Source organism: Azolla caroliniana, unplaced genomic scaffold (genome assembly GCF_043228905.1).
Source record: "Azolla caroliniana isolate FFs.n. ecotype wild unplaced genomic scaffold, voAzoCaro1.0.p SCAF_8, whole genome shotgun sequence".
NCBI lineage: Eukaryota > Viridiplantae > Streptophyta > Polypodiopsida > Salviniales > Salviniaceae > Azolla > Azolla caroliniana.
This window is the reverse complement of record NW_028230443.1, coordinates 18346536-18418624: the sequence shown is the minus strand read 5'-3', so window position 1 is coordinate 18418624 and position 72089 is coordinate 18346536. Positions and strand designations below refer to the sequence as shown.

The 72089-nt window shown below is 40.5% G+C and overlaps 4 protein-coding genes across 7 annotated transcripts; 3 read left to right on the top strand and 1 right to left on the bottom strand.

Annotated features, from left to right (window-relative positions):
• The first annotated feature begins 13534 nt into the window (after nt 1-13534).
• Nucleotides 13535-19492, top strand: LOC147861228 (uncharacterized). Of its 3 annotated transcripts, none has more exons than XM_087323314.1 (7): nt 13535-14492; nt 14628-15052; nt 15164-16353; nt 16472-16520; nt 16606-16850; nt 16922-17032; nt 19075-19492. In XM_087323314.1, exons 1-7 carry the CDS (start codon nt 13796-13798, stop codon nt 19298-19300), a joined length of 2943 nt encoding a protein of 980 aa, XP_087179440.1. In that variant the 5' UTR covers nt 13535-13795; the 3' UTR covers nt 19301-19492. The 3 variants fall into 3 exon arrangements, with proteins under 3 accessions (XP_087179440.1, XP_087179439.1, XP_087179438.1); XM_087323313.1 differs by having other exon boundaries at nt 13535-14534; XM_087323312.1 differs by having other exon boundaries at nt 13535-15052.
• Nucleotides 19493-43991: 24499 nt separating this feature from the next.
• LOC147861227 (uncharacterized) lies at nt 43992-51201 on the top strand. Of its 2 annotated transcripts, XM_087323823.1 has the most exons (22): nt 43992-44145; nt 44440-44571; nt 44673-46021; nt 46114-46317; nt 46411-46515; nt 46605-46670; nt 46766-46930; nt 47029-47103; nt 47226-47386; nt 47491-47626; nt 47705-47774; nt 47853-47980; nt 48098-48154; nt 48230-48415; nt 48513-48605; nt 48809-48894; nt 48973-49039; nt 49358-49424; nt 49519-49655; nt 50027-50118; nt 50202-50268; nt 50423-51201. In XM_087323823.1, exons 3-22 carry the CDS (start codon nt 44801-44803, stop codon nt 50582-50584), a joined length of 3345 nt encoding a protein of 1114 aa, XP_087179949.1. In that variant the 5' UTR covers nt 43992-44145; nt 44440-44571; nt 44673-44800; the 3' UTR covers nt 50585-51201. The 2 variants fall into 2 exon arrangements, with proteins under 2 accessions (XP_087179949.1, XP_087179948.1); XM_087323822.1 differs by having other exon boundaries at nt 44440-46021.
• A 1098-nt stretch (nt 51202-52299) lies between these two features.
• LOC147861226 (GDSL esterase/lipase At3g48460-like) lies at nt 52300-53797 on the bottom strand. The gene has a single exon (XM_087323824.1). The coding sequence runs from the start codon at nt 53724-53726 to the stop codon at nt 52467-52469; it is 1260 nt and encodes a 419-aa protein (XP_087179950.1). The 5' UTR covers nt 53727-53797; the 3' UTR covers nt 52300-52466.
• Nucleotides 53798-67967: 14170 nt separating this feature from the next.
• On the top strand, nt 67968-70654 carry LOC147861225 (uncharacterized). The gene is made up of 3 exons (XM_087323235.1): nt 67968-68285; nt 68784-69106; nt 69516-70654. The coding sequence occupies exons 1-3, from the start codon at nt 68087-68089 to the stop codon at nt 70542-70544; spliced, it is 1551 nt and encodes a 516-aa protein (XP_087179361.1). The 5' UTR covers nt 67968-68086; the 3' UTR covers nt 70545-70654.
• The last annotated feature ends 1435 nt before the right edge of the window (nt 70655-72089 follow it).

Genomic DNA, 72089 nt, shown 5'->3' with positions numbered 1-72089 from the left:
TGTTTATTCCCTGTCTGAAAGGACAGGGATATGCCTCGATTTTCTCCCTAATGAATGCGTGCTACCTAGGATTTCACCTCAGCCGACTTGTACCTATCTACGTACTATACAACAAAACTTGTGCCCACGTGTAAGGGTCGGTTTACGCATGTTATACCCAGTTTCCGCCTAGGGATGGTTTTCTCCACGACACCATCTCCTCGGTTCCTTGCGCGGGGAGAGCACGGCAGAGTCTCCACTACTCGTCGGTTCCTCATCCAACTGGTCATCCTGACTCATCCGCTCATTCGATCAACTTAGCCGGAATGAGATCGGACTCTCTTCTAGAGTGCCGAAGTCTTCATCTTCTACCTGGACCTCCTCGGGCTCACTAGCCTCATGTTCCGGAATCGGGTCTTCGTCGGGAGTTGGAGTCGGTAAGGAGTACCATGATGCCGTCTCATCAAACTCGACATCTCGGCTTACTCGGACCTGCTTAGTCCAGGGGTTATAGCACTTATACCCCTTTTGCTCATATGAGTAACCGACTAGAATGCACTTCTCCGACTTCGGATCCAGCTTCCTCCGCTTCTCATCTGGTACATGCACATATGCTATGCTGCCAAATATCCGAAGGTGTCTCAAATTCGGCTTTCACCCGAAATACAACTCATGTGCTGACACCTTGTCACCGATCCGGTTTTGGATGTAGACGGTCATCCAGACTGCCTCAACCAAGTATAAATGGGGCATGCTCTTCTCCTCCAACATTGCCCTTGCCGTGTCGACAATCAACTGGTTCTTCCTTTCGGCCACATTGTTTTGCTCCAGTGTGTACCTGCAGCTGAATTCTCTCCGAATTCCATTCTGCTACAAATAACTGTTGAATTGGCCAGAAAAGTATTCTTTCCTGCCAACCGACCGCATGCGCTTGATCTTCCTCTCCGTTTCCCATTCAACCAAGCTTTGAAGGTTCCGGAAACACTTGACGACTTCACTCTTCCTCTCGATGAGGTAGATCCACGTGTGTCGGTTGTAGTCGTCGATGAAGGAGACGAAATACCAACTCCCGCCAAGACTAACGTTTTGTGTTAGTCCCCGTACATCCGAATGGATTAAATCGAGCTTGTTATGGCTCCGGTTTCGATCGGTGGGGAATGGAAGTTGGTGTTGCTTCCCGAGTTGGCAGGCTTCACAAATTTCGGCCTTCCGGCCACTAAATTTCGGCAAACCGAAAACGACTTGTTTCGATTGTAGGTCCTGAAGCCTCCGATAATTGACGTGGTCAATCCGCTTGTGCCACAGGTCGATGTCCAATTCGACCTTCTGCCCTTTCGCTAACATAGCAGTGCCGACATCCTCCCGTCTCTACGCCCTTGTGCAATTATCCGACCCTCTTCCTCGATGAAGCACCTAGGTGTGTAAACCGCACCTGCATCCCCTGGTCGACGATTTGTCCAACTGACACCAAGTTCTTTGTGATAGTCGAAACGTGTAGTACATTCATCAGCTTCCCCTTTTGTCCGACATGGCTTAAAGGGACTTCTCCGACATGCACAATCCGGTGAGGGGTGTCGTCTCCGGTTTCAACAATCCCCGGTTGTTCCAGTTTCTCCAAAAAAGAGAACCACTCTTCATGGCTCGTCATGTGGTTGGACGCTCCAGAATCAACGTACCATACTTCCTCCGATTCGGAAGTAGTCTTCTTCATCGAGTTAGCCTTGTGCTTCATCACGAAGGCTGGCCCTTTACCGATTTCCCGGTTCCCGATCCTTCCAATCCTTCCGCATAGTGAGAGCTTTGCCAGTTCTCCCGACCGGTTTTGCCGTATCCGGATTTATCCGAATCAACGCACTTCTTCCAACACTTTCTTTCCCTATGGCCCTTTTTTCCACAGTACCAGCATTTCGTGTTGGCCTTTCCTTGCCGGTTCCCGGCGCCGCTTTGATTCCCCCTGCTTGTGGAGGGTTCGGAACTATTGTTGGCACCTCCTTTGTACCTCCGGTCTTGCTCTTTCCGGTCGCCTCCATTGCGTGCCGACCCACCTTGTCCACCACGTCCATGGGGCCGATCTGTCTCCGTGTACATCATCCAGTCGTCCGATTGAGTGGTCCTTGACCCACTCACGTGGTTTTCTTCGACCATCAGCACCGATTATAAGTCGAAGAAAGACAGTGGTTTCTCCCGGGTGCAAATCATTGTCCGGATTGGCCCGTACCTCTGCGCTAGACCACCGAGGCAGATTTGTACCATCTCGTCTTCATCCACCGTCACATTGATGGACCCGAGTGCATCGCAAATCTCCTTTATCTTGGTGGTGTAGTCCATAACCGACATGTCTCTTTGTCGGATGTTGTTAAGCTCTTGCCGGAGCTGCAACTTACGAGTTGTGGTACTTGCGGCGAAAATCTTCCGTAGATTTTCCCAGGCGTCCTTCGGCGTCTTTGCATCCTTGATGTAGCTGAGCATTTGATCATGCACACCAGACGCGAGACAGTACAATACCCAACTCGCTCCTTGCTCCCATACCGGGAAGTCTTTGTGTGATGGCTCCAGTGCTACTTCATTTGTTCCTTCCACGAAGCTCCAATATCCATGCCCCAGCAAGTACTGGTGCATTTTATATGACCAGGACGCATAGTTGCCCCAGTCGAGCTTCTCTGTTGGAAGTGAACTCGTCATTTCGTTGTCCATATCTTCTCTCTATTTGTTGTTACCGGGTTCTAGGGTTCGTCTATGGAAGCAAATGTCGGCTACAGAAGTTTTCAACCCTCGCGCTCTGATACCATGTGAATGTTAATGTGTGGAAGTGTCAGACAGAACCAGCTCAGCTAGATAGCAACAGAAAATGAGATGAAGGTTTAATGGAAAAGCTTCAAACACAAAGGAGACAGAGAGAGTAGAACATAAAACTATATTAAAAAATTAACTAAAAAACTATGTACATACAACGTGTTAAACAACACTATTTATACAAGTCCATAAGGACTGACAGGTACTTCAATGCTCAGACGTGCGATTGACACTAACTACGAGACAATGATTACCTAGTAGTCTAGGCTACTACTAGGCTTCCGGTTCCCCGATCCGGCCGGTTGTTTCTAGATACCATCCGGATATCGATCCGTCTTAGGCTTATTCAGCCGATCCGAATTCGGTTCAGCTTGCTCGCTCAACACTCTGTAAGAGATTTTGGTTCTTTGGGAAAGGTTAAAAGTAAATCTTTGACGTCGTTTCACAGGCCGTAGTGGAACTGCTCCATTAGTGCTTGATCATTCCAGGGGATATCTGAGGCAAGTAGACGGAAATCCGCCGCGTAGGTAGAGGCTGGACAATCGCCTTGATGCAATCGTCGGATTTTGTTGATTGTCGTCCTGATGCTGTCGGTATCTCCAAAGCAGGCTTTAAACTCGTTAATAAATTCTTCAAAGTTATTAAGCAAGGGAGATTGTTTTTCCAAAAGCGGAGCGAACCATGCCAAGGCTGAGCCGCTGAGCATCGTGCCTATTAGGCCTACCCGGGATGCGTCAGTGGGGTATCGGGAAGGATGCATTTGCATGACTAAGCGTACCTGATTAAGGAATCCTTTGAATTGTGAGCGCGTTCCATCGAATTTCATAGGAAGACCAATCTTAGGCTCTTTATGAAGTCCTTGGGGACTTGATCCTTGTTGTTGTAATGTTACGATGGTTGCTTCGAGTTGTTGTATGCGTAACGCTAACTCCCCATGTTGTTGCTGCGTTTGCTATTTTTCTAAAGAAATTTGTTGAAGATCCCCTAACAATCGTTGGTTTTCTTGTTCCAATGCAACAAATTTTTCTTTTAGACATTGTAGCTCGAAAAAAACGGATTGAGATTCCTGGGCACTAACAGTAGCCATAGTATTGGAAAAAGCGATAAGAGGATGAGGGAAACCGAAAAGAAGACCAGAGGGAAGAATTGGTTCAAACTGTCAAGAATAGTACTAAAACAGAGAGAGAATTAGTACTAGAGAAGGGAAGTACTATTAGTACTAAGAGGACGGACTACGTAAGACTCACGAGAGAGAGAGAGAGAGAGAGAGAGGATAATGATAACAGATGACATATTATGTGAAGAGTAAGTACAAAATAGCTATGAGGCTTAAGACTGGCGTTGAACCAATTTGGTTCGAAATAATGTCTTATGCCTCTTTTTATAGTGTTCTCAGGAATAGTCCTGAAGCTTCTAGAATGTTCTAGAGAAATCTGGAATATACAATAATTTTCTGTAGTAAAACTTAAATGAAAATAATATCCTACGTACCTCGTCGGCCTGAGGTACTTCTAAAGAGGTGGTTTGGTTCATCAATCCTTGGAAGGCATTGATGTGCTCCGTCATACTGGAGCCATCCTGATACCAGAGCCTCACGATTTTTCGAAATACTGAGACTCGGTTCACAACATTCTTGTTTTCGAACATGATGCCAATCGTCTTCCATAGGACGTCTACTTCTATTTCTTCGCCGAAGTTGTTGTATAGACTCATGTCTATAAAACACCTTATGTATGCGGCCGCCTTTAGATGCAACACTTCCCAAGTCACTACATCGATCTTGTCTAGTCTTTTATCTCTGAACTACACTGGCAGCCAGAGGTCTTTGCACACAGGCATGTCTCTCATCTTCGACTTCCACACTGAGTAGTTGGAGTCGGTTAGCTTAAACATGCCGCCGAACGAGTCTTCTCTTCCCATCTGCAAGGACACGATACTTCTCTTCACCAACACATTACTTCTCTTCCCATCCGCAAGGACATGTTTCCCAACACATACTAGAATCTTGATATCTTAAACTAAACCATTTTTCTTTCTCAAGGTATCTCTCAACCAAATCTATGACAAGAGAAGTGACAGGAAATTCCCGCGATGCACTTTTCAAGACTATATTATAGTCTATACACATACAGGTCTACCAAAGGGTAGGAATGCACCATTATAATTTTGACTTAAGCATACATTGGATTCTAGCTAGACCACCCAAGCAAAAGGTAAAAAACAATAGTGTGCATAGGGTAGGAAAGGGAAAAAGGTTTTTAGGGTGCTCACCACCAAAAGTTTGTGTTTGCTTTTTTCTTTCATCCTCGATCCTCCCTCCTTTGGCTCTTTAGATACGAGCAACAAAATAGAGTGATGGTTTCACCCTTTCTTTTTTCCTGGAAGATTGTAACTCTTTGGATCTATGTTGCAATAAAGGTAGCTAGCTCATCACAAGGTCAATTATTATGCATTTTACTTGCGACAATCATGGCTTTTGCTCTCTGTCATTGAGCAAAGGATTGGAGAGCATGGAAGTTGATCGACTCAGTGACTTCATTATGTTGTGAGGAGGAAGACAAACATATGGGAAGGTGAGATATGGTGTCATCATCTACAACACCCCTTTCTTGACCTTCAAACATCTTGCAAGTACATTCTTGTTAGAGATTTCTTCTAATGTAAGCATATTATAAGGAAATAGATAAGATAATAAAGAGAAAGAGAGTCTAGAAAGAAGGGTGTCAATCCACACGACCACCCCCGAGCGAACGGATAGAATGGACCCAAGCATTGAATGACATCCCATACCACCCATATGGCTCCGAGTAGCACTTGTTAATAGTGAGTGCTCGCTAGAAGAGCCTGTTCACACAATATCACAAAGTCGACATAGTCAAATATATCTATTGAAGATAGCTAAGGCTTCATATTTCTCGCTAGACAACCCAAGGCCCCCAGGAAAGTTCACACTTAGCCACTAAGGGTTGTCTCAATGCCTAGGATTAAAATAATCCTTCCTTCTTTACATTCTTGATTAACCTGCACACTCTTATCCTCATGTGTAGAAAACTATGGTGCAAACTACCAAGGGATAAGTTATGGTTATGCTCGTATTATACTCCCCCTCTTTAAAACATTTCGGTATTGCAAATGAAAAGTTAGGGAAGTTAATTTTAATGGTGTTATCTCATTCCCATGTAGCATCTTTTATAAGCTTATTCATCCATTTGATTTTAAACCCTCTGATTGTTTTAGAATGTAAATGTTTTGTTTTAACATTGAGAATTTTCCTTGGTACATGTGGTTTAGAAGTTAAATCCTTAGAAGTAAATAGAGTTTCCATTGTAAGTGTATTATCGTCAAAACTAAGAAGTTCTTTCAAGGACTTATATGAAAAACTGGATAGATTCCAACACCATTAGAAAGAGTGAGGAGATAGGCTAATGAACCAAAGCATTTGAAGACTGTGAAAGGTCCACAAAACCAAGGGTCTAGTTTAGTCCTCTTACCTATAGATAATGTCTTAGAATCGTTATGTACACGTTGTCGTGATGTTTACTCAGATAAAAAATAAAATAGTAGTACGAATAAACCAAACGTGCCACAAAGATAAACTCATGCAAGGTAAGATTTGAACCTTGCACAGTCGCATCAGTAGCAAAGATGACGACTATTCGTGTGGTGTTGGCGGTCGCAACAGAAAGGGGGGACATCTCCACCAAATGGACGTGAAGAATGTGTTTCTTCAAGGAGATCTTGAAGAATAGGTATACATGGTCCAACCCCCCCAATTTCAGTCGGAGCTGAACAAGTTGGCAGTATGCTGACTAAAGAAGTCACTTTATGGCCTCAAGCAAGCCCCCCGTGCTTGGAACTTAAAAATCTCGCACTAGTTGCATAAGATGGGGTTCGCGGCCTCCAATTCCAACTCTTCTCTATTTATTTGGAAAAGTTCCCCAAGTTCCGGTTTGCATTTTGCTATATGTAGATGACATGGCCGTCACTAGACCCGACCTTGTTGAAATCGGCCGCGTAAAGTCCAAGTTGTTGGAAGCATTCGAGATGAAGGACCTGGGGGACCTTCACTATTTCCTCGGGATTGAAGTGATCCACACCCCATCAACATATCTCAACAACATTATGTGTATAATATGTTGTACAAATTCGGCATCACAAATTGTCAATCCATCTCCACTCCTCTTGACAGGACCTTGAAGCTATGTCCCAATTCAAGAGCGACCTGCGATGACAAACGGTTCCAACAAATTGTCGAGAGCCTAATATACTTAACCATCACCCGACTTGACCTCGACTATCCAGTAGGTATGATAAGTCAGTTCATGCAGAGACCGATTGTCAAACATCCACAGTGCACGACTCAAATATTGCAATATGTGAGCGGCACGAAGGATCGAGGACTGTTGTACCAACACGGTATAGCCGAACAACTAGTTGGCTATACTGATGTCGGTTGGGCGGGAGACACCACGGATCATTGGTCAACATTAGGTTTCATGTTTTCTCTTAGAAGCGCGGCTATAGCATGGAGCAGCAAGAAGCAACTAACAATGGCCCTATCGAGCACTGAGGTTGAGTATCGAGGAGCCACGATCACTACATGTGAAGCTATATGGCATCGGTAGGTGTTGCAAGACTTACGGGTCGAAGTTCACACTCTGATTCCGATCTACTGCGACAATATCAATAGCATGCAGCTGGCCAAGAACCCCGTTTTCCATGCTCGGATGAAGCACATAGAAGTGCATTATCACTTTGTGCGCGAGCGAGTCCTGAACGGTGAAGTCGAACTCAGATATGTTCAAACCGATCAATAGATTGCAGACATCTTCACCAAGGTGCTTGGATCAGACAAGTTGAAGCATTTTTCGGAGATGCTTGGGTTGCAACATCTCGATGTGCCGCACTTGAGGGGGAGAACAAGTGGAGAAACAACTGGAGGAGAGCAATAGGAGGAAGCCGAAGAAGATGTTGAATCGACTAAAGAAGTTGACACATCTGGAAAAGCCGGGACATGCGGCAAAGGCGGTAGAGTCAAGGACAAAGCCAACCAAAAGAAAAAGGCCAGGACCAAGACATGGTCGGACGTGGTTAAGGGCTTGAAGAAGGATGACAAATTGGAGATAGCCAATTCGGACAAGAGCAGGAACAAATTAGAGACAACCGATTCGGTCAAGTGGGTTGATTCGGATGAGTCGAATTACATGAAGGCCAAGCGGACAGGGAGGCAGCCACAGCCGACACTGAAATGAAGGCGTAGACGGGTCGAGGGGCGCCGATGCCACGACAATGAGGGAGTTGAGAAGGGCCTGATGAGTAGACAAGCTGACCGAGGAGGTTGAGGTGTGCAGGACTGGATGGGTTGAGGAACGCGAGCAAGGCGTGAAGACACCAAGAGGAGCCGGAGACAAGGACCAACAAATCTTGACACGATAGACGGACCTCAAGTTGAGCTTGAGGGGGAGTGTTGAGCGAGCAAGCTCAACATGGGCCGGATTGGATCAGAGAGCCGGATCGGAGAACTGGATTTGTGTGAGCTGGTAGGCTGTTAGAGGACTACGATCCTAGATTACTAGGAAGTTATATTCCTAGGAGTTAGTGTCAGTAGCTCAGCTATGAGTATTGAAATACTTGTTAGTACTTCGATCAGTCCTTTATGGACTTGTATAAAAAGTGCTCTTTGAACACATTTGACTGTATAGAGTGTTATTTTGAAATCGAGTTTTCGATGTTCTGCTCTCTCTCTCTCTCTCTCCCGAGTACTCTGTATTCTCTATGTTTTCTCTGTTGCTATCCGGTTGAGCCGGTTGTGTTTGTTTTTTTTAGCTTTCGCACGTTAATTTTCACAATGTGCAAAGAGAGAAAAAGGTAGCTTTCGCACGTTAATTTTCACAATGTACAAAAACTCAAAAATTTCTAAAAACAGTTATAGAAAGGAAAAGGAAAAGACGTGTCCCACCACCTTCTTTAAAACCAAGGTACGATCCATGTCCATACACGGTGGTATGAGACAATCGATCTTGGGTGTAATGCTAGATACGTCCACCCTATATATACATAGTAACATCTCTCGAACGTGGTTATTGTGAGTGATGGATGGGTAAGGGCTTTCGGACCAGGCGCAGTCAGTTGGTTGGTCGGTGTGAGCTCAAATTGTCTCTATCCGGCTCCAAAATGCCCTTGGAAGTTGGAAGTGAGACGCAAATAGACAGACATCTGAAAGTTTACACATTCGTGCTGAAATGATTTAAAAAACGTTCTTCACTTTGGACTTGGGCACATGCTTTGGATTGTCGTTTCTCCGCATGCACATCCGCTCTCTAGAATCCACATCCGCTCTCTATTATCTTGTTGGACAGGGCCACCCTTTTTCTTCCACATACATATGTACATACACATGCACTCTCTAGAATGAAAATGCCTCTTGGGACGGGATCTCCTGGTTTGTCCACATGCACATCCTCTCTCTAGAATGCATGTGCTATTTCGTCACATGCACATCCTCTCTCTAGAATGCCTCCGCTGTTTTCTCCACATGCACATCCTCTCTCTAGAATGCCTGTGCGTGTGAAGTGACAACTTCAATAAATGATAGGTAAGAGTAATGATGATAGGCGTAAAAAGATAGAGAAAAAGAGAGAGTTTGTGTCTAGAGAGAGACAGAGAGGCAGTGTGTGTGTGTCTAGAAAGAGAGTCTAGAGAGAGAGAGAGAGTGTGTGTGTGTATATCTAGAGAGAGACAGAGAGGTAGTGTGTGTTTGTGTGTCTAGAAAGAGAGTCTAGAGAGAGAGAGTGTGTGTGCGTGTCTAGAAAGAGAGTCTAGAGAGAGAGGCTGCGCCTGTGTGAAGGCTCAACAACAAAACTGAGAGAAGACATCGCTCGCGCACGCATACAGAGAGAAGACGCCATCGCTTCTGAAGGGGAAGCACACCTGCTTCTCCTTCTCCTTCTCCTTCTCCTTCTGCTTCTCCTTCGCCATCGCCATCGCCATCCCGTCGACGGATTCTCTTTCCCTCCCGCAGAAGAAACGGTCCTCGCTCGACTTCTTTTTGGATCGTTTTTTGTTGTCTCTCTCTCTCTCCGAATTTCTCCTCACGGTCAACTAGATCGGAATGATTCGCCTTTGTTAAGGTTAGCTCTCCGTCTTTTATTCTCCCTCTGCAATTTCCAGACTTCCCGTGCAAGCAATTTTAGGTTACCACTTCCTATAATTTCATAGCCAAGACGGAATGGTTTCTGCATGGTTACCTCTTGATTCCCTCATCTCTCTCTCTCTATTTTATCTTTAATTTCCTCAAACTCCCGCACACAAACAATTTAGCTAAGCATTTCCTATAATTCCAATGTCCGGATTGTGATTTTCGTGACTGGTAATTAGCTCAGATTCGTCTTTGTCTCTGCGATTTCCAGAAGCATTTCCGTTCCTCCACGAGAAATTAGGCTTAAAATTGTCCTATTTTCAAGGTCAAAATCGAATGCTCTCTGTAAAACAAGTGCTGATCTGCATCTTCCCAACTAACTTCCCCTTCCGTTTCTAGAAGAATTCTCCTCTAGTGAAATATTGCCAAGGTCAAATATTGAATGATTCATGCATGATCATCTCCGATCCATCAAATTTTCTATCTTTGCTAAACGTGCTGTGTTTCAAGATCAAAATTAAATGAATGTGCTAAACGTGCTGTCCAGAAGAATTTACACCTGCAGAAAAAATATTTCTCTAAACACGTTAAATTTCTCTGATCCTTTCTCTCTCTTTGCATTTCTAGAGGAGTTTCCCCATCTGCAGAATCAGTTTTGATAGACATTCGTATTTTCAAGGCCAAAGTCAAGAAATGTCTGTGCTATTTCTGGCACAGTACAATTCTGTAGAAGCATTTTGCAAAAAGTTGCCGATTTTAAGATCAAAACTCAATGCTTTGTGCGTAAGATTTGCTTTGGTTTCTCATTTTATCTGCAATCTCTAGAAGACTTTAAGACATCTGCGGTATTTACGCTCTTGCCAAACAATTCCTGTTTTATGAAAGGTAAAATCCAGAGCTTTGTTTAAGTTTAGCTCTGATCTGCAGTTTCTCTTCCGTTCCTAGAAGCTTTTGCACTTCTGGTCGAATGAATGTGCTAGACATGCCGTTTCTAGAATAATCTACGCATCTCAGCTGAAATAGTTTCTTAATTTCAAGGCTGAATGAAGTTTCTGCCACTTCTAGAATAATCTACGCATCTCAGATGAAATGTTTTTTTCTAAAGTTTCTTAATTTCAAGGCCAGTTTCAAATTGCTGTCTTCTCTATGGATAGTTGTGATCCAGCCGTTCTCTATTTTTTCTGCTATTTGCAGAGGATTACCCTCTCTGCAGAACGGTTTCTGAATTTTCACCAGTTTCAAATTCCTCTCTTCTATAAAGGCTAGCTCTGCCATTTCTATAATCTACGCATCTCAGCTGAAATGTTTCTTCTCTAAAGTTTCTTAATTTCAAGGTTGGTTTCAAATTGCTGTCTTCTCTATGGATAATTGTGATCCAACTATTCTCTATTTTTTCTGCTATTACCAGAGGATTCTACACTCTCTACAGAATGGTTTCTGAATTTTCACCAGTTTCAAATTCCTCTCTTCTATAGCTAAACATCTTGTATTTCAAGGTCAAGCTTAAGGCTTTCTATAAGGCTAGATATGAAGGACAACAATACAGCCACACAAGCTAATCAACAGAGAACAATCACAACTTAGCTAAACTATATGGTTCGATCCCAGTGTCAGAATTGTGTGTATGGGTAGCAAGAAATGGCTACTGTTCAGCTAGACAGGCAGGTTTCCTAAAAGAGGTTCACAACTTCAGATCACATATTGACTCTACTGTACTATATGGTTGCCTCATGCAGTGATTAGAAGCCCTTGGAATCCTAATAGATAGGTAATGGGGATTGTATGCAGGATATGAACCATTTGTTAAGAAAAATGCACACTACTATGGGGTTATCAATGGCCGTGGCTTGTACGATGGAGTAAAACCAGGATGCCCATTGTCTCCCACTCTCTTCAGTCTTTCTATAGATGAGATATCTAATTACATATAGAGATTGGGTGGTTCAGAAGCATGCTTAACGGTGGAAACTATACTGATATTGCTATATGCCAATGGCATTGCATTGATCCTGCAATTCTTCATAGAACTACAAAGTCATCTAAATGTTTCAAAGTCATTTTTGTATAGATAAAAGTTTGTTATTCAACCTTAATAAACTAAAATGATGGTGTTGAACACCACTCAAGCATGGATAATGAGATCAGAACTGGAATTCTTCTAGGGAGAGGAAAAGGTTACATACACATGATCCTTCACATATCTAGGAGTAACATTCACGGGGCGCAGGTTTTCCCTAAGGGAGGCTGTGTGTGCTTGACATTCTCATGAAAATGCAGCCATTGACTCCCTTGAAAGGCAATATGCACATACTAGTTCCAAGAACCACGAACTAAGTAAGGTTGTTTGATGTATTTGTAGCACCCAACTCGTCAATATGCAATAGAAATTTGGGGACGAAGCCTTCATAGTGAAGATTAGTCTCAATAATGGCTAGCATGATAATGAGGAAAGCATAAACAATGTTGTCCTGTGATATAGTGTGGGCAGAGATTGGAGCAGCCCCAGTAGTGACCAAAGCATTATTTTGATCAGTGATCGGTATGCAAATTTGCGAGCTGTGCAAGGAAAGGTACTGAAGATTGGCACTTACATCATCAAAATAGCTTGCTGAACATGGAGATAACATTGTTGGTATGTCGAAATGTAAGACTAGTTCCAGTCACATGACATTAGTATATGTACACCACCTCCATTCCAATATAGGTTGGATTGTTCACACCTGGAAATGACTAAACCAGAAAAGAATCAAGTAATCCAAGATGATATCATTAAATTGGATAATATTGGATAATAAAAAAACATGGATGAGCCCCACAACATCTCTAGGTAGGAAGATGACCCTTTTTCACATGTTGCAAGATGGATTTATTATTAGGCCTTATGTGAATAGATATCAATCTCATGTGATCCATAGTGTGATACATCCTGGTCACATTGTCATCAACAAATAAAGGCCATTATCGCCTGGCATTGACAGTGCTTTCCTTGCTTTGGCATCCTTTAGTAACCTATGTTTAGTTATGTTTATTTTGGTTCGTCATTCTGAATGGCAAGAACATTTTAAGATGTAATCTCCAGTTTAGCCTTAAAGGCCTTTCTGGCCTTTTAAAAGACATTAATTTAGTCTTCTTTCTTAATATGCCACGTTTCAAGGTCAGAATCAAATTCCATTTGAAGGGCTTGCTCTATGTTTCTCATTTTTGCTTTCGCTTTGCCGCTGCTTTTCTTTCTTCAAAATCCTAAATCTTGCATATGAAAATTCAATCCATGATAAATCTCACATGCAAACCTTAGCATTCACAATGGGCAAGGCTGCTGGCCTAATATTCACCTGTTTTTCGTTAATTCTCTCTGTCTCTGTAGTTACCGTCACTGTTTACGTATTATTGTTTTTGCAGCACAGTGAACCTATTGGAGATTTTAGATATCTTAGAATATATACGTACAAAACCATTCTTACTAATGTCTATTGCATTGGTAGGTTTTCTGAAGTCCATTGATTTATTTTAAGCTATGATTATAGAAATATATATGCGCATTATTGTATGCAATGTATATCTCATTTGCCTTATCATTGTGTTCATTACTTCAAATGACATTCTTTGTAATTCTTTGTATTTCAGTTGGATACATGGGGTGGTAAGATGAATACATTAATAAGAATCTTCAGTGGCTTCTAATTAGCTGTACCGATTTGAAGATATTGACTTTGAGGAACTTAATATGTGGTTATATCTCATCAGAAATGGGTTCAGATGATTGGATGTCTTGACTTACAATGGTTCACTCAAGAGCTTCGAGGTTGATCTCATCTCAAATTCTTTTGAGATGGCCTGACATAATTGAGTTGATTATGTATAAATGTGATCTAGATTGGTACTAACATGTTTCCACATCATTTAAGTGCAAGCAATGTGGGTGGTCACTATGACAATGTAAGTGATAAATATATACATGATGATCTCTCCAGAAGTCAGCAATCATGGAGAGGTCATATGCAAGGAGACTATGAGCAGCAATTTATTGGCTACACAAGAGGGATGGCACATCCGGAGATGCAGATGCCGCAACAGTCTTTATATTTCCAGCCACAAAATCCTGATCCTACTAAACAGCAAAATCTGTACCACGAACCATACATACAGTCTTCGATGACTTCATATTCAGCTCTTCTACATGGACCAGATACACCTCCTCAGTCTGACCCAGTATGGGATCTATCAATTGAAAGTAATGAAAACCATACTGATTTAGGTGGTGGTAATGGGTCCATGGATAATTCTGTAAATAATGGGCAACCCCCATATGGCTTTGTTATGGGTGGGGATCAAAGATCAGGATTTCATCCACCATTCTGCTTAAATACATCTGTTAGTTCCTCAGTGGGTACACATCCATCCTACTCCAATGGATTCCAATCAGGTAGTGAATCGAGATCATCATTTTACACACATGATGTACACCAAAGCACAATGTTGGAAAACATCCCGTCAAAAAATCGAGGGTATTCAATGGATCAGAATAGCCATCATATGGGGCTGAGCTATCAAAATAACCAGGGTTACTTTGAGCAAAACTCAGGTGTACAACAGTATCAGGCTGCTCCGTTTGATGTCACAGGAGGTGATACACAAATATTTGATCCGAATTCTGTGCAAACACATTGTAATTTTAAAAATGAGACGAATATTCCTGTTGATGAATCCACATTTACAGATGGAAGTAGACATCATCAAGGTTGGAAATCTCCATCGAGACAAATATTCAAACACCAAGGTATTGACAACGGTCAGCAGCAAAACATTCACCCTTCCAATCTTTACCAGTCTTACATGACGCATCCAGATTTTGGGAATTATTTCCAACCTGATTACCAGAATCCTATCTGCAATACCAACATCGGACATCAAAATAACTACTATTCTGAAAGCACAATTGAGTTGGCCGGGGATTCCGAAAATATACACAATGAATCGGGTCAACAAAATCATCCGAATACCATACAATGTCAAGAAATTCATGCTAACCATGAACAGGATAATTTAGCTCAATATGTCGGTAATGTTAAGGAACAGATTAAGCCAATGCCGCCAAGTTCAAATAAAGATGATGGACGTTCTCCATGGAAAAAGGAGATTGAGGTGATTTCCTTGTTAAAAGAGAACTTGATATTCATCATAGTTTAATTTGTTTATCTACATTATTTTTTGATATAACACTCATATGAAGTTGTTTCTTTGAATTTAACATAGGGTGCTCATATGAAGAAACAAAGAGAATCTTTCCATGTTCACATGGCTGCATCAGACAATCCATACCATTATGGTCATAGTTCTTTATTACTTCGAGAAGCAGGCTCTGGAAGGCCTTATAATTCAATTCCATATAATGCCAAATCCGAGTTAAAAATATCCTCTGAAATCAAGGATGTTAATATGAATCCTCCTGCCTCGCATAATATAAGCCCTGTATCAAGGGCCAGTTATGAAAATCAAATGGATCAAGAAAGTCATACCTCTGAAGAGATTGAAAGAATGTACAAGAGATTACGCATGCATCATGAACCTTCAGTATCAATTGCTACAGAAAATGCACAATTTGGAGCCACTTGTTCCACAATTGAAAACGTCAGCATGAAGGAGTTTTTGATTGATCCTACAGATGCCACTTCTTCTCTTGAAGGTAGCATTGGCATTTCTCAAAGAGGCTCTAATACTGAAAGGCATTTTAATCCATGCGCACAATCTCAGGGTGACTATCATGCTTGGGCACCAAGAACGTACAAGTCATTAAACAGAAAATTGTATCAAGGATATCCTCCAATTGTGGGACAAGAAACATTCCGTTATCAAGAAAATGGCACATTAATGCCAATAGGTCAGCATGTATGTATTAAAGAAGTAAAAGCCATGCAACAATGTAGTAACTCCACCTCAGGCATTGCACACGAAATCAAACAGAAGGTAGAGAATTCACTGACAGGCACCAGTGGACATTCACAAAGGAAGTTGTTTTCGAATGATGCTATCATGAGCACAAATGCAACACCTATGAATGCAGACACATGGCAATCACATCCGATATGTTATGAACAATCGGTAATGTCACAACCACCATCAGGTTATCACTATTCTTATGCTTATGGAAGTGAGCTAAATTATCGACCTCAGGTGGATTGGAGCCAAAGCCAGGGTATAGGATATGATAATGGATTATATCGCAGTCCTACTGTTGGGTTGATGGATGGGGACTCTGAATTCTCTGCGAAAACAACCGCTGGATCTATGCCAGATCAATCTTCTCAATTTCAACATCAAGTTTCAAGAAATGGATATTCTGTGACATTCTCAGATCTCCCAAAGAAGAGGAAGAAGTCATTCTCTCTCTTTGTTCCCTGGCACATAGGAGCAACTCAACCTAAAGGCCAGCTTCCTTCTATTAGGTGGATGATACTGCCTCTATACCATGTGCAAAAATCTATTTAAAATGAAAATGTTTTATGTGTTAAATGTGCTTTATGATTGACGTTGAAAGTAAATTTATCGATGTTTATACCACAGCAAGGCTGAACTTATGTGGGCTACTGCTACCAACCGTCTTCCAGACAAGGTTAATCTCAGCCTTCGACCATTTTGATGGGAGATGCTTAATGGTTAATTGCCAGTAATACTGAAATAAGTTTCTATTTGGACAGGATACTGGAGAGAGCCATACTGGAACCTTCTGGAGAGCAAAGAGAAGGCTTAGGGTTACTACACAGTTAGTGCAACAACTGATCCTTCCATTCCCAAGAATCCTAATGCGAGGGAACAAGTCTGGAGATATTGAATGTTTGACATATAACGTTACAAGAACTGCATTAGAGGATGCATGTGTGCTATTATCAGGGACTGAGAAAGAACCTGAAAATTCACAAAAGGATGTGGGAAACCCTAACACGTGAGTTTGCCTCATAGTCTGCAATGTAGTCTATTTGTGATGTTTTACTTATTTGAGATTTCTGTTAACAGGGATGGACGACATTATACAAGAACAAGAAGTATGAAAAAGGATGTTACCATGATGCGGCTTGTAGTGAAATTTATGGACAGGATAAAAAAATTGGATATTAGCCTTACAAGGTAACTGCATATATCTGACCATACATCTGGTTTTGCAATTCTGAAATAATTTAAAGATTGACTGTGGGTTTATGGACCTGTACCTCATAGACTTCCAGGGAATTGGAATTCTGTCCTGAAGCTGAGACTTATTCCCGGTTCCTATCTCTTTACTACTGAAATTTATGCTAACATGGTCGTGATAGAAATCCAACTAAAGATTAAGGATGCAAATGCTCAAAGAATGACAACTTTTGATCTATAATGTAATCAAACTAGATCTCTCTTGCCATCAAAGAAAGTATAACCAGAGTAAAACTGCATAAGGTATCATATTTTCCGCTTAGCTGAATAACTAACATGACGTTAGATTGACTGAAACTTTTGCCCTCAAAAGATCTCCAACATGGGCCAATCCAAGATGGTGTGGTCTTTCTAGTGAAAGAAGAATATCAGGGCCGCAGATAGGTAATGACCTTGATTTATTGATAACAAGCGCTATGGAGCTGTTTTCCAGATGGATGTGGCCCAAGTGCATGAAATATAAACTGCTTTTGGTCTTTAGGGAACAAGCTCAGAGGCTTACCTGAAAGTTCTTTTAACCTATCCTTGGGCTCTGTTTACATTGACAAACAGAACATGATCTTGCAAAATATGGCCATGGTCCATAGTAAACACAGTACATCTGCCAAGAAATCCTTGGTGTGCTAATCTGGTCCAAGTAGCCGATATTGGGCTAATTGGAAGTGTGTCTGGACGTGGTGGCAATACAAACTTACTATTACATATGAGAGTACCTCACAATGTTAGTCCTCCCGTGCATGCACACAATAGAGCTTAGATGGAATCTAGACTAGTCAACTACAAAGTTAGTCGACACAGTTGATACTCACAGCTGCTGTGTAAGAGAAAGAGGGTGGATATTATATTGTATGTTTGGTCTTATTGTCACATTAAATGTGCGAGTCAGTTGATAGTAGTGGGGATATTCCTTTTCTGTTAACTGACTTGTCATTTCATATGCAAACTAGTGCTAGATAGTACTTATCGTAAAATGAATGGCACATGCTTCAAGACTAAGTACATTACCTACAGAGAATATTCTCCTAATCGAACTGACTAGTCAATCCCATTACCTTACTTCCCTCTTTCCTAAATACATTCTGTCCTTCTCATCTATGGTATCTTACATTGACCCTCAGTGATCCATATGGTCGGTTGTACAATCGCTACTCATTTGGGGTGCTACCACAAATTGTGCACTTTAAAAATACATGTGGCGATAAACTGACAACTTGGGATCGATCATTGATTATATTTAACATACTCAACATCTTCATCTCCTTCAACGTGGCAACATTGAGATGCCAAATCTCTCATGCCACTGCTTCGTGTTAGTACACTGTTCAGTAGAGATTGTAAGTGTGCTCAGGTTGTAGAGATTGTTGTGCCTTACCCCTTTCCGTGTGACCTTACCAGCAGAATCTATTATTTCAGCACCCGATTTCTTGAATCAAACTTATAATGGGATTGATGATCAATTGTAAAGAGGACACATCCCACTGATTTTCTAACACTATATGCTATATTTCATGAAACTTGAACTATGATGCTTATTTATATACATTCCAATTGATAATCCTCATAATTTCTTCTATACATTCTTGTCCCTCAAAACTTCAAAAGAGTTACATTAAAGAGAAGTTCACTTCTATTAGTGGTATCCAAGGTTGCTAATCCCAAGGCTTAGTGTTACCTGTCCATTACTATCCATGTTTGACTTTGGGAATGAATCCGGTAGACCTTGAAACGAGACCACAAATCTCCTCTATGAGGTCCTATGATATTTTGCCGTCATTTCCAAATCTACACATTGCATGTATGATGTTTAGAACCTAATAGAACTCCACTACTTTTAGTGTGCATGCATAACTTCATCACTTTTGCAAAGTCTATGCCAGTGAAATGGTGATCGTTTTTATTGTTGCTAAACATGAATAACCAAATGAATAGTTCTTTGCTCTTATTGCCAGATACTTACAATCTGACTTGGTTTGAAACAGGCTCAATTGTTTCATGACTGTGATGGAGCTAAGGCGAAAGATCTATGATCTGGAGAAACTGGCAACTGTAAATAGATTAGCTAAACACCATGGAAGTGATTTTGTTGTAGATTTCTATGATGTGCCTTTAGATAATAACATTGGGTATCATGAGCCCCCTGAAAGGTATGTAATTGCGCTCCCTATGCCATTGTCCTTACCAGAAGGAAGATGTCTTTCTTTATGAATGAATTTCCATATTGAAAGTGAGAAAAATAGGCTTCATTAAATAGAAAAACTTCGCCTCTTTTTCCCTTCACTAGTAGGTCATGAAGAAGTAAAAGGTAGACTTAAGGGGGAATGTTTCTTTAAAGCCCTTTTTGACTTCCTATTTTAACTTTTTGGTTTTGTTCATAAACAATTAGAGAGACTTGAACTATCTTCAGTTCTAACTCCTTTAGAGGCCCCATTGGACATGTTTGCTAATCCTTTATAGATGATACAATTCTTTCAAGAACAAACGTATCACCATATTAATATGAGAAACACAGAAGAAAATCTTACTGCAGCAACAATCAAGTTTGACACAATGGGGTTCAGATGCCTCAGAGGTAAAGTGTGTTTTTACCAACTAGAACTGTATGAAAAATGGCATTCCAAACTCTACTTAAAACTAGGTTTTTGTGAAGTTCATTTTAAAAATCCAACATGATAGGTTATGAAAAGGTCAATTTTATAAGAAGTCAAATCTGTACATTTGGAGGATCAAGGCTAATGGCTTTCATGGGTACAAGTAGACAATAATATAAGGGAGGTTTCACAAAGTTGGATGCCTTTTGGAACTAACCAGGTATAATATAAATCAACTGGAAAAAGTTAATAGTTGGATTGGACTCATCTTGAGTTGGAATCTCTGAGTCTAACTTTTTGAAACGTATCCACCCTTCTTTTCTCTGTGAGCAAGAAATACACACTTGGAAACCAAGGCTTCATCCCATCTCTTTCCTTTTACCAATAAGATTTTACCATTTCGACAGTAGGAAGCTTCTTACCTTTACCTTTGAACCCTACTCCTAATATATTATCTTCAATTAGAACCATGACAGTGAAATCTTGAGGTTGAGAGTTCTATCATCTTTTCCCTCATTGTTGAAAAGTGTATTCTGATAGATGTTTGACATGAATTACCAATATTTTTGCCATAACTACAACAAACATTGTTTATAAAAGGTGTGGTTGACTCTATTTCTATATGTATGAGAAGCTACCAAGATGAGCAATAAAATCTGTGGTACTACATAAAGCAATAGTAATATTATACCCATCTTGTTTATATTCTGAAATAAATATTCTATTTTATATTTTTATTTGCCTCATAATTCTTGAAATTGGTCTAGAGGGCCCTCTATGACTTGTTTTGAATTGCCAAGGGTCATTGCTGACATTGTATAGCCAATGGTCTCTAGATTGGAAGAGCCAAAGCCGATAGGCTCTTGGATTGGTATGTGTTTCAGTCCAGTAGCATTGGGTTAATGTATGTAATTGTGAAGTTGTCTTATAAGGTCCTGATACATCATGCCGTTTGATGTGTGTAATTGTGAAGTTGTCTTACAAGGTCCTTATACATCATGCCCTACCTGAAGTCATTTAAAAGTCATGAATGGGCTAAGATACTATTTTGAAAAGGTGATCGTTTGAAGCATGAACAAGACATGGCTTATTCAAAAATAACTTTATTGATAGCTTTAGAGCTAATGGATACTCAACATGATGGCAACTTCCTAACTTCCTTCTTGAGGAACAGTCTTGCTTCCTGGATGTGAAATCAAGTTCCAGTGAGTCCAAATTCATAAGAAGATGAGGTGAGTGAGCACTTCAGTTGATGAAGTAAAGATAAGTTTTTATTAATCAAGAAAGATGATCACGTACCTACATTAATTACGTACTTCTTTTATGACTGGATGTGAAATCGAGTTCCAGTGAGTCCAAATTCATAAGAAGATGAGAAGGGTGAGTGAAGCACTTCAGTTGAGGAAGTAGAGAGGTTTTTATTAATCGAGAAAGATTATCACTTAGCTACATTAATTACATGCTCTCTTTTATGACAGGATCACCAATATATTTTCAAATATCAGCAGGGTATAATAGGTATACCCTTAATATGATGGCTGTTGTATATGTTTTGCATCTTCTATTCAATAATGAACATATGGATAATGTTCTGAAACGTTTGAATAAATTAAAGGGCGTACGCTGTAGACCATGTGATCATAATATTTGCATTTGTAGTTAGTTCAATGTGACGTATGTTAATTGTTTGTGGAGTCCTCGCAAACATCAAACCGAAGTGGGAATGAATGATTGGCAAACCTTGGTTGAATGTTCTCTATTCTTGAGGAATGTTGGAGCATCTAATGTTGTATATACTAGTGATATGAAGATTGTGAGTGCTAATAGAACATGTAATGTTAGAAATTGTAATGATAATTGACATTAGAAAATTATCAGCATATGCATGTGCTGGTTAAAATCCAAAAAAATACATAAGAATGAAGAGATTTGTGGAACTTGATGATGCCACTATCGTACCCTTGTTCTTTGTTGCTATAGATTAAACAGTGGCATAAACCTACAACATTTGTTTTCCAACTAATTGCAATATCTACTAAAAAAGCTGAATATTTTTTTAATTAGTAGAGACCAATTATAATGTTGTCTTGCAAATTTAGTATTTCTCTAAGCTATTAAGACCAATTCAAAAGCTAATTAATGAATGACCTCTTGTTTATGCATGTAGTCAAGATTTAACATTTAAGAAAAATATTATAAAAACAGCAATTATCTGTTGAAATATCTAAAAATAATGTGTTTTGCTGGGGTTTTTATTGTATCCAATGGTCTATATCATGAGCACCCAAAAGTTATTATGTGATTTTCATAAAAAATATAAAATCTCAAGTATTCTCTTATCATGGCGTCAAGCCTTAACATGTGCTTGCACAAGTATTCATTGGTATCTGAAAATGACTATCTAAAGAGGTAATGTGAAAACAAAATAACTTTTAAGTTTGAATATGTAGAGGGTGCTATTTGGGGTTACTATATAAATTCCCCACCCTTGTGTATAATGTATGAACACGTATGTTGTTATTTCCCAAAAGCACTATTAGACTTATTGCACACAAGAACAAACAAAACAACTTTTAAGTTTGAATATGTAGAGGGTGCTATTTGGGGTTACTATATAAATTCCCCACCCTTGTGTATAATGTATGAACACGTATGTTGTTATTTCCCAAAAGCACTATTAGACTTATTGCACACAAGAACATGTTGTGGAGACCAAACATGGGACACAATGCTCTTTTGTTATTTAGAACTCAAAAATATTACAAGTCCCAAGAATTGCGACAAAACGAAAATGTGAGTTGCGATGAGTCCCGTCAAGCTTACAAAATTGTGAGTTGGAAACCAGCTTGAAATTAGATTTGAATCTAGGTACTCTTGCCTCAAGCTAGTTGAGAATATATATGCTTCTTGTTCCTCTGGTGAATCAAAGCACATATTGTGCTGGTATAGAAGACCTCGGTCATCCTTGCACAACCATGGAATGAGCAAGGTTACAACCTTCTTCCTGTTCTTAGCTAGATATGTTGCACGAAAAAGAGGATTTATAGCAATTCCCATCATCCATGGTAAGTTGGTTGTTGTTACAATTGCCACATTTCGAACTCCTTGTTCTTCGCCATCCTTTAAAGTCTGTTCACCCCATAATCCACCCTTATATTGATATAGCCTGTGCTCTGCACTACACTAGATATATCCTTAAATCTAACTCATCGGCCGCCTTCTTTGGTGAGTCTTTAGCTGCAAGCTGGTTATCAAGATTTTACTGTGGAATTAAAGGAGCATAACTGGACTTTACGTTTGTATTTCTGTAGCATATCACGTACCTTTTCTGCAACATCTGTCTGTGGCTCGAGTCCAAGTGAAGGTGGCTTCAATGAAGGTGTGGTCAACCGAGGTGAGGGAGCAAAGTGGAAGAAAGATGGAGAAAAGGCCTCAAAAGGGCATTAGAGCAAAAGATTGAGCAGTCTGGCCAAGGTTTACTCAACCAAGGTGGATGAGCAATGTGGGCACCGGGAAGATGGATGAAAGGCGTTGAAGGGATGTAGACCAAAACGTTGAGAGTGGCTCAAGCAACACAAGGTGCGGTTCGAGACATCAAAGTTCCTAACACAATTTTGTAAGCTTGATGAACTCAAGCTCTAAAGGATTGTTCCTTTTCGTCTTCTTTGTCCATTTCGACTCGTGCGTCTGCCCACTAGATAGGAACCCTCTTCTAGCATAGGGTACTGTCGAGCTACGCGAGCTAAGTGTGGTCCACCACACTTGAAGCAACCTTGGTCAAATCGGGACATCTGTTGTATGTAGCTCCCAATCAAGGGGTTTGAGGGAGTGATTCACTCACTCACCTTGCTTGGCGACACATTCCTTGTTGGATCGCAAGGTCTTGCTATTCCTCCTTTCTCCATGGAGTCATGCTTGTGTTGGGGGGCCTCGCAATCGTCGTCCACACACTTCGCTATATGGATTGCCTCCTCCAAGCTAGCTAGTTCAAGCTTCTCTACCTCTTTCGTCACAGATGGTCGTAATCATAGACAAAACAATGCAACCTGTCAAAACCATCCATATTAGTTATTTGCAACATGATTATTCTATACTTAGAAATATAATTTTTGAGTTTCCCAAACTCTTGTGTTAAAAGACTCCATTCATCCATTAGCCTCTCTGGTTTGTCAACCACAGAGGCGGAGTACATGGCGGCTGTGGAAGCCGGCAAGGAAATATTATGGATGAAGGACTTCATCGGAGAGCTCGGTATCCGGCAAGAGGAATACCGACTCTATTGCGACAGTCAAAGTGCCATCCACCTTGCTAAGAATGCGGCCTACCATTCCCGGACGAAGCATATCCAGCGGAGGTATCACTGGATCCGGGAAAGAGTAGATGACCAGGAGTTCGCACTGACGAAGATCCACACGGTCGAGAACGGGTCAGATATGTTGACCAAAGTGCTGACACCCGACAAGTTGGACGCATGTCGGAAGAGGATCGGACTGGTAAGACACCCCATGCCGGAGTGAAGGGGGAGTTTGTTGGGAGACAGGTCCCTCCGGATGGTGCAGACCCGGTATGAACCGGATGAGGAGTACCCGGCTTCGGAGAGCCGGATGGTGCAGACCCGGTATGAACCGGATGAGGAGTACCCGGCTACGGAGAGCCGGATGGTGCAGACCCGATATGAACCGGATGAGGAGTACCCGGCTTCGGAGAGCCGGATGGTGCAGACCCAGTATGAACCGGATGAAGAGACATATTCGTAAATATGTTTCTGAGAGTCCATCGAGGCTATATTTGTAAATAGCCGAAAATTCATATTAGTATAAATATGACTTAGGGCAAACTTTTAGTAGTTGTTGTCATTTCTTGTTGGTGCAAGAAAAGAGAGAGTGTGTAACTATACAGAGAGAGAGAAAGAGGTCGTTGCCTCTGTTGTAACCGCCGTCTGTGGCGAAGATCGTGAGCACGAGGTCGTTGCCTCCGTGAACTCACTGTTTGTACATTCCAACATAGTGATAATTTGCAGCCTGTGGGCTGCCGTGGTTTTTTCCCCTAGTTTGGGATTTTCCACGTAAACCTCCTGTATATCTTCCTCTTCTTTGTGTCGTGTTTCATTTCCCGCTTTCTGTGTATCATTCTAACTTCTAGTTGTGGCCGAACGTTGCACATAAGGAGCGTTGAGTTCCCGTCAGATCTTGGCGTCTCGCTGCACCGTCCGTCGTCCCGTGCTTGCCTCTCAAAGGCTTCCTCCGACCGTCATCGTCGGTCACTCGTTGTAGCTCCCCCGAATGCACGCTCATTCTTTGGTCCTTAGGTGACCCCATTACGCGCACCTCAATTCTCCCTTGCTCTCCGTGCTCTCTCGTAGTAGAGCGTATTGTCATCCCGACCTTCGTGTCGGGGTTCTTCACGGCTCTCGTTACCGCTTCATCCCGACTCGCATCCTCTTGGCCCGCTTGGCCCCGCACGTCCTCCGAGACGCCGCTTTTTCTCTCCCCGGTGCATAACTCTTTGCTCTCCGCGCACCATCCTCCGCTTTCATCGTTCATCTGCCGATCCCGGCAACTCACCGCTCTGTCTCTTGCAACGTGCTTGCCTCTCAAAGGCTCGACCGGTCCGCCGTTGTCGGTCACTCGTTACCGCCCTTCCGGCTGCATGCTTGCTTCTTGGCCCTTCGCCGGCCATAGTGCATGCTCCGTTTTACGCCGTAATGCATGCTTCGTGTTACACGCTTCTCCCGCCGTAGTCCCGACCTCCGCGTTGGCCTCTTCTCCCTTTGTTGCCGTAGCCCTTGTTAATAAAACGTGAAGAAGGCACTCGAGCTCTTCTTATGTGCGCGGCGGATCGTGGTGTGCTAGATCGTTTAGTGCTCAAACACAGAAGGGAAGGGGGAAGGAGACTTACCTCTGTAGCAACCAAAACTTCTTCTATTTCATTATGCGCAGAGCTCTACTTGCTCTCGTTTGTTTCTCTCTCTTGCTCTCACTCTCTGAGTTCTTTTTCTCTATACTCACTATCTCTCTCTCAGAGTTCTATTTCCTGTATATCTTCTTCTTCTTTTTTCTTACTCTCTTACTTTCTACCTAAGTAATAAGTTACTTACGTATGCAGCTAATTAGCTGCCTGTAGCTAATTAGCTATCAGTCGCTAAATAGCTGTCAGTAGCTAAATAGCTGTCAGTAGCTAAATAGCTGTCAGTCGCTAAATAGCTGTCAGTAGCTAATTAGCTGTCAGTAGCTAATTAGCTGTTTCTCCTTTATGTTCACAAGTAGCTAAATAACTACTATAGCTTATTTCCCAATAAGCATCGCATACCATGTTGAGCTTGCTTCTCAACACTCCCCCTCAAGCTCAACTTATCCTTTCTTGGGGTTATCTACAACTTCTTTTTCATGATGCTTTTCAACCATCATATCAATGTCTACAACTCCCATCATGTTCCGAAACTGTGTATGCTTTTCCACACTCAATCCCTTTGTGAGAATATCAGCAACCTGCTGATTTGTATTCACATACACCAGATCAACTTCTCCTTCAATCACTTTTTCTCTAACAAAGTGATAATGCACTTCAATGTGCTTTGTTCTTGCATTGAACACAGGGTTCTTTGCAAGTTGAATGCTGCTCATGTTGTCACACCAGATTGTGACAGTACCTTCTATATACTCTCCCAAATCAGCAAGCAATCTTCTAATCCATACCTCTTCACAAGTGGCTATGGCAGCTCCTCTGTACTCAGCTTCAGTACTAGACAATGCAACAATAGCTTGTTTCTTGCTACTCCATGAAATACCTGCACTTCCCAATGTAAAGATATATCCACTTGTGGATCTTCTATCTGTTTGGCTTCCAGCCCAATCAGCATCTGTATATCCTTCCAGATTTATGTCCAAATCAGCCCTGTAAAACAATCCATAGTTCTGAGTAGCTTTTACATACCTCAGAATTCTTCTAATGCAGTCCAAATGCGGCTTTGTTGGCTGTTGCATAAATTGGCTGACTAATCCAACTGCATAACTCAAATCAGGTCTTGTTATGGTCAAATAAATAAGGCTGCCCACCATAGACCTGTACATGTTTACATCTTCTATTTTGGCTCCCAAATCAGCCCTCAATTTGCAGTTTTTATCTAGTGGTACTCCAATAGGTTTGCATCCAAGCATACCATACTTTTTCAACATAGTTGTTGCATATTGTCTTTGCAACACACATATACCACTTTCAGATCTGATGATTTCAATACCCAAAAAATATCTCAGATCTCCCAAATCTTTCATATGAAATTTCATTTCCAAATTTCTTTTCAGCTTACTTATCTCATCCATGAAATCACCTCCAATGATGAGATCATCAACATAAATCAGAATCACAACCATACAATCATCTTTCCTTTTAACATACAATGATGAATCAGCCTTTGACATTTTGAAGTCAAGTTTTTTCAGATAATCTGAAAGTTCTCTGTGCCATGTTCTTGGTGCCTGTTTCAGTCCATAGAGAGCCTTTTTCAGCTTACATACATAATCTGGATGCTTCCTATCTTCAAAACCTGGTGGTTGACACATATACACTTCTTCTTCCAAGTTACCATGTAAAAAGGCATTTTTTACATCCATATGATGGAGAAACCATCTTCTGGCTGCACCTACAGCCAGTAATGTCCTCAATGTTGCCATCTTTGCAACCGGTGCAAATGTCTCATCATAATCAATTCCTTGCATTTGGGCATATCCCTTTGCAACCAATCTTGCTTTATGTCTACTTACATTCCCACTGGAATCATGCTTTGTCTTGTAGACCCATTTGCAACCTACCACATTTTTTTCTTTTGGTAACTTCACCAAATCCCATGTTCTGTTTTCAGCCAATGCATCAATCTCTTCTTGCATTGCGTCCACCCATTTCTTCTCAGTTTTAGCCTCATCAAAACTACTTGGATCAGGGATCTGTACCACCTTAGACATGTATGCATAATGCATAGCCATGTATGTATCATAACCAAATCTTTCAACAGTTTTTTTCTCTCTATCTGATCTTCTCAGTTTCTGATTTGCATCCTTCAATGCTTTTTCCATACCAGGGATTTTCAATCCTCTTATACCAAGAAGATCATCCAATGACACATCTGAATCCTCATCTTCCATGTTTTTAGACAAGTCATCCAACATTTCATACTTTGGCATTTTCTGTTTTCCTTTTTTATCATCACATTTTTTGTGTCCTCCACTTTTTCCACTCCAAGAATTTGAATCAGATTTACCATCTAAGCTTTTTGATGGTCCAGAACATTCTGTTGATGTTGGACTTTGCTGTCCAACCTTGCTTCCATCTCTGTGGCAGTCTTCTACATTTTCAGATTTGTCTTTGTCTTCAATCTCATTGTCTTCATCAGTCTCTGGATTCTGTTTTGGACTATACCAGCTGACTAACTCATCAAAGATTACATCCCTACTTGTCACAATCTTCTTTGTTACAGGGTTATAGCATCTATACCCTTTTTGTTCTTCTGAATAGCCAACAAAAATACATTTTTCTGCCTTTGGATCCAGCTTACTTCTTACTTCTGCAGGCACATGTACATATGCAAGGCATCCAAACACTTTTAAGTGTTCTATACTAGGTTTCCTTCCATAGAAACACTCTTCAGGAGTTGCTTCATGTACTCCCGATGTTATACATCTATTTAGAATATAATTTGCTGTATTTACAGCTTCTGCCCAATAGTACAATGGCATATTCTTCTCTGTCATCAAAGCCCTTGCAATGTTCACCAATGTTCTGTTTTTCCTCTCAGCAACTCCATTTTGCTGTGGAGTATATCTACATGTGAACTGTCTTCTTATTCCCTGATTGCATAGAAAATCAGAAAATTCATTGGAGAAATACTCTCCTCCTCCATCAAATCTTAAACATTTTATTCTTGTACCTGCCTGCTTTTCTACCATGCATTAAAACTTACGAAAACATTCAAACACTTCACTTTTCTCTTTCATGAAGTACACCCATGTTTTCCTTGAGCAATCATCAATAAAAGTTACATAAAATCTGCAGCCACCGATAGATGCATTCTTAGTTGGTCCCCATACATCCGTATGTACCAAATCCAACAAATTTTTACTTACATGTCTTTCATGAGGGAATGGCAACCTATTTTGCTTTCCATATTGACATGCTTCACATATCTTTCCCATTTCACAATTTTTCAGTTTTGGTAGTCCAGCCACTGCATCTTTTCTCAACATATTCTTTAGGGTTTGCATACTTATGTGGCCAATCCTTTTATGCCACATTTCCACATCTGAGACTACACTCATTCCATTTGCAAACATAGCTGAAATCTGTCTAGGCATGTCAACATCCAAAATAAACATTCTTCCTTGTCGTTTTCCTTTTGCAATGAGCTTCCCATTCTTTTCTATATAGCATCCACTTTGCTTAAACTTTACTTGCATACCTTGCTCTACTATCTGTCCAACAGAAATCAGATTCTTAGCAAGATTTGGAACATGCATTACATTCAACATATACTTAGTCTTTCCTTTTTCTTCCCACAATGGAATATCTCCAACATGTTCTATTTGGTGAGTACTATTATCACCCGTCTGTACATAGCCAGGAATCTCTGGTTCTCTCAACCTTTCAAACCAGTTTGCATGTCCAGTCATATGGTTAGATGCCCCCGAGTCTACATACCATGTAAACTCTTCATTACATTTCTGTGAGCTTTCAGCCACTGCTGCTATCTCATGTTGTACCACAAATGCACCATCTTTTTCACAATCTTCACTAGTTTGGGCATAGTTATTCTGCTGACTCTTTCCTCTTTTCTCATCATTTTGCTTCTTGTAACATTCAGCTTGTGTGTGGCCTGGTTTTCCACAATACCAACAGCCATCATCATTTACATATGTTTGCTTACCTCTACCTTGGTTGCTCCCCCTGCCTCTGTTGTTGTTTCTTCCTCTAATGGTTTGTTGTCCTCTTCCTTGATAACCATTATTGTTGGTTCTTGCTGAGCCAAATCTTCCATGGCCTCTTCCTCGGCCTCTTCCAGCACTATTATATAGGGCTTGCCCCTCATTCTCAAGATTTCCTTTATTTACATCATCCATCAGATTCCTTTCTTCTACTACAAGCATTGAAACCAGATCTGAGAAACTTGGGATACTATCCCTTGTAAGCATAGAGGTTTTAAAGCTTTTGTATTGAGGTCCCAAGCCTCTCAAGCATATTTCTACCTTATCATCATCTTCTATCTTTACATTGATAGAAGCAAGTGATTCACATATGCTCTTTATTTTCAAGGCATACTCATTTATTGACATCTTACCTTTTTCTAAGGTATTTAGCTCAGTCTTCAACTGTAGCTTTCTAGCTTTTGTGTTTACTGCAAACAGTTTTACCAAACTGTCCCAAGCTTCTTTTGGGAGCATAGCATCCTGTATGTGCCCAAGCATCGAATCTGAGATGCTAAGTGAGAGCCAATGCATTACCTTCCTTGCCCCTTGATTCCAATCTTTGAATGCTTTAATCTGTGCTGCTGTGGCATTTTCTTCTGGGATCTCCGGAGCCTCTTCTAGGTCTCCTTCAATGTAATCCCAGTATCCTTTCCCCATTAGGAAATTTGTCATTCTAAATTTCCACGCCGGGAAATTGTTTTTATCTAGTTTCTCTGTAACTATTTGGCCCGCATTCTCTGCAGCCATTATCTCTTCCAAACAAGGGTTTCTGCTACGATTACTTCAACAAGTAACTTTCTAATTCAGATCAGCAAACAGAGAAATACCTTTCTCAGATCTATGCACTTTTGTACTCTTCTTTATGAGCAACTCCGCTCTGATACCATGTTAATAAAACGTGAAGAAGGCACTCGAGCTCTTCTTATGTGCGCGGCGGATCGTGGTGTGCTAGATCGTTTAGTGCTCAAACACAGAAGGGAAGGGGGAAGGAGACTTACCTCTGTAGCAGCCAAAACTTCTTCTATTTCATTATGCGCAGAGCTCTACTTGCTCTCGTTTGTTTCTCTCTCTTGCTCTCACTCTCTGAGTTCTTTTTCTCTATACTCACTATCTCTCTCTCAGAGTTCTACTTCCTGTATATCTTCTTCTTCTTCTTTCTTACTCTCTTACTTTCTACCTAAGTAATAAGTTACTTACGTATGCAGCTAATTAGCTATCAGTCGCTAAATAGCTATCAGTAGCTAAATAGCTGTCAGTCGCTAAATAGCTGTCAGTAGCTAATTAGTTGTTTCTCCTTTATGTTCACAAGTAGCTAAATAACTACTATAGCTTATTTCCCAATAAGCATCGCATACCATGTTGAGCTTGCTTCTCGACAGCCCTTCCCGACCCCGGCTTGGCGTCTTGGCTGTGCTCGTCCGTCTTCACGCACCGAGTACCCGTTCTGGTAGCCTCGTCCGTTCCTATCTCCGACTCCTCGCCGCCACCCGTCGTCTCTCCGGTCTTATGTTGACCCGCAACCGCCGAAGTCTCTAGAATAGGCGAGGAGGGTCCCCCTTGCTCTCGGCCTCTCACCGATCCGTATTGGTTGTGCCCAATTAGCCTCCTTCTCACTCTCATCGGTTTCCATCGTAACCGTAATCGGCCAGTAAGGAGTCGATCAAACAATCCCGGTCTTGCCGGCTTCTTTCGGTTTGGGCCCGGTTGACTGGCCCCCGCTTCACTCTTCTTCGCTTCGTCTTCCGGTCGAGTCGGTCCATGACTCTCTCCTCTTTGCCGCTCCCGACCTCTCCGTCGGTCCTCTTGTATATGCCCGTTCTGGGCCTCGCATCCTCATCTTCGCACATGTTCGCTCCGGGCCATGCCTCCTCACGGCCACCGTCCTTCTCTCCGGTCTTACGTTGGCATTCGAGCGCAACAACCGAAGTATCCGGCCCCGGTGTCGAGGGGTCTTGCTTTTGTCCGCTATGACCTTCCTCTTTGTCGTTTTGATCGTCCGCTTTGCCGCTGCCACCTTCCGTCTCTCCGGTCTCACGTGGGCTCTTGGGGCCGACCGCCGAAGTCTCTAAAATAGGTGTGGGAAAAGTCCCAATACCGTTACTCGCCGATGTCATGTTCATAGCCACCTTCGTTCGAACACCGTGGTCCGTGGCTATCTCTTCCTCGTTCTCCTCGTCGTCGTCTTGGTCTCGGTTGCCCGCCTTGTCGTCGCCATCGCACGTCGCTCTAGGACTCACGTTGGCACTCGGGCCGACCGCCGGAGCCTCTAGGATCGATGTGGGTAAGGACCCGGCACCACCACTCGTTGTGTCCGTAGCCGCCTCCGTCCGGACGTCGTTGTCCGCGGCTACCCCACCTCCGATCGCGCAAGCCTCGATTACGCTTGCCGCTGTCTCTTCCATGTCATCGTCTCAGTTGCCCACCTTGCTATCGCCACCACCCATAGCTCTAGGACTCACGCCGGCACTCAGGCTGACCGTAGGAGCCTCTAGGACAAAGTAAAAATAATATAACCGATTTAATTACATATAAATAAATAAAATAAGAATATTAAGATATTTATCACCAATAAATAAAATAAGAATATCAAGATATTTATCACGTGCATAGGGCAAGATTTGAACCTTGTACCTCCACGTAGCTAAACTTCAACTTTACCATTATGCTACCTTATCTTTAGTGTTCTATAAATAGATTTAATAACTATAAGTGCTTTATTTGCGCCTACCTTTATTAAAAGGTAAATCATGTATTTTTAGAGTGCGTGAATATTTTTATAGAAAAACGCAAGCGACTAAAAAGTGACTCATGCACATCTAGCGTGCATGAGCACTATATTTAGCAAATAAAAGCAAGGATTAGAAAAGCATCACATGCATATTTAGTGTGCATGAACATATTAGAAAAAAAGCATGTAGCTATGCTTAGTCTCTCCCATCACTACATAAGGATGGGGAGCACAATGTAATAGGGTGTGAAATATTTGGGAAATTGGATATATTTCCTAAAACACCAACAATCAATAAAATATACTCGTGGGATTCACGAAGTTAAATTCATATTCTTACATAAATATTGATTAATGTAATACTTGTGGGATTCACAAGGTTTGATCTCTTTTCTCAATCTACTCTAATCTATTCTAAATTATTTCAATTTATTACTACGATTTAGATAAACTAAAACAATTATACTTGTGGGATTCACAAGTTTCTATATCTCTTTCTTATAATCTATTCATATTCATAACTAGATTAGCCTCAAATTCTTCCTCCTCCTAGTCCAAAACCTCGGCGGTTCCCACCCGACTCACGCAACGATCCGGAGCCGAAAGGCACGACACAGTTGGTGAACCCGACGTGAATCCCACGAGTGTATTGTATTAGATTAATCAATATGAATATAAGAATATAAACTTCGGTTGAAAGAGAATGATATAGAAATCTCGTTAGCAAATAAAAGCAAGGATTAGAAAAGCATCACATGCATATTTAGTGTGCATGAACATATTAGAAAAAAAGCATGTAGCTATGCTTAGTCTCTCCCATCACTACATAAGGATGGGGAGCACAATGTAATAGGGTGTGAAATATTTGGGAAATTGGATATATTTCCTAAAACACCAACAATCAATAAAATATACTCGTGGGATTCACGAAGTTTAAGATAATCTATCTCTTTCAATCTAAATTCATATTCTTACATAAATATTGATTAATGTAATACTTGTGGGATTCACAAGGTTTGATCTCTTTTCTCAATCTACTCTAATCTATTCTAAATTATTTCAATTTATTACTACGATTTAGATAAACTAAAACAATTATACTTGTGGGATTCACAAGTTTCTATATCTCTTTCTTATAATCTATTCATATTCATAACTAGATTAGCCTCAAATTCTTCCTCCTCCTAGTCCAAAACCTCGGCGGTTCCCACCCGACTCACGCAACGATCCGGAGCCGAAAGGCACGACACAGTTGGTGAACCCGACGTGAATCCCACGAGTGTATTGTATTAGATTAATCAATATGAATATAAGAATATAAACTTCGGTTGAAAGAGAATGATATAGAAATCTCGTGAATCCCACGAGTATAGTTTGTTAATTGGTGTTTTAGGAAATATATCCAATTTCCCAAATATTTCACACACCTATTACATTGTGCTCCCCATCCTTATGTAGTGATGGGAGAGACTAAGCATAGCTACATGCTTTTTTAATCCTTGCTTTTATTTGCTAAATATAGTGCTCATGCACGCTAGATGTGCATGAGTCACTTTTTAGTCGCTTGCGTTTTTCTATAAAAATATTCACGCACTCTAAAAATACATGATTTACCTTTTAATAAAGGTAGGCGCAAATAAAGCACTTATAGTTATTAAATCTATTTATAGAACACTAAAGATAAGGTAGCATAATGGTAAAGTTGAAGTTTAGCTACGTGGAGGTACAAGGTTCAAATCTTGCCCTATGCACGTGATAAATATCTTGATATTCTTATTTTATTTATTGGTGATAAATATCTTAATATTCTTATTTTATTTATTTATATGTAATTAAATCGGTTATATTATTTTTACTTTTTCACGTAGTGTACGAAATACACTACGACACTCGCCCCCTCCGAACCCGCACATCCTCCAGTATGTGCCGAAGTTGCCGATGCTCGTTGTCTCCCCTTCATCCTCCGTTTGTCCCGCTATGTCAACTTTGTCTCTCCATTTTGAGTAGACCCATTCTTTCCACCCGAACCATTGTCGCCATCCGATCCACCATATTCTTTGTTCATTCTTTGCATTGCCATGAGTGGTTGTCATGGTCCCTTGTGGTACTCTTGAGCATCTCGGTGTGTTGTCTCTCTCCACTCCGCGCTTGTCTTCCGTAGGTTCTACCCACGCGTCGATGTCGACCTCCGAATACGCGCTCGCTGTTAGGTCCTTGTGCGGCTTTAATGCATGCTTTATTTCTCGATGTTGCGCATGCGTCGTATTAGGCCGTAGCGCATGCTTCGTATTCCATCGTAGTGCATGCGCCGTATTACCCCGTAGTGCATACTTATTTTTGCACCGTAGCACGTGCTTCTTTTTGCGCCGTAGCGTGTGCTTCTCTTTACGCCGTAGCACGTGCTTCTTTTGGTGCCGTAGTGCGTGCTCCGTATTACATGCTTCTCCCATCGTAGACCCGACCTTCGCGTTGTCATGCTTTTGTTTACATCGGAATTTCAGACGGATCATCTTCCATCCGAACCGGCTTCCGACTTTACCTTCCTTGTTGCCACCTCCCGTCTCTCCGGTCTCACGTTGGTTCTCGGACACAACCGCCGAAGTCTCTAGAATTAGTGGGTAGGAATCCTCGGTATTATCATCTTCCGTTGTTTCACCCATAGCCATGTTCTCCTTGGCTATCTCTCCTTCGTATGCATCGGCTTCGACCTTCGTTTCGTTGCCACCACTTTCCTTATCTTCGGTGTTATGTCGACACCCGGGCTCTAGTACCGAAGTCTCCGAAACAATGGTGAAGGAATCCCTTCGTTCGTGCTCATTTACTTTGTCTTCCTCGTTGCCCTTCCGGTCCTCCACTTTTCCACCGACACATTCCGTCTCTCCGGTCTCACGTTGGTGCACGGGCACAGCCGCCGAAGTCTCTGGAACCGGTGTGGGGATACCCTTTCGTCCTCGATCTTCCTCCTCCTCGTCCTTTGTTGGCCTCGACTTTGGTTCGGTTTTAAGCTCCCCTTCAATGTCGACTTGCGACTTTTCATGCATCTCCGAACCCTTCCGCATCAAGCTCTCCTTCGGTGGTAGTCGGTGGCCGCTTTTCACCCACTGTTGACCGCCGTTCGTGGACCATGTCCTCGTCCGCTTCGGTCTTAGATAGTCATATGTGTCTCGTATAGCTTCTTCAAAGGACTCCCACATCGGGCTTTGTTGTTGTATCTCGTGGATTCTCTCTTGAAGCTCATCCGTAGCCACCCGGTTGAAAGATAACACTTGCAATCTTTCTGAGATACCATATCGCAACATCTCCATTTTGTAGTCACGTAGATAGCGTGACACGTCCTTTCCATCGAATTGCCCGTTCTGTTGCACGAGCCGTTGTACTACTGTCGTGATCTCCGACATCTCGCGTTGTTCTTGTAGCATTCTCTCGAACATCATCATCATCATGTTCATCGCCTCTTGTTGATTCTCCATCTCCTTGCCACCCGCCTTCACGTCGGGTTCACCAACTGTGTCGTGCCTTTCGGCTCCGGATCGTTGCGTGAGTCGGGTGGGAACCGCTGGGGTTTTGGACTAGGAAGAGGAGAGTTTTAAGGCTAATAAGAATATAAATATGTTGTAAGAAAGAGTTATAGCAAACTCGTGAATCCCACGAGTGTATTGTATTAGATTAATCAATATGAATATAAGAATATAAACTTCGGTTGAAAGAGAATGATATAGAATTCTCGTGAATCCCACGAGTATAGTTTATTAATTGGTGTTTTTTAGAAACATATCCAGTTTCCAAATATTTTTCACACACAATTACATTGTGCTTCCCATCCTTATGTAGTGATGAGGAAGTCTTAGTATAGTAATCCATGCTTTTTCTCTAACTATAGACCCCATGCTTTTCCTATAGATAGACTATATGCTTTATCTAAAGTGATCATGCTTTTTCTAACTTGTGCGTTTTTTATCATGCACGCTAGATGTGTATGTGTAGCTTTTTCTTTTGTTATACGTTTTTCTAATGTTTATCCTAGCGTGAATTTACCTTTCTATGTGGGACATCTATGCTTTAACACTAATGAAATGCTAGTGTAATGGTAAGACATTACATTATTAACATGGAGGTGCAAGGTTCGAATCTTGCCCTATGCATGTTCCATTTATTTTGCTATTTTCTTCTATTTCTTCATTTTTTTTATTGAATCTAATACTATATACGTTTTTCACGTAGTGTACAAAATACACTACGACACCGGTGTGTGTAAGGTCGCGGCACCGCCGCTCGTTATGTCCGTAGCCACCTCTATCCGGACGTCGTTGTTCGTGGCTACCCCGTCTCCGATCGTGGAAGCCTCGATTACGCTTGCCGCCTCCTCTTCCTCGATCTCCTTGCCGTCGTCTTGGTTGCCTGCCTTGCCGTCGCCACCGTTCATCACTCTAGGTCTCACACCGACTCTCGGGCCGGATGCCGGATGCTGGAGTCTCTAGAATCGGTGTGGGTAAGGACCCAACACCGCCGCTTGTCTCCTCCCCACTCGATGTTTCGGGCCGCCATGTCTCGAATCCGTAGTCACAAGCCTCCATGGCCGTCCCTTCACCGCAAGGCAAGAGGGTCGCTTGCTCCGCACCCTCTCCCATGTCGTCGTCGTACGCTCTTCCGGCCTCCGTATAGGCCCCCCCCCCCCCCGTCTTCTACGCTTAGGGAGGCTTCTTCCTCCGCATCCTCCGATCGCCTCCAGCCCGACTCCATAATAAGCCCTTCTTCGGCTTCGATTTTCCCCTTCACAAGCTCGCATGCCTCCCATATTAGCGCTTCTAGGTCGAGCTCCTTCGAACCGTTTTACGTTGAGCTCTCTTCCGACGGTACTGCGTAGCCGCTCATCGCCCTCTCTTCTCTACCACTCGTGGGCCACATTGTTGCCGACCACTCCCCATCGGGTTGCCGGCATACCCACTCTGGTTTCGCGTATTCGTACGCTTCCAATAGGGCTCCCTCCAAGGACACCCACGCCTCGTGAGCTTCTCATAGCTCCTTGACCTCCTTGTGCACCGCTGCGGCCGCCACTCGAGGAAAATACTCTAGCCGCATCGCCTCGTCCACGCCCCCTTTCGCCATCTCGGCCTTGTAGGCTCCCAAAAATTTTGGGACCTCATTCCCATTGAACCAGCCGACTCGATCGACCACCCTTTCGATGGCTTGTTGAGCCGCATCTTGCTTCACCATCTTCCGTCCGGCTTCCATCACGATCTTTGCCATCATCTCGTCGAAGTCGAAGTCTTCTTCCATCTCCATGCTCCCTTGCCGCCCTTCACGTCGGGTTCACCAAAGATGTCGCGTTGTTACACGTGTGTGTGTAGAAGGGCGGGACCACGGGGGTCTTGGACTAGGGAGTAGAGGAGAAAGAATAAGATATGAGAAATGGAAGCTTAACACCGGATGAGAAGATGAAGAGTAGCACATAAGCATAGACCAAAATAGATGGAAGCAAGATCCACAACAAGATATATTAAAAACAAGCGAATGATTACAACAATGGTGGCCGCATGAACCGCACCAAACAACTATGAGGAAACCCTAACCGAGGATGAATAAGGAAACCCTAAACGGTAAGAACTCTACACTAAGTGGTATACCTTTCATGACCCCTCCCTTCCTTTTATAGCCCAAGGAGGGAGGGACCTTATAATGTGGGATAAAATTTCCCCTCTTATTTCTATACACCATTTCCTAGTATACGTGTGCACATGTTGCACACCACTGACTTGCCCTTTCCGCCCCGGTTTCCGCCTATGGACGAAAATCTTCACGACAACGCCCGACAAAGGAGCAACGCACTAGAGGGTCATATGCTCTACTCCCAATCGGATGATAGAAGAAATTTCGGCCGTGGAAATAGAGGTTGATTCAAACAAGGTCGTAATGGTCGGCAGACGCAAGAGCGTAACTCCCACCAATGGCAAGCGGACATGAATGGTCCCAGAGAGTTCAGTAGAAGGGGGAGTCATCATGCTAGACCAAGCAATCGTAATACCCCGCTTGAATGCGGGTATTGTGGAAAACACGACCACTATGAAGAGGAGTGCCCGAAAAAGGTACGAGACTCGGCTTCAACTATCCGACAGCTCACGAACTACGCATCGAATTCCGACTACGACGATTGTAATGGAATGTTTACAAATTATGCCATGAATTCCGACTACGACGGCCGTGGCGGAATGTTCGTAATGAGGCACAAAGCACACTCGATGTCAGCACAGGCCTCAACTAGTGCCTCCGCCTCAAATAACGTATGGTTTATTGATTGGGGAGCATCCAACTACATGACGTCTCATGAAAATTGGTTTCGGGAATTATGAAAACCCGAACAACCCGGATATGTCGAGACAGGCGATGACACGACTCATCCAATATAACATATTGGGAATGTCCCATTCGGAAACAATGGCAAACAAACCTATCTCAAGAATGTATTGCATGTCCCTACTACCATCACGAAAAACCTGGTCTTGGTCGGCCAGATTGTCGAACAAGGAATGCAGGTACGATTCAACAATGATGGGTGCTTTATTGAAAGAGGAGATCAAGTTGTAGCTCACGGCTGTATGTTTGTCCTCGAATCGAACGAGGTAAAATCAGCCATGTTTGCAAAGGACCTCAAAGTCGAAACCGACCTAAACTTGTGGCACAAGAGAATTGGTCACATCAATCTTCAAAAGCTTCAGAACATGCAATTGAAAGGAGTCATAATCGAACTCCCGAACTTTACTGTGAAGGAGATTATGGGCGTATGCGGAGCGTGCCAATTCAGAAAGCAACGCCGACATCCATTCTCGAAAGAGCAGAATGTGAGCAAAGGGATCTTGGATGTCGTACATTTAGATGTATGGAGACCGGCCCAGATAAGCACACTCAACGGATGCCGATATTACGTCACGTTCATCGACGACTTCTCCAAGCATACTTGGATCTACCCGATGAGATAGAATAACGAAGTGTTCGGACACTTCCAAAGGTTCAAGGCCGAAGTCGAAAAAACTACGGGTCGGCACTTACTTTGCCTTCGATCGGATGGAGGCAAAGAATACTTTTCAAATGAGTTTACGACGTATCTCTGAAAGGAAGGAATCCGACGAGAATTCTCATGCCATCACACACCTCAGTAGAATGGCGTAGCTGAGCATAAAAACTGGCACATAGTAGAAGCCGCATAGGCTATGATGAATGAGAAGAACCTACCAAAATCATATTGGGCAGAAGCGGCAAACATGGCCGTATACCTCATGAATAGGTGCACAACCTCGGGAGTACACGACGTAACTCCTCTTGAGAAGTTCTTTGGAAAGAAGCCAGACTTATCACATGTCCGCAATTTCGGCTCTATCGCCTACGTACATATTCCCGACGATACACGATAAAAGCTTGACCCGAAGTCGGAGAAATGTATCCTCATAGGATACTCACTCGAACAAAAGGGGTACAAATGCTACAACCCATCTACCCGAAAAGCTCGAACAAGTCGAGACGTAGTCTTCGACGAGTTCGCATCCTAGTACGCACCATAAACAACTTCGACTCTGACTCTGCTCAACCCGGAATCCGCCGAAATGGAGATAGAAGATGAAGATCGGCTCACACACATGTTCAACGAAAGCCCGATTACGACACGACTTAGTGGACCATGGGAGCCCCCGAGTGACCAAAGCACATTTCGACCGAGTCCGAAACTTGACAAAGGGAAGGCCAAGATGTCTGAATACGAAGATCCAATCGACAACGCGTCGACTCACTCCCGCGACAGTGAGTTCGAAGGCCTGGACATCCCAATCATCCGGACAGATGGAGCGAAGAAAGCCTTAGTATCCACAAACGAGAAACTCCGCCGATCGACCCGTGAAAAAAACCCTGTAAGTTGTTTCGGCTACAACAATTATATGGCGTACCATTACACTTTCGTGATGAACGTAGCGTTAGTATGGGAGCCGGAGACGCTTTCCGAAGCCGTAAAGGATCCGCAATGGGTCGATGTGATGAATGAGGAAATGGAAGCGTTATGCAAAAACAAGACATGGGATCTCGTCCCTCACACGCCGCACAAGAAAGCGATTGGCTGTCGATGGATTCCCAAAGTGAAACACAATGCCGACGGCTCCGTAAATCATTTTAAAGCACAACTCGTTGCAAAAGGATACACGCAAATGCGCGACGTAGACTACGAAGAGACCTTTGCCCCGGTGGCAAAGATGACAACTGTGCGGACCGTAATTGCAATCGCAGCAGCAAAAGGGTGGCGCCTCCACTAGATGGACGTCAAGAACGCCTTTCTTCAAGGTGAATTGGAAGAGGAGGTGTACATGATCCAACCACCCGGTTTTGAATTGTGGAATCATTCGAACGTCGTGTGTTGACTCAAGAAGCCTCTCTACGGCCTCAAACAAGCACCATGTGCGTGGCACTCGAAGATCACGCAATATCTTCATCAGATCGGATTTCGAATGTCAAAATCCGATACTTCTCTATACATCCGAAACGAGTCAGATAGCCCGATTGTCATCATCCTTTATGTGGATGATTTGGTCATCGAAGGAAAGGATCTCGCCGAGATTAACAAGGTCAAATCACTTCTCTTCGGCAGATTCGAAATGAAAGACCTACACGAGCTCCATTACTTCCTTGGCATTGACGTAATTCAGACACCAGTCAGAATAATGATTTCTCAACGGCAGTACATTCTCAACCTTCTGTACAAGTTTGGAATGACCGAGTGCAAACCTGTGTCTACCCCTCTCGATTGTAATCTCAAGATTGATGTCGATTCCGGCACAACCGAATGCGAGTCAACTTAGTATCAGCAACTGATCGACAGCTTAATCTATCTCACCATTACGTGACCCGACCTCAGTTATTCGGTCGGCCTACTTAGTCAATTCATGCAGAATCCGCGAAACTTTCATCTCGATTTTGCTAAGAGGATACTCTGATATGTTAGTACGACGATGGATTACGACATTATGTATTAGTCAAATACGACCATTCAACTCGAAGGATACACAAACGCGGACTGGGCAGGATACAAAGCGGATAGACGATCTACATCTAGATTCGTCTTCTCCCTTGGTAGCGGAGCGATCTCCTGGAGCAGTAAGAAGCAGCCGATAGTCGCATTGTCGAGCACAGAAGCCAAATACAGGGGCGCGGCAGTCGCCGCATGCGAAGCCGTATGGCTCAAGCGTATTTTGAAGGATCTGGGCGTACCCATCAAATATCCTATTATTCGCCTATATTGCGACAACATGAGCAACATCTACTTGGCGCGAAACCCCATATTTCACGCGCGTACTAAGCATATCGAAGTACACTACCACTTCATCCACGAGCGTGTACAGACCAGAAAATTTGATCTACTACATATCAGTACACACCTCCAAGTTGTTGATATTTTTAGGAAGGCCTTAGGAGTTGACAAGCTTGGGCAATTCACATCGGATCTTGGTCTCACGACATCCACATTGCCGAGCTTGAGGGGGAGTGCTGCGAGCGACACATACACTATACGCAATTGATCGAGTATGCAACATGCAACACGTAGTTAATTGAACAGAGCACAAAGCCGAAAAGCCGAAAAATCCAGTTCGAGGATTACGAACACTAGAAGCCGGATTTTGAAGACCGAACCGAAACAACTTTTCGATAGACGGAAGATGTGTTCAAAGGGGCGTGTTGAGAGTCGAACTCAACTTCCCATAGTAATAGGTTTCACACTAGCTTATGGCCATACCATGCTAGTTTTGTAAATAGTAGAAATGGCATTTGCCCTAGTTTAGTTGATATTTAAACTAACCCATTGTAACTTAGTTATTGTTGGAAGTATTTTGGTTAATGTAATATACAGTCTTTTATCTCCGTCTAAAGCTCTCTCTCGCTCTCTCTCTGTGTTTTGCCTTACGTACACACACACACACACACACACACATAGTCCTTCCGCTACATCTCAGCTACTCTTGCTCCCATTTGCAAACACACAACCATGGATAGAAATGGTGATTTTCTTTATTGAGAAAATTGGCATCAAGTTTGGAAAAGTAAGAGTAGAAACACATTGGTGGAATGTAGTCAATTCCAAAAGGCAAGTGAAGTGTTCAATGTCTTGGGTTATTGATCAAGGTTGTTGGATTGGGAAAGTAAACAATCTTTGCAACATCAATTTAATCGAATGGCTTGATTAGGATTGGTATCACTAAAAGATGCAATTTTGTCTTCTCAAAGAGGGTTGATGGCTTTTTGTACTGCTAGGTCAACATTTGGAATTCCACGCAATTATCGACACATTTGGGATACATTATTGGGATTATCAATGTTGCAAGGGCGTGTGCCACACTTAAATGAAGATTCTCTATATCTTGATTGGAGATTTGTAGGGGGGAACAACTTAAGTATAGTTTCAACAAATGCGGTTTATCATACAATTATTGGGAAACATATGTGGTTAGAAAAAAGGGTAATTAAGGTATGGTCTTTTCATAGGCCAACAATTTGGTGGACAAATGTACTCCAAAAGGGTTGGTGTTCACATTTGTCATTTAGAGCCAAGGTGTTTATTTGGAGGGTTATAGTTGGTGGATTACCATTGGGTGATGCTTTATGCAAAAGAAAAATAGCTAGTGGCTTATGTTTCTTTTGTACGATGGAAGTAGAGCAACGGTCGACATCGATTTATTTCATGTCCTGTTACAAAGATGGTTTGGAGATTTATGAATGCAATATGGATGTCCTTGACAGGAGTGATAAAATCTCATTTCAAATGGGTTTTTGCACGAGTGGAATTAGGAGGTCTTTCACCTTGTTTTCAGATTATTTTGGATTATATTGAGGTATTATGGGCTTTGGTTTATGTATTTGGCATATGTGAAATGCGTTTATATTTGATGAACAAAGGGGAGTACACCGTTATGTGTTGAGATTGAAAGGGTTCCTTTTATGGCAAATTTTCATCGTTGGAGATGTCAAGTATATTCAATCATGAAGAGAGACAAGTATGTAAGTTAGTTGGGCATCGCATTCGTCATTTGGTCTGATAAGAAAGGTTATGAGATGTTGAGAGACATATGCATGGTTTGTAACATAGTATGAACCATACGTACCATACGTGCATTCACATTCGCGTAAGAAAAACACCCTCAAAGAATGATAAATACCATACTTTTGGATTAACTATTTGTTATGAGGTAAATAAGCCTAAAAAATAGAAAAAAACATTAAAAAAATGGGAAAAAAACACACAAGAATGATTGAATAACATTCACATTCGTTTTCCAACGCAGGAAAACGAATGTTATGTTAGACGAACACGAATTTTACGTACTATGGTTTGTAATGATATGAATAAGTATGTATCTCTCTATGTAAGATATGTAAAGATGACTTACCGAGTTGTAATAGTGGGTTTTTTTTACATGCAATTAATATAATTGTGTGATTTTAACCAAAAACAGAAAAAAAGAAAAAGAAAAAAGAATGATCTCTGGTGTGAACGTGCCCTTAATTGTGGGGCGTTTCTCTTCAATATCTGTTTGCGGCCTAAGCCTGCTCTGTCTCCCTCTCTCTGTCTTCTCTGTCTCTGTCTCTGTCTCTGTCTCTGAAGGAGGAGGCGCTTTGGAAGGCATTTCCTCTGCCCTTCAACTCGCTCAAAGAAGCAGTGAAAGATTCTTCTTCTTCTTCTTCTTCTTCTTTTGAACAGGATCAGTACCGCTCTCGTTCTGAACACAAGCTTTCCAGCACGATTATTGGCCACAGGTATTCTAAGCTCTCGGCACATGCTCGTCGTTTATCTTCGTCTTTTTTTTTTTTTTTTTCTTTGCATGAAACCCTTAAATGCCTGCGTTCAGAAACCTTAAGTTTCATCATACTTCAGCCAAAACCCTAATTGGATAGTTCACTATGTTTTTTTCTTGTTTCAATAAATCTTAGTGTACCTTTGTATTGGTTAACGACATTAAATCGATCAGAAGGATATTCTTAGAAATGAGATTCTTGTGACTGTGCTGACAATACGTGGACCCTTGATCTGCATTGTGTGCACGAATACAGAGTTGGGCAGTTTTTCGTAGCCCGGTTTTATTCAGAACAAGAAGCAATCCAGAGTATGAGCAGTTTATCATAGCCTAGTCTTAATCAGAGTTCAAATCAAGAAACAATCCAGAGTTTGGGCAGTTTATCATAGTCTCATCTTAATCATATCAAAAAGCAAGCTAGAGTTTGGGCTATTTATCATAGACTAGTCTTAATCAGATCAAGAAACAATCCAAGAGGTGGGAAGATAGTCTGGTTTGATTCAAGACCAAGAAGGCAATTCAGAATTTGGGCAGTTGATAGTAACGTAATTGAAGAAACAATCCAAGAGTTGGGTACTTTATCATAGCCTAGTTTCAATCAAAATCAAGAAACAAAGATGGACGCCAATAACAATCTTTCGGCAGTGACGGAGGGTCAGATTAATGCTCTTCTTGGTTCTGATACATCATCATTCGAAGCTCTTATTGCACAGCTAATGAGCCCGCGAAATGAAGATCGAGGCGAAGCTGAACAACTCTTTAATCTATGCCGGGCGAGGCATTTAGACACTTTCCTTTTAAAACTTGTTTTCTCACTGAGATCATCTTCATCTCCTGATGTTCGATCCATGGCCGCCGTACTTCTCCGCAAACAGTTAGGATCGTGGTCGCAATTGAATATACAAACTCAGGCATTGATAAAGGAACAACTTTTGTTTTCAGTTCAGCAAGAGGAGAACCATAGTGTATCGAAAAAGCTTTGTGATACGGTTGCGGAGGTGGCAGCTAATTTATCAGAGGAGGCACCATGGGTTGAGTTATTGCCATTCTTATTCCAATGTGTGAATTCAAACTCAAGTAGGTTGAAAGTGAGTGCTCTGCTCATATTCGGACAATTGGCACAGTATATGGGGCCTCAGTTACAACCCCACCTTCCGATACTGCATGGCTTATTTCAGCAGACTTTATTACCATCTATGCCCAATGACGTTAGAATTGCCGCATTACGTGCCACTGCAAGTTTTGTCCAAACCCTAGAGGAGGCCAATGATAGAAATGTTTTTCAAGATCTTCTGCCATCAATGATGCAGACAATAACCCAAGCATTAGAGATGAACGAAGAAGCTACTGCACAAGAGGCACTTGAAATGCTTATTGAAATAGCAGGTTCTGAGCCTCGATTTCTAAGGAAACAATTAGTGGATGTAGTTGGAAGTATCCTACAAATTGCAGAAACAGAAGGTTTAGAGGAGGGTACCCAACATTTAGCAGTGGAATTCATGGTTACACTCACAGAAGCTCGGGAAAGAGCTCCAGGGATGATGCGGAAGTTGCCTCACTTTATCGGAAAGCTATTTTCTATTTTAATGAAGATGCTGACTGATATCGATGATGAACCTGCGTGGCATAGTGCTGAAGAAGAAGAAGAAGATGCTGGAGAGAGTAGTAACTATGAAATGGCCCAAGAATGCTTAGATCGAGTGGCAATTTCTATGGGTGGAAGCACTGTGTTGTCTACAGCATCTGAAATCTTACCTGCATTTATATCAGATCAAGACTGGAAGAAGCGTCATGCTGCATTGATTGCATTGGCACAAATTGCGGAAGGATGTTCAAAGGTTTTGTTAATAATTTATTGTTTAGTTTGATTTTGTTTCATTTCATATCAGGTGAATAAATCTTAGTTTTAGGATATTAATATTGTTCTCAGATCATGACCAAGAACTTGGAGCCTGTAATTCATATGATATTGAATTCCTTCCAAGATCCCCATGCAAAGGTGCGTTGGGCAGCCATCAATGCGATCGGTCAACTCTCTACTGATTTAGGTCCTTATTTGCAAGAGAAATTCCACCAAAAAGTATTGCCTGCTTTAATTAGAGCCTTGGATGACTTTCAAAATGCAAGAGTACAGGTACTCACTGTGGTATAGTTTGCATTATTCTTTATTATCATAGAAACGAAACGTTACGGTTTGGTTTTTGCTTTGAATATGTTTTTTGTTTAGGCCCATGCTGCTGCTGCGATCCTAAATTTCACTGAGAGTTGCACTGCGGAATTGCTGAACCCGTACCTTGATGGACTTGTGAGCAAGCTGCTTGTGTTGTTGCAAGTGAGTTTTTATCTAGTATAGACTCTAGAGGAAATTTGTATGTACGCTGAGAAGTTGGGGTCATAAGATTTGTCCTTTTCTATATCTAGAGTGGCAAAAGAATGTTGCAAGAAGGAGCTTTAACAGCCTTATCATCTGTTGCTGATTCTTCACAGGTTTTTATTCAACACTAAAAAGATTAGCAAGAATAGATGGGAAAACCAGCAGTTATTATTTGTGCTTACCAGTAATTTAACTTTATGTGATCCAGGCTAGCTTTCAAGTTTACTACGATGCTGTGATGCCATATTTGAAAGCCATTCTTGTCAATGCCACTGACAAATCAAATAGAATGCTGAGGGCAAAAGCTATAGAGTGCATCAGTTTGGTAGGAATGGCAGTTGGCAAAGAAAAGTTTGGACAGGATGCTAAGCAGGTGTCTTGATTTTCTCTATAATTATGCCGATTGTGCATTATGCTTCACGCACTGTCAGATGCATTTACTTCCTTGCTCACACTCTATTTTTCATGAAGATCATGGAAGTGCTAATGAATCTTCAAGGGACTCATCTCGAAGATGATGATCCAACAACAAGTTATTTGCTTCAGGTACATCTGATTCTAAAGAGATCTAAGCAATATTTTATGTTAATCTTGGAACATGATTTGACATTTCTATTGCTTTCTATGAGTTCTCATTTTGGGATTGAGACCGGTTTGGTTTTATCTAGGCATGGGCTCGACTATGCAAATGTCTGGGCCAGGATTTCCTCCCCTACATGAGCATTGTCATGCCTCCGCTTCTGCATTCTGCACAACTGAAACCAGATGTAACCATCACTGATGCTGATGCTGATGCTTCTGATGATGATATCGAATCAGATGATGGGAGGTAATTTTTATCAAGAAAACTTATTGTTTTAGGTAACAATTTGACTTGGTGTTGGTTTATGTATGTGAGATGTTTTATGGAGAAGCTACATTTGTTACTTGCAGTGTGGAGACTATAACAATCGGTGATAAACGAATCGGTATACGGACAAGCTTTCTCGAGGAGAAGGCCACTGCTTGCAACATGCTGTGTTGCTATGCGAATGAATTGAAGGAGGGATTCTATCCATGGATTGATCAAGTGACTAATATTTTGTGTGTTTGTTCATATTCTATTTTGTTACTCAATGTTTATGATTAATCTTGAGTTTCTGTGTAGGTTGCACCTGTTCTAGTGCCTTTGCTTAAATTCTATTTTCACGAGGAAGTTCGTAAAGCTGCAGTTTCAGGTATCGTTTTTCATTTAAAATTAGTTGCAGATGTTTTCTCTTGGCCCGTTTACAGATTTGATTTGTTTTTTTCACAAGCTATGCCGGAACTATTGCGATCAGCAAAGCTTGCTATTGAGAATGGCCAAGCTGCAGGTCGTGATGAGTCATATCTGAAGCAACTGGCTGATTTTATTATTCCTGCTCTTGTGGAGGCCTTGCACAAGGTCTTTATGGTTTTGTATTTTTTTCTCTTAATGTGGGACTGGGTTGCTATTTGTTCTTTTTTTAGGTCAAATTAACTGTATTTTTTTCTCGATGCCTTAAACTTTTATGTTATGTAGGAACCTGAGACCGAGGTTCTGGTAGACATGTTAGAGTCTCTCAATGAGTGTATTCAGGTCAATTCTTTATATTCATCATTCTACCTTGTTACATTCCGTAAACCTGAATGATTATGGATGTTTGGATGACAGACTGTGGGAACCCTCACTGACTCTGAGCAAGCGAAGACAATGGTTGAAGAATTCAAGCAGGTGCTTACGGCTAGTGACACTCGTAAAAAAGAAAGGTTTGAACGAAGCCATTCAGAAGATTTCGATGCTGAAGAAGGGGAACTGCTCCAAGAAGAGAATGAGCAAGAGGAGGAGGTTTTTGATCAGGCATGCTAAAGAAGAATTCCTTATGTCACTCTGAGGTATTTAGCTTTCAGGCATTTATATATGAAGTGAGAAATTTATATTCCACCTTTACCTGTAGATTGGAGAATGCATTGGAACTCTCTTGAAAACCTTCAAAGGAGCCTTCCTTCCTTTGTTGGAGGACTTGCTGCCTTTCATTGTTTCGATGCTGGTAACAATCTTTCCTTGACTAGATTATGCTGCTAGGGAATTGCAATGATAATGTACAAAGTTATACAATGCACCTCATTAAGAGAGATGCACACACATGTCTGTTGTATTTTGAGTGTATGTGTGTGCGTGCATGTAATGCATATGTGTAGTTGCAACCAGCCATTAGTAATTTGAGTAATGCTTATTCCTTCTGCGGCCCAGGGAAGAGATCACACTGCTGAAGAGAGGAGAATTTCCATTTGCATCTTCGATGATATAGCCGAGCAGTGCCAAGGATTGGCAATAAAGTAAGTGCTCTCCTGTTTTCCTGCAGTTCAAATTTGAGTGCCGTGTACCAAACCAACATTTTCTATGGATTGTAACAGGTATTATGACACTTTCCTTCCTTACCTTCTAGATGCAGCAACAGATACAAAGAATGATGTTCGTCAAGTGAGTAATTCAGTGTTAGGGAATCTTTCTATATGCTAACCTGAGGAATTTTCATGCATGACATAATAAGAATTTGTGAAAAAATACCACAGTTTTTTAGGAGTTTAATGAAAACGTTTTACTTTCTATGTTGGACTTTTTTCCCTTTTGTAACTATTTCCAACTGGATAAGCTCAAATGGCTCTCATTTTAATGATTGAGGGCTCCACTTTCCTGAACATAGTAGCTAAATGTAACTATATGTTGAAGGTCCATTGACCATTGAACAAATGTGAACTGAACTGGCTCTATGTTGTTTTCTCCTATTTTTATTATCAGGCTGCTGTCTACGGTATTGGAGTTTGTGCAGAGTTTGGTGGAGCTAAGTTCAAGACTATTGCAGGAGGTAATTATAATGCTGTTGTTATATGATAATTTGTCCAGAAGGACCTGTCATCATGTTACTTATATATGGTACGTCTTCTCTGTATGGAATGCAGAGGCCTTGGAAAAGCTTAAACTTGTAATTGGTCATCCTGATGCGTTCCACACAGACAATGCATTGGCTACTGATAATGCTGTTTCAGCCCTCGGGAAAATCTGCGAGTTTCATAGGGATGCCATTGATGCTGCACAGGTATGACATTAAACATTTTATAGTTTGCTCGTGTCATGTTCTGTATAAGTTTCTCGAATGTAGCTGCAGGTGTTGGGTTTGTAATATGGCTCAGCAAGTTATGCATAACATAGTCAAACACTTTTTAACAATATTTTATACTACTGATGGTGTAAAAAACTCACAAAAACCGATACTAAGGAAATGATCAGCAGGTCACTGCTGAGACTTAAAACATTCAAAGAGGATGGCACATGTATGTTCCTTGGTACACACGTATATAATATAGTGAAACATGGTCATGCATATGTGATCTGAACTTTAATGTCTGAATGTAGACATTTGAACGCTCTCAGTATATGAGATAAAAATATTCTTTCATGATATTACAGATTATTCCAGCATGGTTGACTTATTTGCCAATACGGTCAGATTTAGTAGAAGCTAAAGTTGTCCATGGGCAATTGTGCTCATTAATTGAAAGGTGTGTAAAGATCATAAATTCAGGAAACAACTGTTGCTTTAGCCCTCGAGGAGCTGAAACAAGTTGCTCGAACTTTTATGTAGGTCTGATGCAGCACTTTTGGGGCCAAATAATGAAAACCTACCGAAGATAATTGCCATATTTGCCGAGGTACATATTCTTTGTTGAGATTAAATTTAAGCAAAAAACTGAAATATCTGAGTTTCTATGTTCCCCCCAATATGCCCTTAAGTTTCCATTGTTTCCCCATGTTTTCTTGGTAAACTAGAGTTTATTAGCTTAAATTATTTGTATTCTTTGACAGGTAATCAGCGGTGGTACTGATCTCGCAACAAGTGAAACAATTACTAGAATAGTCAATATTCTGAGGCATATTCAGCAGAACATGCCAGGTCCAGCCCTTGCTTCTGCATGGGCATCATTGCAGCCTCAACAACAAGCTGCTTTGCAATCGGTTTTATCATGAATTATCGTTCCCCCCCCCCGTACTGACCTCGCAACAAGTGAAACAATTACTAGAATAGTCAATATTTCGAGGCATATTCAGCAGAGCATGCTAGATCTGGCCCTTGCTTCTGCGTTGGTGTCATTGCAGTCTCAATAACAAGCTTGCTTTGCAGTTGGTTTTATCATGGAGTATCAGTTCCCCCCCTTCCCCCCATCGCCTTTAGATTGCTATGTGCACGGAAGTGTAGTCTATAGAATAGTGTTAAAAAATGGGAGCTTTCCTGTAGAGGACTAGGTTCCAGCCACATTTTTTTTTGGCCACAATTTTGATGCTTCGTACAGAGGAGAGTCTGCTACGATGTTGAGTTGTAATTTAATTGAGAGGTTTTCTGCTAACATTTTGTTATGTCAAAAGTCCAAATAGTTGAGAAGTAGTGCGTCCTGTCAAGACTTAATATGGCGATATCTTTCTTCATTCATTTGGTTAGTTTTTTGGTTGTAAAATTGCATTTCTCTGGAGCTATGATACTAAGAGCCTGCACTCAAATCTTCAGGGGCTTTGTTTGTAAGCAGCACAATTTTTTATTGAACTATATGACTTTTTTTAATGACATCATGTCTATGGAACCAACTGAATATTCTGTGTCTCTCTGTGTATACACGGAAACCTTGAACTGATAGATTAATATCACTGATGAAGAATCAGGGCACATGAGCTTTTAGGAGATTTACATGGGTAATAAGACAATATCATACTCACCAGAAAAGTGAAAAAGTTACAGTTAAAACATACAAGTTTGTATATTGAGATTGGATAGGACATTTTGGCGTGGTTGGATATGTTGTGAAATTTCATTTGAACGATAGAAAACAGTGGCATCATGCATTGTTTTGTCTGAAAATTTGTTATTAGATAGCACCAATGTTTCAGAATAATATATGCAAAGCATAATAACAGCTTGTTTTGAAATTCACAGAAGGCCTATTATCCACAAAAAATTGGATCTCACCATTGTTATGTGAATTGTGATATTTTATTCTCCCAAAGTTTCCTACATATGGAATCATTGCACATTCGAATTACAACACACACTAAAGCAATTCAAATTTCAAATTGTGTCTCCAAGAGAATCTGACTTCATCCAACTTATTTAACAAGAAGGATGGAGGGCATGGGTGAGTGCTCATGAAATTAGTTAGATACATTGCTTCTTTGGAAATTTTAAAACTACATTGCCTAGATGTTCTTGAACATATCCCCCTACAGGGGAAAGCTAGGATGTTCTTTAGACATGAAAATATTTTCAGCTTAGAAACAGAATTTGGTGAGCTACCATGACTTGGCTGGCTGCTCCATGGTGTTGTGATTGAGAGCTACATTTTCAATGAAGTTCATCGGAAGTGTTTTTCATTGGGTGACTTTCAAATAGCTCCCTTTTTTTTGTGCCTTTCAAAGGAGATTGTGCTCGTTAGTTTGATAAAGCATACCTAGTAGATGTATGATAAATTCTGCTTGTAATGAACCTCACTCTTTTAATGACAGAGAGTCATGAGGGAAGTTGCAGATGTGAAAGACAGCATATATATTTTTAAGCCAATTCAACAACCAAGAAATTTAGGAGCATTTTTTGCACACACACACAGATCTGTCTTTAAGATTGAATACAGAATCTTTGCAAAGATTATTTTTGGACAGACAAATGGAGCATAACAGAGAAGACCAACACAAGTGCAGAGAAAAGCAAAGATTGAAGCGGATTATGATTTCGCATTGAACCAGATAATACAATCAGTAGTTCAAAAAAGAATGAAGTAATGAGGCAGTTAGCAAGTAAAAGCTGCGGTACATGAGCTACAAAATCAACCCAAGAAGCTAGGTTGCACATTAACTAGCTAACTAACTAACTACCATTGGCCTCTGCAGGGCTGCTGCCTTGGGAGGATGCATCAGTCGACTTCAATGCGAGCGTGGTGAGAAAGCTTGGGAAGGGTTCGGAGAAGGACTTGGAGCCATCGGGTAGGCCGTGCAAGAAGAGGCGGGTGAGAGCCCCGTGCAGGGCATCGGTCAAGTGGACACCATCCCAGCTCATGTAAGCCGAGGGGTCGGAGCACACGGTGTGGTTGCTCGTGTCGTAGCATGGCTCATCGTAGAGGCTGGAGTTGAAGCCGAAGTCGGGCGCATGGGCAAGGACATGGCGGTACGCGGCCGAGCTGTCGAGGAACACGATGGCTATGTCGGGGTGCTTGGCAGCAATGGCGGGGATGACTGAGCTTCGGATGAGCCCATTCTGCATGTCACTGATGGCATTGACAGAGGCAATGCAGCCCAATTCATCGAGCTCCGAATCCTGCTCCGATGATGCCTTCTGGATGTATGCGGGGAGGCAGCCTATGGGGAACTGGCCTTGGATTACCACGCGGGTGATGGGTGCGGGGCCGAGGTCTACGGACAGGATGCGATCAAGCTGTTGGGTCATGGCGGAGATGATCATGGGAATGAGATCTTCCCGGATGTTGTCTTTGGGCAGGTGAGTTCGGAAGGCGAAGTGAAGATCATTACCGCCTGTCTCCCCGAAGTAGATGACCGAGGTTCCCGAAGAGATGCTCTCCCCCGCGGACTGAGCAGACCAGGAGGCTGCATCGGCCTCGAACCAATCTGCCTGGCGATCCAGCGAGTAAGGTGTGGATGCCTCCAGACCTTCCTCTCTGTCCAAGGTCTCCGGATCGACTGCCGTAGCTCCCGCCACTGCGTAATTCTGGCTGCTTGCAGGAAATGTGGGTGCAGATTGTGGCTCTGCTGATTGCACAGATGATGATGATGAATCCTGTACCACCAGCAGATGTGGCTTGGGCAGTTCCATGGTGGCACCATAGCCGAATGCCTGCAGGCAGAGGTAATCCAGGATGAGCCTCCCGTCGGATCGCCGGCCTGAGCCCCTGTGGAACCAGGTGAGGCCGTACGGTAGGTCAAGCACCACTTTATTGTGCTTGGGGTCCGACACAGGGCTGTTGCCGCTGTCTGTGGTGGAGTCACCGAAGGCGTACACATATGTCGGCCACTCCTGCTGCGATCCATCATCGTCTGCTGACCTAGCAGGAGCAGGTGTAGTTGCTGCTGCGTTGTCACCGCCATCGCCAATAGCTGTCAATGCACGCCCCATGATGGGTCGGGCCGAAGCAGGAGCAGAGAAGGGGGCAGCTGTCAAGATTATGATGATGAAGAAGTTGATCATGGTGAGCGCTTGCAGAAGCAGGAGACATGATGATGATGACTTGGGCGTAGGAGAGGTTGAAGCAGCAGCAGCAGCAGAGAAGCTGCGGGCCATCGCAAGCAGAAGAAAGATTAATGATTGATTCCCCAAACTCCTCTTTCTTGGTGCTGATCGATCGCCTCTTTTCTTTCTTTCTGGCTTTCTTTCTTGGTGATTTCTGCAGAGCTCTGCTCTGATGGCGATGGCGATGGCGATGGAGATGGAGATGATGATGAGAATGATGATGGAGATGCTGATGATGATGAAGATGGAGATGGAGATGATGATGAGAATGATGATGATGATGATGATGATGATGATGATGATGAGCGATGGCTATGGCGAATGATGAGCTCGCGCTCGTTTATGTATGAAATGCAGAAAACGCAGGGAGGGGATTAAGGGTTTAGGGTTTAGCAATGATGATGAGAAGGATTATGAGCGATGGCGAATGATGAGCTTGCGCGCGTTTATATATGAAATGCCGAGAAAACGCAAGAAGAAGAAGGGGCCGAGAAAACGCAGGCAGCCGGCGAGCGCGGGAAAAAACCGACGGCGACGACACGACACGTCAGCCGCTGACGCCCCCGCCTCCGCCAGCTGTCGGGAAAACGACGGGAAACGCCAGCCGCTGACGTCTGCTCCCGCCAGCCGGCGCCGTGGGAACCTGAGAAAACGACGGCACACGTCAGCCGCTGACGTCCGTCCGGTTCGTTGCCAGCTGCGGCAAACGTCAGCGACGTCGGCGGCGGGGGTGCCACGTGTCGCCTTCTCCGGTGACTTGTTCTTGCGTTTAGGGTTTCTTAGATATTTTAGGGCATGGTGCGTTTAGGGTTTCTTAGATATTTTAGGGCATGGTGCGTTTAGGGTTTCTTAGATATTTTAGGGCATGGTGCGTTTAGGGTTTCTTAGATATTTTAGGGCATGGTGCGTTTAGGGTTGATTGGATTTTAGGGTGTGGTGCGTTTTAGGTTTTATTGGATTTTGAGATTTGGGTGCGTTTAGGGTTTACTTGCATTTTAAGGGTTCGGTGCATTTAGGGTTTTATTGGATTTTAGGGTTTGCAATGGATAGATATCATGCTCACACACACACACTCGCATGCACGCACACAATTTTTTAACAAACCTAACATTGTTGAGAGTGTCCTTTATCCGAGCGTTTAACATTGTTAACAACTTAACACGTAGTCGATGATCATACTTTGTTTTTTTATGTGGCCATCGGCCTAGAAAAATATTGCGAAAACACATTCGACTTGATTCCACACAAACTCTAAAAAACTGCAGAAATATTCACCCTTGCTCATTAGTTTTAGCATTCACATATATGTGAAGTGTATATGTTCCAAAATCTTGGTTCAAGCCTTGAATATTATCATGGGATGGTTACTTTGCTAAATGAAACCTAAGAGTTTCTACATTCATTAATAAGCATGACAATAAATGAGTGGGTACATCCTTCACTCATGATCACATTGAGTCTCTATCCACGATGGTAAGAAAATTATGCAAATGATCCATTAGAATACGTACTAACTCTTGAATTGTACTCGTACTTTTTGGGTTGCGAAGTTTGCAAGATTGTCGTTCATGAAATAAAAAACATGCTTGTAAGGTTAGCATGTGTAACATGGTATTAGAGCTTGTGACACACCATTGTAAGATGCCATCAAATGGCATAAAGAATTTGTGTGCCTCGAACATGTATTTGGAAGTATTTGCTCATTACATTGGCTTAAGATATTGCTAAATAGCGGTGCGAGAGAGGACAAAGAGGAACAAATAGATCTTATACCATTTTTTCCATTGAAGAAATGACAAATATGGCTATTGACAGTACAAATCAAATGGTCTCAAGCATGGAAGTTAAAAATTATGAATTTCCTTGAGGGAAAAGGATATTGGAAATACATTGAAGGAGAACATGAATGAGTGCCTGAGTTGTGAAAGCGCAAATCCAACCCTTTGCACAAATCAAGTTCGGAATCATGGAGCAAGGAATATATTCCGTTGGATTTCACTCAACATCAATGATTTGATGTTGGTTCATATATATAGATGTATGTATGTATATGCTCAATCTCCCAAGGAAGCTTGGGATAAGTTGGTAGGTTTATATGTAGTTAATACAAAAGCAAGAAAGATTCAATTGAAAACTGAATTAAATGTAATAGAAAAAGAGTTAATGTTTGTTAATGGTTATGCCTTGAGAATTGTGGGTATATGTGTAACTCTCTAAGAATCCTTTCTCAACCTATCCTTCGAGCAGAGCCTCATTGCTCTTATACTTGTCATTAGTAGAGCATTTCTCCTAATCGGCCATTGTCAACCATAACCGCTTTATTGCCATTGTAAATACTTATAATGAATCAAACTCTTGGTCATCTATATTGTGTTAACTCTATTAACCATGTCGTAGTTAGTTCATTGTGTGTAATGTTATTAACTACAAATTGTAAGTAACAAAGCATCCATTCTACTCACCACTTAATGTGTGTCTTAGCCACAAACGATCGGCTATCAATTGTTGACCTCCGTTGACTAACGACCACCATTAACAATATGGTGTTGACATGATGTGGTGTGTGCCAAGGGAGAAAAACGTCTAAGAGCCCTGTTTACAAAAGTTTTAGATTTGGATGAAGAGGCATATAAGAAGAAGAGAGGAGATGAAATTAAAACAACCACAAAAGATAACTCAAATGGTACGAGGTATTTGTCAAAACAACAAAGTTACGGTTCAAACTCCGCAAGGTTTGTTAGCATTAGACATTTATATGAGGATAAAGTTAAAGTTCAATGCACGTTAAAATATTGTTATACGACAAAGGAGCCCCAAAATGCTATTAAAAGAGCTAGAGAGCTCATTGTTGGGTTCACGTTTCTAGGGGATTTGAGGGCCTAGGCTTGAGGTTTCCATACGAAACTTGGGGATATCCTCCCAATACGCATATCTTAATCTAATTGATCATGTGTAAAAGGGCTAATTATTGTAAAGAAAGAACTTATTCTATTTTGATTACCTTCTCTCTTAAATTTATTGTAATATATAGCAATTACAACAGTCACCTTAGAGATTTTATGCTAAACCAAATTTCTAAGGAGTTTGTAAATCTTGTTCTTAATACTACTTGGATGAAAATGAGGAACATCATGAAAATTTAAACATTTGGTGAAAATTCCCCTGAGATTGGCCTTAATTTTGCAAGAAGCAGGATTCACACCCGCACTTCCAAGTCAATGATTATAAATACCAAGCCACTCCCACGATGATTGTGGACAAATGCTCATAGAGGTATCACATCCCTCTAGTTGTGATCTTTGTCTAACAAACCTCTTCAACATGCACATGAATTACTGTACCCAAAACATCCAAATGGTGCTCACAACATCTATAAGCTCACTTGCATCAAGGAGGTTAATCAAAACATGCCTTTGAATATCCAAGAAAGATACAAGAGTTCTTTGTCCATTAGACACACAAGCTCAATCAATTCCCTCTTCCTAACGGTATTTTACTCGTAGAAACTTTGTCTGAGGAAATCCATCGTGCCAATGACCCCAACCAACATATGATGCATTGTTTCCGCAAGTGTCGAGCAATTTTTTATGACTAACGATTGAACATGCAACAAATTAAGAAACATACTAATGGTAAATATTTTTAGAACTACATTTTGTAAAGAAATGGAGAGTGTAGGTGATATTGTGCAGCAAAAGGAATTGTGTGTGTGTGTGTAAGACAACTAGATAGAGAGAGAGACAGAGAACAAGAAGTTGTATTAGCAATATAGAAATACATCAAACAAGTAATTTGGTTACAAAAGTGTTGGTTTAAATACCAACTAACTTAGGGCAACTGCCCTTTCTACTAATTATAAAACTAGCATGAATCTAGAGTGTCCATTGCTAATGTGAAAGTCATTCCATTGGAGAAGTTGGGTTTGGCTCTCAACACGCCCCTTCAAACACAACACTTCCGGTCGCCGGAAAGTCGTCTTGTTGTTTGGCGTGTTTCGGCTTTCTAAATTCCTAGGCTCAGTGTCTGGATGGTCGATTGGATCAGCTTTGACTAGTCGATTGATATATGTTCTCCTTCGTCCAACTACTTCGTGCTTCTTGTTTGACTAGCTTATCTGTTTGTCTGCTCATTCAACTACTAAGTTCAGCTTCGTGTTTCGACCCCCCTTGGTCGGTTGAGCTGCTACTTCGACTACTCCTTTGGTTGGCTTTGATCGATCGATTGGTTGTTATTCTATTGTTGTGTTGTACTCCCCCTCAAGCTCGACAATGTGGCTATCATTAGGCCAAGATTCAACATGAATTGCCTGAGCTTGTCGACTCCTAAGGCTTTTGTGAAGATGTCGGCTACCTGAAGGTTTGTGCTGAATGTGCTGCAAGTCGACATCTCCAGCGTGAACGTGCTCTTAGATGAAGTGATAAATGCACTTTGATATGCTTCGTGCACGCATGGAACACCGGGTTTCAAGCCAAATGAATATTGATCATGTTGTCGTAGTAAAGGAGAATTGAATCCTTGATGGGAACACCAAGATCCTTCAATATTCTCTTTCGTCAAATGTCTTCACATGTTGCGATGACGGTGCCCCTATATTCGGCTTCTACGGTCAACAGTGCAACTGTCAGCTACTTTTGTTGCTTTAGGAGATAGCTCCACTACCGAGGGAGAAGGCAAATCCTGAGGTCGATCTTTTGTCGGTCTTGTAGCCGACCCAATCGACATTTATGTACCCTTTGAGTTGAATGACCATTTCCGGTTGTTGGGAAACAAGGTCCCTCCGGATGGGAAGGAGAGCACGAGTCGGATCTGTAGGATCCGAAGGATCCGAAGGAAAAGAGAGAGAATGGATCGGTGTTCGGATTGGTGTCTGGATCGACATCTGGAAAAGGATACATATGTAAATATGTTTCGGTTGCGCCTACTTGGGCCAACCGGCTTTGTAAATATTCCTAAGTTATCTAAGTATAAAGGTAACTAGGGCAAAACTTTATGTAAGTAGTTCATTGTGTAAGAGTAGAGTGTTCTTGACTATGTAATTGTGAGATAGCGTGAGAGAGAGAGAGATCGATAGATTATATTATCATCTTCGGAGGTCAAATATGACCTATGAGACCAAAAATATTACATTTCACGTGATACGTGTGAAACTGAGTAGTGACTCTTGATGTTCAAGAACTTTACCAATGATTGCAACACGAAACTGAGTAGTGACTCTCGATGTTCAAGAACTTTACCAATGAATGTTGCAATCAAGAGTGCACATTGTGGTTGTGAGAGGAATTCATGCAAGGATTGGGCTCGGTCGAAGAGATGTGGAAAGCATGGTCGAATATGATCAAAGGCAGAGCATTGTATCAAAATATGATACTAAGACTCGTGAACTTGTTTAGGGCAAAGTGTGCATAGCCAACCACTCTCATCACTTGTGCCCCAACGCCTTGTCTCACATCGCAATGCATGTGAGCTAAGTCGCATGGAAGCAATGGTTCGAATGGCAGATAACGGTATGGGCTCTAACATGTATCGATGTGTACGATTTCCCCGTTTCACAAAGAATATGGTTTTGTAGTTAGGTGCAACATGTGTAGTATAAGAGAGAGAGAGAGAGAGAGAGAGAGAGAGAGAGAGAGAGAGAGAGAGAGAGAGAGAGAGAGAGAGAGAGATAGTGTCTTTTATTAAGCATGTGGGTTGTATAAGGTTGTCAAAGAATATGGCTTTATCATAAAATAGAGAAGATGAGAATTTTGATAATGCAATTGTATTGAGAATCTTGTGTGCATCATTGCTTCAAACATGATACTTGGACCTCATGGCATAGATCAACACTAGTTGTGGGAATCCCTATAACTATTTCTAATGATATGTTAATGCAAGAGAATGCAATAAATAAATCGTCATAGACATCTTAGGAAGGTAACGCAAACCCATGCCAAACATTAGAAGTACTTGAGAGAGATTAATTTAAATGACAATAAAGCCTATCACAAGGGATGTGTAGTAAGTCTACCTCGTAAACAAAGATTAAAACTTAAATTTTTACAACAAAGATCTTGTGTACTCAAAAAGTGAGTTGTTCGTCTTAATCATCTTTATACTACATTGTTTGCATAATATCCTAAAAACATCGTAGGTACCTTTTGGCAAAGAACCAATTAACTTGACTAAAACATTTTGAAACTATCAAATAATGGGTACTTCCTTACACAACTTTGAAATAGGGCAAAGTGTCTTGTTAACCATTTGTTTCTAAAACGTATTATGTTTTTGAATGAAGGCATCCCCGCCCCTCCCCAAAATTATTGATCAATCTTTTGACACTTGATGAATTGCCATTCGGTTTCCATATCTGGGTGCAATTGGATCATATAAACTTTCTCAATTTGTAAGCAATGTAATGTTTCTTTGATTCTCAAACACGGGTGCACACATATCTCCTAGAAAAGTATAAAAGAGTTTCGTAAAACATGTGGAAAGATTCTCTCACTTAGTCACACGGAACATGTTCCATTCTTTCTTTTTGGAAACTCAATCTTGGCTCATGGATATGTCCTTGTTTATGATTGAGATGTTCAATTTGTGCATTGCTCTCATTTCGAAAGTGCATGGGTCCCTTGTAGCTTTCATTTTCATACATAGTTGCCTAACTAGTAACTATTACATTTTCTGATGCCAAAAGGCTTCTTTTTACCTGAATACAAGGTAGTGGTTTTTGTGCTTATTATAACATGCATCGGAAATTTCAGGTTTTACAATAAAGATAAAGATAACTTTACTTGATTTGATGCTCTCATTCACAACTATATAATTAAGTGAAGATGTTTATGTTTTGCTTACATATATGTATAGCTACTAATGAGCAACTAATAAATTGTTCTATTAAGGAGCATATTAATAATGAACTTATTAATCGAATATGATGCTATTAAATAATCTAAATTGATTACATATAGGACCAAATTTAACTAACTACCCAATTAATAAAGGGTTTTGATTCTAGGCATTTTCCTATGCCACATAAAAAGATGACGCTAGCAAATACACAAACAAAAACACATGTAGCATGGTGTGTAATACAATGGCGTTTTGAAACTTTCCCCATTGTAAATCTCTATCGCGAGAATATAATCGTTCACAACCATTTATACTTGTCCAAAAGTTTCATCAAGTAGTTTGTATTCAAAATTTTGTTTTAGGATGCTTTTCAGCCTTCATTGTAAAATCATTTCGGGCATACATATATCAGAAAGGAGGCATAAAGTGAGCTTCCCAAAAATCTTATTTTTGTAGCCAAAATCCCAGCAAAGTGTAACCTTTACATAATCATACTCATTCATATTTCAAGTAGCAAATAAGTCGATTTTGAAAGAATGCACTTGTAATAATTATTAATGAAACATTGTTTTTATAATATTAGGAACAATTGTTTTTAATATCATATAATAGGATTAAAATAATAGAATAAACATTGATGTTGTATGTTCCAAATGAGGATGGCAGCATATACCTTCTATTGAATGCATTCACGCACACAACACTTGTTTTTAGTCACATCTCAAAGTGGGAAAACTTAAAATGAGACAAAACCCACAAATTTATACAACTAAAAGCAATAATTAAGGGGCATAAATGTGCCCTACATTGGACATAACAAGCACATGTGTGATTATTGTAATGAATTTTGAAAAAGATAACAATGATCAAATGTTCGTTGACCAAATAATCTATATGTACATAATGACTTCTTCTATCATTTGTCAAATTCTCTCTCACCAATTCTTTAAGATTTGAGCCTACAAGAGTTTATTATAAATTTGGGTCCTCCTTACGTTGTAATGATGGTTGTATTTGTTAATTCTCTCCCCTATTTCATAAAATGATTTCTCTTATTTAATAGTTCTTCTATTTTTGGAAATACACATATTCGAACATTTGGCCTAAGTAAACATACTTGTAATGTCTCTTAACAACCAACAATCATATGATCTTACATTCTACGATCATTTGTTCAACTCAAATTGACAACTTAATTACAAGAATTTGGCTCAAAGTCCTTTCTTCTGTATTTCTCACCAAATTCTTATTATCCACACAAGGCTTGATATAGATAAGAGGATCTTGTACAAAATTTAACTCTTACTACCAAAGCAAAATGTTTTCATTTGGATGTGTTCAAGACATCCAAGATAGTTTTCAAGATGGCATGTTGAAGAATATTTGAATGTGCACATTATTTCACGTTTTAGTCAACCATATCGGAAGCCCTACATACGAAATGAAGAACACGATCTAAGTTTGAGTAGTATCGTAGTTGCATTCAAATGCAATGTTGGACACCTATGCCAAACTGAGCAAGACATAACATCGCAATAACATGCACACAATCACAAAAATTGAGAATTGAAACTAGGGTTGGATGAATATTGAGAGAAGAAAGATAATACACTACATCAATGTACAAGAAATAGAAGAATATTTGAAAACCACATTTCAAAAACCCCTAACAAAGACAAAAACCATCATTGACAACAATAGGAATGATCTCATGTTGTTTATTTGGGAAGATACAAAACTGTAAAATGAGAATACATGTAATTTTTCATATTAGCATTTAGTTAGATTTTTGTTTTCTTCTACAATTTTTAAATCTTCCACCTATGCGTCTCTGGAGAGTTCTTTGTAACGAATTTTGGCTTTCGGTAACTTTGTGAGACTGGTTCACTTCCCATTAAGATCATTGACGAAGTTTCAAGTGAGCCCCTCCTATTCATTGACTTTAGAGAATCTCACAAGAAGTAAAAAAACTTAAAAAGATAACAAACACAAATCTTGGTTCTTGGATGGATAGAAGATATGAAGAAACGATTTAGAATATGGGATGCATTGTAGTTGCTCCAATAAATTCTTTCATGAATTAAGTTATTTTGTAACGTCAATGTATCAGGTCTTGTGAAAGATGTGGAACCTCACATATCATACATTATATTACATATGTTGCTCTAAATTACAAAACCATCTTTTTCTCTTATACATGTTATCCACTCCTTTGTTTGCAATTGATACCATTGTTTTTACATGGCTTAATTACCGTTGTCTTTTATGTGAGACGAAGCAATAGAGTCGAAGCGAGGAAATGTGTAAACGTTGTATATTTTTCCTTTGACAAGTTTGTTATCACAATTGGACACAAGGCTTTGCCTTCTAGCATATTTTACATGTCAAGAGTCACTACTTAATCTCTCATACCAAGTGAAAACGTTTCACGAGAATGTTGATAAATTATATCTATCTATCTCTGGCATGTAAAACTAGATTTAGCACCACAAAAACGAATTTCGAATACAAAAGTAGGGAATTTTTGTATAAGAATTTAAATTTTGAACACGAGAATGTTTATGAGAAAATAAATTTAAATCAAGGCATTTGATGCATGAGGGTCTAATTTATCATTGTTGCAAGAGGATAGCCTATTACCATATGATATGTACCAAGGGTCACTATTTGGAGTAAAACCATTCCGACAAATATGTTACATGATACGAATGGCTTGGCCAATCATACACATTGATGTATGTACAAACCTCTTAAAATTATGTAATATTTCACCTGCCATGCATATATAATTGCACTAAATTTTACTTGGAAGAGAATATTGTATATCTTTGGATTTTTTCAAGAACTAAGTTAACAAACACATAATATAAAAAGGATGTTTCTACATCTAACCAAAAAGTTATTATTAGAGTGATTGTCATAATGTAGGTGTGAAAGCATAACATGAAAATGATGTTCATGATATAGAAAATGAGTTCATTATCATTCATAGCCATATTCTAAAGTTATTGGTGTTGGGACATCCAATGAGTTATTCATGATGATAAATCAAAAATATAAAAATAACGTGAAGCTCTACTTTTAAAGATCACAATGAAATGATTTAAGGGAATATTGATTGTGACGTGACATAGTTGATCAATTGCGTTTCATGATGAACCCAATTATAGGCATAACTTTGTCATTCAAAAGATGAAGTGCCTATGTAGTATATATTCAGATTCAAAGGATCAAGCAAGTAGCGACAAGAATGAGTCACGAGTCATTGTAAAAGAGATGGGACTTGGAGCACTCTCCCAATAGTTCTTTTGGCTCAAACTGTGTAGTACACGTTTTTAACTTAATATTGTAGGGAAATTCAAGCATCATAATTGCATTAACCTAAAATAGTGCCAAATACCAGTTTGCCTACGGAGACAAACCACTAATGGAAGCAAATTTTCATCAACATGGGGCTTGTCAAGTTAAGGTGATACAACTCTCATGTGATGAGTGCCGAGAAATAAGGGCACATGAACTATATGATACCCTCATTTTGTCCAAATTAATTAATTAATTACATTTGTTTGTTTGTGGCCTATGTGCTAATATTTATTGTTGTGTACATAGACACATTGCATACCATTTCAACATGATGTTACATTGCTTCACCATGCCCATAAGGATTGATCTGATTGATGAGAATTCTAAAAAGCTTAAGCAAGTTAACAATATATATCATATTGCTATACTTTCTTTTCCCATTTATTTGTCATGGTTTGCATTAATGAATTTGTTTAATGGCCAACATTTCCAAATTTGAACAGAACTTTCATTTTGTTTTAATTTTCTGCTTGTTCCAATTGTATGCATTGCCAAGGAAAAACCCTAAAGAAAAGTAATAAATGCAAAAAACCTTGCAACTTTTTGTGCGCAGATTACCGTACATGATTATGGAACAAGAAATAACACTTGTCCCAACCCACTCTTCACACAACCGTGTACCAAGGTATTTGTAGAATAATAATATTGTTTGCTTATACCAAGTTGGTCGAACATTATACTATAAACAAAAGGATTGCCCACCCTTTATTTAATGATGCATGGGTACAAGGAATTGTGACGCTAGAGTGATATTGATATCTATGCTGCTACTTCTTCTTGGTTAGTTAAAAAAACAAATCAACTTTGATCTCTTCATGACATGATGATGAATAAACCTTCGACATCACCACATAGTTTCCTTGCTATAAAGTCGTGCAACCATATCTTTCATGATATTTATTTCATATGTAGGCAATATAGATGATGATTTTAACAAAGTTCCTTCAGGTATGCAAAGATATATTTTGCACATGTAGTCGAACTAGGACAAGTCCAATGTGTAAGAGAATATCCTTACAAAGGTGAACTCAAAGAGAGGGCAAGGATGTCATGGATGTCAGAGTATGCAGGGGTAGACGCACATGGGTGGACAGAAATAGGTGACTTTATTCCTTGCTTTAAAGTTGATATGAAACATTGTCCTTCGTTTGGGTGATCGAGGAGAGATTTGTTGCTCTACAACGACACTCTCCACGACGAATGATAAAAACTAAATTATATACTCGAAATATTCACTAGATTGACAAATGTGAAAGATGCATAAATGCAACCATCGACATGTGTAGATATATTCATTAGCTTGAAAATATGTATCCTAAATGTGAACAAAGGGTATATTGCTTTGATGAGGATCTACCAAACATGCACATGCACAATCACTTGACAATCTACACATACATATAGAAGACATATTTGCCTTTTTTTCAATCTCCTACATAGTTTCTTAATGTCTTACTCTCATTTTGTATCCACATGATGTTGAAGAGTGTTTGCCTTTGTCACTCACCTATGCGCCATCAATAACATGTAGTATGTATCTTGATGTTATGTACATGTGTGCCATATAATATAGTGGGGCAAAGAGAATATTGGCAACATACATATGTAAATGCATCCACTTACATAGGTAATGCGTGTATGTGTTTTAAAGAGTGCTATGAAAAAGCGAAACTTTGGAATTAGAAAGATGTTCTACCTACACATAATCCTAGATATTGTAAACTATTTGGCCCTATCTATGTAAAAAAAGTTAAAATTTGGAACAAAAGAGGTCATTAACATTGGATCTATAAAAAAGTTCAAATTTGGAATGGAAAAGATTATGAACATGTACACTGGGTAAGTACTTGATACACATGGGAAATAAAATTATCTTATTGCTAGGGTAGAATGACAAAAACTATTCTCTTCTTAAATTCGAATTCAAATGAAAATGTAATTTCTTTCGAGGAAAAGGAGCTAGGTAAAAAGAGGTTGCCTGATGGACCTTACTCTCGGGTAAAACATAGATATCTTTACACAACCACTTTAATAAAGTGTGGTTTGAACCTCGAAGGTATAACAAACATGGAAAGAACTAGATGAGCTTTAGTCGGATAGTGTATCAAGATATAAAGAAAATTATGCCTTTATGAACATGATTGAAGAGATTAAACTAAGATGTAGAACATTCTTAGAAACTTGAATAGAACAAGATCAAGGCAACTTAGGTAGATTACGGAATTGCTGCAAGTTAAGGAATGAAACGGATAAAATGTATCTGGTTGAACTGTGTGTGACAATGAAAGGTAGTAGGTACATCAATATATATTGAATGTCATGCAAGAGAGACACCAAAATCTAGAAGAGAGGAACAAAAGGATTGTCCTTGAAAAAATGGGTAAGAAAAGAGAAAGTGATATATACGGTAATTTTTATGAGGAATATGGCATCTTGGACTAAAATGTTGTTTTTTGATGTAATAAGCTTTAAAAATGCAACTACTACATTCCATCCTTACAATGACGTGCCTGAATGTCGGTAGTTGGTAAATATAACATGAGTCTTTAATATTGTAGAGAGTATTCTGGAAAAAGGCTTGAAGGCGTGTGCTATAATTCATGTGGAAAGCTTTACTTCTTTAAATATTCACTTGGACATCTTAATCAAAGTCACATGATTAGTGTTCATTCATGATGGAGTATCCTCAAAATAACCAAAACAATAGGTCTTCACTATACATGAATTTTGCTAGCTCAAATCCACCCACGCTCTTTAATGAAGAAGATGTTAAATATATTAGTGAATCCAATCTTCCAAACCCTGTAAAAATTGTGATAAATGATGCGTTTGGAAGATCTCTAAGAATTATTCTGAGGTATTCTTAATAACATCATGCTCATTAGTAGGGAGGCTTAAACTAGAATCAAGGATATAATAATGCCTTTTGAATGCAGTGTGTCCACAACTAGGTGGTTTAGAATATCTAGAGACTAAATGCCATAGATGATCCAATCACAAGAGTGATAATATCACATATGTTCTAATCATTTTATACACTTAGGCTTATGATGTTATTAATCTAAGTTAAACTAGTAAACAACACCCTAATCTTCTACTAGTTTTAAGAGAATTTCAAAGTATTGGAATCCTTCTAATGCTTTACTTTTCATGTCCCCTTATCCACATGAATAACATAGCTTCAAAAGGAATACTACTTGTCGATTATATTTACTAGTACAAATTGTGTCAATAAAGATTGACGTGTTATCATATTAGGTACATGGAATTATTATCTACTCCATGCCCTAAGTGAAACAATGTTTTGCTATTGATACTAGAACTTTGGAGTATCTTATAGATACTACATAGTTATGTGAGGGATGACCTACACACACATGACCAATAATGCCATAGTTGACATGTCTCAAACACGCACAACCAATGGATCTCCTATTCTTTGAGATGTCACACACACATGACCAATAATGCCATAGTTGAGATGTCTCAAACACGCACAACCAATGGGTCTCCTATTCGTCAAGATGACCGTTGTATCAATATTGGAAGTAGGGATCTGAATCCATGATATTGTGTCATGGCCTAATAGATTATTGCCAAGTAAGCCCATTAGAGAGATAGAGAAACATCCATGCACACATGCAACATAGGCATACACATCCATTACTTTATGAAACATACATACATACGTATGTACGTGCCCATATGTTAGTTTAGCAATAATACATGTATCCATCCATCTTATTGCTAGACATAAATTCATAAATAAATACTACAATATATGTTAGAAATAAAGAAATAGAAGATATGCTCTCTCTCTCTCTCTCTCTCTCTCTCTCTCTCTCTCTCTCTCTCTCAATCTCTATATGTCTATCTATATATATGTATGCCTAAATCAAGAGTACTCCTTCCATTCATACATTCATAGAAACTTGTCTGGTCTTCCACAATCATCATAATTATTGTTCCTCCCTCATAGTTCAACCCAATTGGTCCATACTCCTCACATTTGCAAGTGAAACATATAACATATATAGGAGTGAACATAAATAATGGAGTCTAATGGTCGTAATTCACGTCATTGTGTCCCACCCGGCTTCCGGTTCCACCCTACCGATGAAGAGCTTGTAAACATCTACCTCAAGAACAAAGTGTCCATGGACAACAACCACACTCACCTCAACAACTTCCACCTCGACCATGTCATCCCCGAGATCGATCTCAACAAACTAGAACCTTGGGACTTGCGTGGTATATACATTATGATCTTTCTTATCCACTTGTAGTTTTAGATTTCACATCATTAGTATATATGTATATATATATATGTAGCAAAAGCATATATCATTTCGATATTAAACCTCACATTGTACGTAGTAACAAATTTATACTCTTAAATCTCACTAACCTACAACCATTGGTCCATTTCATACTATCATCACTTGGAGTCTAATGAATCAGTCCACATTTCCTTCTAAACATCTTGATTAGTCATTACGTTGTGCTTCTTCTCGAGGCGAGGCGAGATGCCGATGGAACATACTTACCTAGATACTTTACATTTGACATTGGGAATTAATAACCTAACATTACCTTAAAAAATGTGTGTTTTTTGTGTAGAGAAATGCAATATAGATGCGAATTCGCAATCTAACATTACCCTTAAATATGTGTTTTTTGTGTAGAGAAATGCAATATAGATGCAAATTCGCAATCTAACATTACCCTTAAATATGTGTTTTCATGTAGAGAAATGCAATATAGATGCGAATTCGCAATCTATTCAAGCGCCCGAGTGGTATTTCTTCAGCCACAAGGACAAGAAGTATCCGACGGGAACTCGCACGAATCGGGCTACTGTTGCGGGCTTCTGGAAAGCGACCGGACGGGACAAGGCCGTTCACTCAGCACCCGATGTCCGGCTCAATGTCTCTCACATGATCGGGATGAGAAAAACGCTTGTCTTCTACCGAGGCCGAGCCCCACACGGGAAGAAAACCGATTGGATTATGCACGAATACCGCCTAGAAGATGACAAGGACCATAATAATATTGAATCCAAATCTGGCAATGTAGGTCTATCTCTTCCAATAATTTCAATATATATATATATATATAGCACATGTATATATACACAATGGCTAGATCAACACCTCTAATTTGTGTCATGATCATATAAAGTCTTAACCTACTAAGCTACATCATCCTCAAACTTTTTTTTCAAACAATGGTTTATACTATGTCTATAAAGTGATTTAAATGTTACATGGACACTTCCAAATATTCTTAACAACTTCATCACAGATTTTTACCCTTTTCAACATTCATTAGTGCACCACATTTTGCGTGGACTGGGTCATTTTATTAAGCATTGTCCGAGTTATTGCATTAAACAATTGGGAATTTGGGGATAAATTGTTAGATAAAAATCGTGTGCGATAACTTGGTCTAGTTAATTAACTTGACATTGGTTTAATGCAGGAGGGCGGGTGGGTCGTGTGCCGAGTATTCAAGAAAAGGAACCTTCCGGTATCATCAAAGGCTACTACTACCCGTGACGATAACAAGGCGATGACATCTAGTAATTCTGATAATGTCATCGACACCAACACATTGTCCGATGCCGAAAAGACACCATTAAAAAGCAGACCTAAAAAGCTACGAAATGTACGGCACACCCGTGAAGTAGATGCGAAATCGGATCAAGATGTTGACATAATTTCATCGGAAAACTTCTTGGGAAGGATCAAATCGGAGACAATGTCAGATGAAAATACATCGTCGTCATGTCCATTGATAATCTCTACTAGCCCTACTGATAACATTGCATTCGATCATTACGTAACGGGTACTCCCACCATTAATGAAGATAATGTGAATCATCATCATGGGTATCATGACTATATTGAAAAGGATTGTGCCATCACTAGTGGTGCATCAATGTTCGATGATGGCTTTCAACTTCCATCATTAATATGCTCAAATGACAATAATGATGATGATGATGAGGGTAGTGATGACATTGAACAATGTGATCATAACAACAACATCAATGGTAGTGATAATAATAGAAAGATCATGAATCATTATGATAATGTTTTCATGCCAGATCATGATAATCTAGTTGAGCTCATCCATAATGGGCAACACATGAATGTAGAATTAGAATATGGTACTTTGACAACATGGAGCAGCCTATATAATGAGACTAGTGTCATTGCCACTAGATCGAATGCCGACAATATTAACTATCGGCGGTGTCCGGATCAGTTTTGCAACTTGCCGATTGACAATCTAATTATTCATCATCCACCTCCATTATCGATCAATCCACTTAATGAAAATAATACATTAAGCTTCCACAAACATACAATAATGCATGATCAACACGGCCCTCATGATCATGACTCTCCTTACAATCGACTAGATCATTATAATAATATAATGAATCCATCCTTATATAATACTTCATGTGATCAATTAGTTGATCTTTGGAGCTTCACAAGATAGTTCATAAATGAATGATTATTATAATCCCAATGACTACTAGAGTATTGAGCTTCACAAAGCTAGTGTATATTCTCTCCATAGTTATAATTTGACAAGAGTTATTGTTCTAATGATCTTATTACAAAATGGTGTAAGAAAAGAAAGTATAGAGAGAAGAAAAGGAGAGAAAGAGAAAGAGGAGAAAAGAAAGAGGTCGTTATGGAGATAATTTCTATTAGGATTAAGAATGCCCTTAACACGAAAATTTTCTAAAATTTTAAGATTTCATCTTTGTCTTTAGTTACATCAATTAATACAACTTGCTTGCTCGAGTAGGGTCCAAAGTACCATTTCTTATTAAAGCCTCCCTATCTTCCTCCAATAGTCTCTTTCCATTTTGTAGAATCCAATTCTAAAAGTGCATGTTTGGTGGATAGATTTGTGTCGTCACCAAGTGTTGGATTATCTTCTTGCTCTATATAAGCTTCATGGTCCAAGTCCACAAAATGTGCATCCGTTTGATCAAGTTGTCTATAGATACTATTTAGCGATCGATACTTAGTTGGTGGGGATGATGGTGGAGTAGAAGTTGTAATGGATCATGGTGAAAAAGCATGAGTTGGAGTGATAGGAATGGGAGTAGAGCAAGTAATGTTGTTACAACTAGTGTTGTCAGATGAAGGTAAACAATTTAAACCTTTTGATGAAGTAGTAGTAGTGACCTTTGATTCTTGTTGTGATGAACAATCCGATGGAGTAGTTTCCTTGAACTTGTGTTGAGCCGGAAGTGTCAAGGAAATAGTTGAATTGTTCTTTTCACTAAGTTCAAAATTCCTTGACGTTGATGTCTTTGACATTGAATATATTGGATGTGGATTGGGTGGAGTAGGTAGTAGAGGTGGGAAATTTGAAGGAGATGCGTTGTCTATTGTTGAAGTTGAGAACCTTGAGAGTAGGTTATCTTCTTGAAATATGATACTATGACTAAAGAAGATTTGGTGTGTTTGAGAATTGTATGCTTTATATGCTTTATAACCCGAGGCTTCTCCATAGCCAATAAAAATCAAATTTTGTCTCTTGTGCTACTAATTTGTCTCTTGCTTTCTCCATTAGACAAGGGCTCAAGTGCGATCAACCTAATTCTGAACCTGTTTGGCTTAGTCAATGCATCCTATGGAATTCATGTATTAGAGATGAATCTGATCAACTAATTGGCTCAAGTAAGGGACTATCATGGGTGTTGAGAGACAAGCTCAACATTCGGTGTGTAATCGGGTGCGTAAAACAATTATGCACAACATGGCCGTAACGGTGCGGACACTGAGAGGCCGTAAGTATGGTATTCCTCGTAAGGAATAATTTTTGGGAGATAGTGTAGTAGGCTCATTTATGAGTAGTCAAGTACTGTCAGTACTTGTGTCAGCCCGATTTAAGGGTGTGTATAAGAAGTGCTCACTGAGCACGAAATATGTACAAAGCATTATTATTTTTTGAAATAGAACTGAGTTTTTTGCTCTCTCTCTTTCTCCCTCTCCATCTCTGCGTTTTTTGTGTTTTACGGAACTG

Bases quoted from the DNA above. Each gene is read 5' to 3' on its own strand.
- LOC147861225 (XM_087323235.1), top strand. From the start codon at position 68,087: ATGGAGTCTAATGGTCGTAATTCACGTCATTGTGTCCCACCCGGCTTC. The intron at 68,286-68,783 runs GTATATACATTA...GTTTTCATGTAG, and splicing joins AGAACCTTGGGACTTGCGTG to AGAAATGCAATATAGATGCG. The intron at 69,107-69,515 runs GTAGGTCTATCT...GGTTTAATGCAG, and splicing joins TTGAATCCAAATCTGGCAAT to GAGGGCGGGTGGGTCGTGTG.
- LOC147861227 (XM_087323823.1), top strand. From the start codon at position 44,801: ATGGACGCCAATAACAATCTTTCGGCAGTGACGGAGGGTCAGATTAAT. The intron at 47,627-47,704 runs GTGACTAATATT...GTTTCTGTGTAG, and splicing joins TCTATCCATGGATTGATCAA to GTTGCACCTGTTCTAGTGCC. The intron at 50,269-50,422 runs GTACATATTCTT...ATTCTTTGACAG, and splicing joins TAATTGCCATATTTGCCGAG to GTAATCAGCGGTGGTACTGA.
- LOC147861226 (XM_087323824.1), bottom strand. From the start codon at position 53,726: ATGGGGCGTGCATTGACAGCTATTGGCGATGGCGGTGACAACGCAGCA.
- LOC147861228 (XM_087323312.1), top strand. From the start codon at position 13,796: ATGTTTCCACATCATTTAAGTGCAAGCAATGTGGGTGGTCACTATGAC. The intron at 16,521-16,605 runs GTTAATCTCAGC...CTATTTGGACAG, and splicing joins CCAACCGTCTTCCAGACAAG to GATACTGGAGAGAGCCATAC. The intron at 17,033-19,074 runs GTAACTGCATAT...GGTTTGAAACAG, and splicing joins TTGGATATTAGCCTTACAAG to GCTCAATTGTTTCATGACTG.